Source organism: Pituophis catenifer, unplaced genomic scaffold, assembly GCF_029215685.1.
Source record: "Pituophis catenifer annectens isolate HBS135680 unplaced genomic scaffold, rPitCat1.0.hap2 SCAF_3, whole genome shotgun sequence".
Classification (NCBI taxonomy): domain Eukaryota; kingdom Metazoa; phylum Chordata; class Lepidosauria; order Squamata; family Colubridae; genus Pituophis; species Pituophis catenifer.
Window position 1 is genome coordinate 187465296 of NW_027256883.1, and position 72089 is coordinate 187537384.

At 38.9% G+C, this 72089-nt stretch overlaps 1 protein-coding gene across 1 annotated transcript; it reads right to left on the reverse strand.

Moving 5' to 3' along the window:
• Positions 1–31450: 31450 nt before the first annotated feature.
• Positions 31451–35049, reverse strand: SLC32A1 (solute carrier family 32 member 1). Its single transcript, XM_070939971.1, has 2 exons — positions 34672–35049; positions 31451–32638 (listed from the first exon to the last, which is right to left on the reverse strand). The coding sequence occupies exons 1-2, from the start codon at positions 35047–35049 to the stop codon at positions 31451–31453; spliced, it is 1566 nt and encodes a 521-aa protein (XP_070796072.1).
• Between the last annotated feature and the right edge of the window lie 37040 nt (positions 35050–72089).

Consider the following 72089-nt stretch of genomic DNA (forward strand, 5'->3'; position numbering starts at 1 on the left):
TGAGAGAAGGTGACTGGTCCAAAGTCACCCAGCTGGCTTTCATAGCTAAGATGGGACTAGAATTCCTGGTTTCTAGCCTAGTGCCTTAACCACTAGACCCGTGATGGTGAACCTATGGCACGCGTGCCCAAAGTGGCACACAAAGCCATGTTGCCAGGCACACACAGCCTTTCCTGTTTGTCTTCTGGGTTTCTACGCACAAGCACATGTGGCAGTGCCGAAAACTGGTATGCACATGCACACTGGCCAGCTGATTGTCGGGTGCACATGCATACTAGAACCCAGAAGTTCAGTTTTTCTGGAGTGTGGCCCTGACATGTTTCCGTGCAATATTTCAAGCACTCGGGGCCAAAAAGGTTTGCCATCACTGCACTAGACCAACTGGCTCTTTTCCTTTCTTTTCCTTTCTTTTCCTTTCTTTCATGCATCCAGGTTAGCTGATTTCCCATTGCCATTGCCTTCTTCCTAGAGCTGAGAGAGAGTGACTGTCTCAAAGACATCAAACTAGTCTTCCTTCCTTCCTTCCTTCCTTCCTTCCTTCCTTCGCTTTAATCCAATGGGGCTCTCTGTTTTAGAGATGCCATATTACCAAGTTATCAGTATATCACATATCTCACTGTGGTATATTTAATTACTATTTAAATAAAAATGGATAAATTAGATATTTCTACATACTGCAAACCAGATGTTAGCAGGGATACTTGATCTTTTTCTGAAATGCTGTGAATTTCACAGTAATTGTTGATACATGGAAATTTTTTTTTTCTCAAAATGCTCGTGTTTTGTGTCTTGAAAGACTTGCAGATGTTGTCCATTCAAAATCTTTAATGTTAAACTATATTTTTTTTCTAAAGAAACATTTGTCCTTGCATAGCACTTGAAACTGATTTTCCAAATGCTTTATTTTATATCAGCGTGAAGGTGACAGTCTTTGTCAGGAGTTTTAGACTGGAGAAAAATTAAAGCTTGTTAAATAGAGAAAAGTTACTCCTTTCAAAATGAATGTCAGTAGTAGTGAATCCCACATTGCTAATCTAAGAAAAGAACTAATAATCATTTATCAAAGCAGCGCAAGAAAATAAATAACAAATGAGCCACTGAAGCAGTGGTTCTAGAACACAACTGGAGCCATATACAAAAGGGTTTTCATTTCATAGTTATAAAGACCATCTTGAGTCAAGCTCTATGGACTCACCTAGTTCTCAGGTATCTTTGTTACTATTGACATATATAGCATTTGTCATGCATTGGGGTTGAAATCTCAGATGTTATTCAAGTCTAAAAATGGTATTTGTCAAACTGGAAAACTAATGAGGATCATGAATTATGCTTTTGACTTGAATATTCAAGTACATTGCCTTTAGTAAGAAGATTAAGTGTAAGCAAGTTAAGAGCTTTCCCAATATTAAGTTGAAAAGCACTCCATCCTTCCGTAATCCACAGAACACTACGCTGGTATGGCATTTGCTGTCCCCATTACCAATCCCATCCTGACCTTGCTGCTTATTTTTTTAAAAAAATCAGTGCAGAAACCTGATTTCCATCTAAGCTAAAGTGTGAACAAAGCTTAACTAACTTTGTATATCATGAGGCTGTCCTTAGACAATGCTGGAATAAGGAAAAAATATTTTAATACTTTTGGAGATAGGAAATACTTACGCTTGTATTGCTTTGAGATGAAGACAATCATGAAGCTATGGCAGAAAATATTGTTAAGGTATGTCATAACTAGTTGCCAATGGAAAAGTCTAGGGTCATATGAGTGCTTTCTTCTGATTGCTACAAGACCTAAGTCAGGCTCCAAGCAAGAATCACACTACCGTTTAACATAACTTGTGACCCTGGCAATTGACTAATATCTCTCTTGCTTGTCTGTAATAGGTTGTAAATCCACAGGTCACTTCCCTCTTCATCTGGCTGATGTCCTCTTACCCTTCAGTCAACCAATCAACCAATGGAACAACTTACTTTCAGAAGATGTGGGTGCTCCTTCACTGGAGGCTTTCAAAAAGAGCCTGGACAATCATTTAACTGAAATGGTAGAGGGTCTCCTGCTCAAGCAGAGGTTTTGACTAGAAGACCCTTAAGATCCTTTCAAACTCTATTATTCTATGTTCTTAACCTTTTTCTCCTACACACCTGGGTTGCTCCCGGTTCTGTCCGGTTCTTGAGAACCGGTAGTAAAAGCGGTGGGAGGCTCCGCCCACCCACCCAGATGTCATAACTGACCATCTGTGTATAAGCAGAAGCTTCTGCCCATGTGCAGGAGTGTGCGCATGCACGTGAAGTTCGTACACACACACACTCCTCTTGCGAACCTGTAGTAAAGGTAAGTAGAACCTACCCCTGCTACACACACACACTTTTGTAGATTAAAGGCCTGGGTGAGATGAGGATGCCTGGGGTTGTTGGCATGTTCCTCACTTTGTGACACGATTAGGCAGACAACTGGAATGCCAGCATGGATGCTCATGAGTAAATTGTAAAGGGCCCATCTCCTCTACAGTTTCTATGACTGTAAACTTCTAATGATTCTTTGAGAAAAAGCATGAGCTGAACCTTGGGGAAGTGAGGGTGGGAAGTCTTCCTGCCCAGCTACAGCTGCTTTTCCCAAATGCATTCCCCAGCTTCCTTTTCACACAGATAACAGACGGAGACTCCTTCTAGAAGGAGTATCATTTCTTTTCCATCTCCTTTTCCCTGGACAGTTCTACATTAGAATATTTAACACAACACTTCCAGTGTTCCAAAGATTTCAAAAAGTATTTTAAAATATTGTAGCATTTATATATATATATTCTATATGTAATCTCACCAGTACTGATTAAGGTCAAATATTAATTTAGGACTTTTCGGAAAGTTCACATTTGGGGAGAAATTAATTATACACCAGACAAGTCATTCTACAGAATGTAATCATATCTTACTTACAGAAAAATGACTTAGCAGAGGTGCTGACTCTGGGCTCATGTTCAGCCTCTCGCTGAAGCCTGAAGATGCCTTTAACTTTTGTTAAAGAGCACATCCCCATGGCACTGCCTTTGTTCCGCTCCCTACTCACCTCAGAGGCAGCTTAGTTGCTCTAGTTTTAAAATAAACGTTTCCTTTTTTTTTTTTTCCTGATGAAAGCCTTAACAAGGATATGGGCTGTGATATTTATCAATTATTCTGGTAATGATGTTAGGATCTGCCCAACTTCCATGGGGAACTGTAGGCTCTTCAGACTCCTTCATGGCCATTTTGGCTTTGGTTGCAGGAGGGACATTTTCCTTCTGCAGAGGAAGCTGCCAATATAATGCTTTATTTGCTATAGTGAATAGGGAGACATACATCTGCAATAGGTTCAGGCATAAAAGAATCCTTCGTGAAAACAATGGTGTGTTTTTTTTTCCCCTTGCATACAAAAAAGAGTGGAGAGAAAAATCTCAGGCTAGGAAATAGTTATTTTAGCTGCATAATGTTGGGTTTATTTTATGAAATTATCAGAGGTGTTGAGAATTTCTTGCTGGGTGCAAGATTGAAAACATTGGATGTTCATTTCTTCAGAATGGTTTAAGAACTCATGCCTTAGGCAGGAGGTTTATTAATCAAATTTATTAATCAAATTTATTAATCAAATCAGGTTAGGCTAGAAGACTTCCAAGATCCCATCCAGCCCTATGATTCTATTCTATTCCTATTACTTCATGATATGTAGATATATACTCCGTGAAGAGCCTTGGTGGTGCAGTGGTTAGAATGCAGTACTGCAGGCTACTTCTGCTGACTGCTACCTGCCTGCAATTTGGCAGTTCAAATCCCACCAGGTTTTGACTGGTGGGATCAAGGTTGACTCAGCCTTCCATCTTTCCGAGGTGGGTAAAATGAGGAGCCAAATTGTTGGGGGCAATATGCTGACTCTATAAAACCATTTAGTGAGGGGTATAAAGCACTATAAAGTAGTATATAAGTCTAGGTGCTATTGCTATTGCTATATTCTAACAGATTTCATTCTCCTTGGCAGCAGTGCCTCCTCTGCACAGCCAGGGACAAGGATTTTAAACTCAAACCTTGGCTGCGCCGGTATAATGCCCAGATAGTTAAAGAGTTCTGTCCATGTACCTGCATATTTTCAATCTATCTTGAACCAAACAAGAGTTGACAGTTCTTTTGAGCTCATAATCAGCAAGCACATTTTCTTCTGAGGTAACAATTACATACTTTGACAAGCCTGAATAAAGTACAGGAAAGGGAGACAATGCATAAGGGGGATGTATTAACATTAACCAGATCTCTGGAATGTTCTTGGAATAGCGATAGATTAACACTTGAGACAGTTCAAGGTGTAGTTTCACCAGGAATTGGGCCTATCTAGTCACTCCTTCTGTTCAATAGGAGACACAGTCTAATTTAGATTGCAGCCATATTGGGATTCACTGAGGCACTTTGCACATGTCTACTTATTAAATTATTAGTGTACACATTCCTGCAATTAGAGAGCTCATCAGAGCCTTAGATTCACTCTTCTTTTCTGAATCAAACAGAAAAGTAGTTCAATAGACTGTTAGGTTTTACTTTCTTACTGCTACAACAAAGATACGGATAATCTAATGCAACATCGCCATCTTGCGAGCAGTCTCAAAAGTGATTGTAACCACCCAGAAAGTTATATTATTTCAACCCTCATGATGTGCACATTTCTTTTATTTTTTTTGCAGTAGTTGACATATTATCATTTAGAAAAATCGATCCATAATCCCTTGGAAGAACTTAATAAGATCTTGCCCTATGGTGCGTATCTTAAAGAAAGGCCTGTAGTTCAGTGAAAGAGCATATGATTTATATGCAAAGGATCCAGATCTGGGTCCCTGAATCTAATCATAAATTTGGAAAAAGTAAACAACAACAAAAGTACTTGAGGTCCAACCTGCTTCACCTGCTGGGATTAGCCAAAATAGTTAGATGCTGCCATCTGCTGTATCTGAGAACAGAGAACTATATCTTTAAAAAAAACACAACATAGAATATACGAATAGCACTAAAAGGGAAGAAGTCTTAATGTTTCTCATTTTGAATTAGATAATAATTAGAGGAAAAAGCTTTAATTGAGTTCCTATGAAGAAGGCTTCCTCCCAACTGGCCAGAGTGCTTGAAATATATAATGGTGTGCTCTGCTTTATCCTGTTTCTCCAGAGGTTTTTTTTTTAAGTATGGTTAATTAGGAAAGAATAGATAAGCTCATAATGTAATCTTCTTACTGCTGAATTTCAGGCCATGCAACCATATAAATAGAAGACTCTTTGTGGGAGTCCACAAGTAGGTGAAGCTGATGGATGAAGCTGTAACACAGCATCTATTCAACTGCACAGATAGGCAGGCACACACACACACACACACACAGTTGCTGCAAAGGAAATAGTTTTTTTATTCCAAGAAAGACTATTGGGTAGGTTAAAAGCTCACCAGTAACATTCATCAAATTTGCTCTCCTATGGTAATTATCAGAAGACTCCAATGCAGAAGCAATTACTGTTTCTAGTGTAAAATTAGCAATGGGGGAATCAGTGATTTTTAAACACAATGGTCAGGATAGAGACTAAAATCCTTCATCTCCTCCATTAATGGGAAGAAACAGAGAAGAGAACAATCACTTTCAGGGACCAGGGATTAAGAGCTGCCCATATGTAAACTCAATGAGGTCACTTGGATTAACTTTCTGGAGATAGTTTAATTCTGGAAAGCTATTGTACAATTTCATTGGTGTGGAGATAATGATTACCTCTATCCCTCCTTTTTGGAATAGAATAGAATAGAATAGAATAGAATAGAATAGAATAGAATAGAATAGAATAGAATAGAATAGAATAGAATAGAATAGAATAGAATAGAATAGAATAGAATTTTTTATTGGCCAAGTGAGATTGGACACACAAGGAATTTGTCTTTGGTGCATATGCTCTCAGTGTACATAAAAAGAAAAGATACATTTGTCAAGACACTTAATGATAGTCATAGGGTACAAATAAGCAATCAGGAAACAATATCAATATAAATCGTAAGAATACAAGCAACAAAGTTGCAGTCATAAAATCATAAATGGAAGGAGATGGGTGGTGGGAACGATGAGAAGATTAATAGTAGTGCAGACTAAGTAAATAGTTTGACAGCGTTGAGGGAATTATTTGTTTAGCAGAGTGAAAAAATTGTTCTTGTGTCTAGTTGTTCTGGTGTGCAATGCTCTATAGCGTCATTTTGAGGGTAGGAGTTGAAACAGTTTATGTCCAGGATGTGAGGGGTCTGTAAATATTTTCATAGCCCTCTTTTTAACTTGTGCAGTATACAAGTCCTTTTATGTGATCCAAATGTGCTGGTGGTTGAACAACTAAAGGTAGACCTCAAACTATGACTGTAATGGAGCCAGGATTTTCCTTCGAAGGCATGGCAGCTGTAAGTCTAGGCACACACGTGATTAACCCGATGTTATGACTTTCTTTGCAGCAGTCATTAAGGGAATGCCATGGTTATTAAATGAGCACAGTAATAATTAAGCAAATGCCAAGAGTGATAAGCAAATCAATATATTCCTGTGGGCATTTTTTTGCTGGAAATTGTCCAAAAAGGCTGAAAACCAGCCAAAAACATCATGAATCATGGTTATGTGACCTTGGAATGCTGTGACCAGCCGTAAAGATGAGCTGATTCCCAAGCACTCAAAATGTGGTCATGTGACTGTGAGGTGATATGCACCAGTCAGAACTCTGAAACTGGGTCATAAGTAGTTTTGGGGGGCTCCGTCATAATTTTGAATGCCCACTAAGTGCCTGGTTGTTCAGCAAGGACTACCTGTATCTGGAATACTGAATAATAAGGTGGGAATGTACTATGTCAAGAAGAAGCTACTCAGTGGATTGGCTAGGTGAGGAAATAGCTCTCCAGCAGGGTAGCATTGTATTCCTTTAACAAGCTGGGTCACAACCCAAGGGCACCAGGACATCTACTCTATGATTTTAAATGTTTTTTTTTTACTAAACACATTTGTTTACTTATCACAAGAATATCTGGACACTTAGAAGCCTACTGGAAAACAGGATTACTGAGACTACCTTTTGAGGTTTGTTTAGAGTGTCATTGACTAAAAGAAGAATATGGACTGGAGTGACCTAGGTTCAAAGCAACTCAGTTTATAACTTCAGTTTTGGACAAGATGAGATATTACTTTTAATGTTCTAAACGTCATAAGAAGCTCTAAATGTCATAAGAAGTATGATAGCTCATAAGAAATTCCAAGATCTCATTTGAATGCTGAGATATATCAAGGATATGGTATCTATGACCTTCCAGATACTGCTGAACAAGAACTCCCAACAATTTTAGCAAGCCAGGTCAATGATATCTGATTGTAGAGCTTTGTACCTATCAGATAACCTATCCATGGAGCCTTTGTGGTGGTAGGAACAAGAGGAATGCTTTATGTACTACTGTTCCTGGGGAAAGGTAAGATACAAATTGAACAAATCAACACTTTGGGGGGGGGTTGCAATTCTTTCTCCCCTATGATAAATTGGTGAAACTTTATTGGGAACACTTTATTTTCTGGATCATGATAATCTTTTCTGAGATAGCCTTTGAAGTTTGGAATACTCAAAGCCACAATATTTGGACACTCACTTACATTACCTTTTATCACAGGACAAATTTTCCTCAGCCACAATTTGATGGCATAACCTCTTTTAGCAATTGTCAGGTCTGACTATAACCATGTTAGATATGATGCAGAAGAATGGGAGATTTCAAATTTAAACAGTTAGTAGTAATAGGGTTCTAATTTCAATTCAAAACTGTACTTTCAAGGAGTTAATTTCCCCTTCATTTTGCTTTCAATTAATATGGCTCCATAGAAGCCTCTATTTACCTATAGGGGGTATAAAATATTACATGTCTGTTGTTTGTTACACGATACATTTAATAAATAGACACATATCTCTTCCTTCCCATTCCAGATTTGAACTTCTCATGATACTGAAACTCTAATTATTCAGTAAAATCTATTTTTCTACACATTGGGCATTTATTACTCTTATTATTCATTATCATATGGAATGAGATCACATGGGTGTGATGAATGATACAAGTATTCCCTGTTTTATGAACTTTTTTGTTGCTTTAAATGCCTAATTACCATTCATCTTGCAATTGTAACACTGGCAATAGCTCTCACCATCTGCAGTGCCGACACCCAGCAGGATTGTGAAGATTTATTCCTACATTTATTAGGAGCTTTACATGGAAAACAGAAGCCAAGAAACTGCTTTCTTTACAAAATAAATTTTTAAAAAGCCATATTTATGGTTGTAAAGTCATAACACAGCAGGAGTAAGTCTTCTTTGTTTGTTGTTTCTTTCTGTTTTGATTACAATTACAGCCCTTGATGTTGGATCACTAGTCTTTGTTGAGACCCTGGAAAGAGTGCAGAGAAGAGCAATAAAGATAAGAGGTCTGAAGGATAAACCATGTGAGAGACAGCTAAGAGAACTAGATATATCTATCTTAATAAAGAGAAGGATTGTGGTGACATAATAACAAAGAGAAGGATTGTGGTGCCACAAAGAAGAGGGAGTCGAGCTATTCTCCAAAGCACCTGAGGGTAGGACAAGAAGCAATGGGTGGAAACTAATCAAGGAGAGAAGCAACTTATAACTAAGGAGAAATTTCCTGACAGAGCAATTAATCAGTGGAACGACTTGAGCTTTTGAGCACATGGCACTAAGGCCAAGCGCTTATGTCAGGGTTCAAAAAAATATAAGACAGGGTCTTATTTTCGGAGAAACACGGTACTTACTTATGCCTGGAATGTTGAAAGAAAAGTGATTAGACATTCATGAAAGGAATATGCAGATCAGATTCTGAAAATTGGCTCAATGAAATTTGACAACTCCCAGCCTTTGATCTGATTTTTTATTTGTAGAAAGGCAAGATCAGACATTATAATTCCATGTGGTCTAGGATTAATTTGATGTTTCAAGACTGAACTGTAGTTATCTATACCGATATTAGTTATTCTTATATTATAGAAAAATAGAAACATCCCCCTGTATTATGGGGGTTCCCTTTCTGTTTTTTTTTCTAACTTCTCTTTTATTTTACATTATTTATTTTACACACCCACAGAGAGAGAAAGAGAAAGAGAAAGAGAAAGTTTTATTTGGACTAGACTGAATAAATAACTACAGGCAGTCCTCGGCTTAGGACTACAATTGAACCCAAAATTTCTGTTGCTAAGTGAGACATTTGTTAAGTGAGTTTTTCCCCATTTTTCAATCATAAAGTTAGTCCTCAACTTATGACCACAATTGAGACCAGAATTTAAGTCATTTAGCAAAGCTATGGAGAGAGAGACACCCATGTGACCACTTTGCCAATGACTGCAATTTATTTATTTATTTGTTTATTTATTTATTTATTTATTAGTTCAATTTATATGCCGCCCTTCTCCAGAGACTCAGGGTGGCTTACAATACATTAAGCAATAGCCTTCATACTTTTGTATATACCTGCTTAGTAGGGCTTTTTTGGGCCCCCCTAAGAATGGAGGTTCTGTTAAGGAATGCGAGTGAAAAATAGGTATAATATTGGGAAAAAATATGGGTGAAAAAATCTATATACCTGCTGAGTAGGGCTTTCGGGGCCCCCTAAGCGGTGTTCTTTTTTATACAAAGTCAGCTTATTGCCCCCACAAACCGGGTCCTCATTTTACCTACCTCAAAAGGATGGAAGGCTGAGTCAACCTTGAGCCTGGTGAGAATTGAACTTGCAGTAATTGCAGGCAGTTGGCAGCTAAGTGGTACTTTAACAGCAGTTTAGTCTGCTGCGCCACCAAGGTAATCCCAGATTTCCCAGCTGTAGTCACTAAAGTGATCAAAAGGGTCATTAAGCAAAGCACTGGAAAGAGGGCCCACAACGTAATTACCACAACGTAATTACTATTAAGGAAATCAATGGTTGCAGACTCTGATTTGTTTAAAAGAGTCTATTACTTAGCCAGGATCCTCTAAGGATGCTTGCTTATGACATTTCTTTCTTAGCCTGTGTGTTAAATGCAACCCTCACAACTCCCCATTTGACTAATTAGCATGAAGGGTAAAAGATGACACATGTGTGTCAACTTCATCACACAAATGCCATGGTTTACTTACCTCAGACATCATAAATAGAAAGTGGTGGCATTTGTATCATCATATCATGCACATGTCATTTTGTCATCATTGCTGTTTTCTGCACATACCGTTGCTCATAATCTTCTTCCCTAACGCCCTTTCTTTAGCTGACATTGTGATACAAACTCTGCCCTTTACATATATATGAGATATTGTGACTCAAGTACAAAGGAGTGAAGTGAAGCTTGCAAAGTGACATCAGAATTCAGATTTTCTCATCATGTTTAGGAACATGTGCTCATATGACGTCTTTATCCATGGTTAACCTTTTTTTAAAAATAAATCCAATTTGGGGAATATGGAACAATAAAATAATCACTCAGGCAGATTTACTAACACCTTTATTAAAGTGCACTTAGTTAATGTGTGATTCAGTGTCTCATGCAAATATAGTCTTTATGATCACCATCAACTTAAATATTCACTCTCTGCTTCAAACAGGCTTTCAAATGGCTGTCTTGTTGGCAGACTAATAGATGCTTTTCTAGGCCTAATTGAATACAGGTGACTTTTCCCAGGTGAATGAAATGTTTGCATGGGAAAATATGAATGTAAAAATGAGATATGAGAATACAGCGGAGATGAAGGGAAGACATGGTGATGAATTTGATGTGTGAAAGGGGTATATGTGAATAGAATTACATGCTTTTTCAGAAAAGAAAATTGGAGCTGCAAGCTTTATTTGGGTGCCTTTGCCCATTATTTTCATATAAATCTCCACCCTGCCATGCAAAATATGTTGACCAGCAGCAAATCCATTCTCAATCAGAGCCAAAATTCTGGTTTTTAAAAAATTGGGTTCTTGTAAAAGGCAATTTAAAATTTGCTTTTTAAATTTGAAAGAAATCTTCATTAATTAAACCAAAGTAAATGGGATTATTTTATTTTAAGTTTGGGCTGTAGTTCTCCAGTAATTTTTGCCTCAAATTAACAGGAAGCTCTCCCCTTAATTTTATCAATTGTGGATAGAAGTTCCAGTGCAAGACCACAAAATTCTGTTTGTGATTATTGTTTTTCAATTAGAAAAAAAAATAGTATTCTACCTATTTTTCTTTTTCTTTTTTTAAATAGTCTTTATTCAATCTTTTTTAATTTTAAAAGCACATTTCCATTTTTACAGCTTTCAACTATCAGTAACAATTCAAGTTTCATAATTCCAATTTATGCCCTATTATTTTATACATTATGTATAATGTACTTTCTATATCATCGTTTTGCATCAATTTTACTTCTCGTTTCAAGCCATTGATACCACATATTCCAACTTTTGTAATACTCTGATTCCTCTCTATCTTTAAGCTCCATGGTTAATTTATCCATTTCTGCGCAATCGAGGACTTTTTTTATTATCATTGCATTTGATGGCATGTTTTCCTGTTTCCAATTCCGGGCAAATGTAATTCTTGCTGCTGTTGTAATATGAAGTATAATATATTGAGTCCTTTTACTTACATTTCCTTTTATAACACCCAATAAGAACAACTCTGGCTTCATCTCAATTTTTTGTTCTATAATTCTTCTAACCATTTTTTTAATTTTCATCCAATATTTCTGGTCTTTCGGGCAGGTCCACCACATGTGATAGAATGTCCCTTGTTGGTGGTTACATCTCCAACACTTTGGCGACCTATTGGGATACATTTTGGCTAACCTTGCCGGTGGTAAATGCCAGCGATAAAACATTTTAAAGGTATTTTCTTTATATGATGCCGACATCGTTAATTTATAGTTTTCCTCCCATATTTTTTCCCAATATTATACCCTATTTTTCACTCGCATTCCTTAACAGAACCTCCATTCTTTCACTGCTGGCCCTTTTTTTCTTCATTGCCAACCTCTAAGAAAGTGGAGATAGTAAGATCAGATCAAAGTGTTTTAATAGTCTGGCAACATATTCAAAAGGACAGAGGTGACCATGTTAGTGAACTAATTGTGCACATGAAGTTTGCACTGGATTTAATTTTTCATGAAGAAAACTCTCAGCCAGGAAAGTGGATTGGTGTTGTCCATGGTACTGACTTAAATGGACTTAAATGGACTCCAGAGGATGGTACAGGATAGGAAGGCCTGGAGGAACGTTGTCCATGGGGTTGCGATGGGTCGGACATGACTTTGCAACTAACAACAACAACAATTGTACTGATTTTGGCTGCATTAAACAGAGGCTTCTGCTTCTTGCCTTGATTTAGCTTATTTCTCCATCACAATTATTTCTAGCACACTCACTTTTTTTTTTCAAAGTAAAGCTTGTAATTCAATCTCCACTTACCTTGAGATTCGTTCCATTGAGTTTGAAAGGGAAGGGTTTTATAATTGCACTGTGAAAATCAAAATACATATCACTTATAAACGCACCTCTTAACAAGAAGCAGAACAGAACATACATTGTATATGGTTAAAAACACAGGACTGACTTACTGTGATTGTGTATGATGATTTGTATGTATTTTCTCAGATGTTGTCCTTGCTTCTGGTTTAGGGCACCCTCTACTGGTATTCAAAAGTTTCACATTTGCAAATAAGTAAAATATGTTGATTATAAATATTTATCTCATTATCCTTGTAGGATTTCATTTTTCCCTTGCTTAGGCCATGTGGTGAGAAACTCACATAAAGTGTTACATAATATAGTAACTGATGGAAAATGCACAGCAAAAACTGTTGTGAATTTAACCTTACATTACCCCAGTGCTTTATTAAATACATTACTCAAAACACCTTTTGACACTGATTATTTGGTTTTAATGCAATATTATTTACCAATTGGTAGATATTAACTAGACCAGGGGTGGGTTCTAACGGGCTTTACTACCGGTTCTCTTTGTGTGCGCGCTTTGCGCGCGATCGCCTCTTCGGTCGCACCCTTTGTGCGCGATCACCGCATGCATGCTCGGTTCGCTCGCAGGCACACCAAAGGAGCGCTTCGTGCAAGCGCATTGCAAATCTGCCCAGCTGAGGTGCGGCAATCCGCTCTGCCGCACCTCTCAGCTGGGCGAAAAAAGAAGAAATATAAAGTCAGAATAACGCAGGGGCAGGCAGGAGGGCCCAGCTCCCAAAGACAGAGAACCGGTTCGGTGACGTCATATCATCACCGCTACCGACTCTCATGAACCGGGCCGAACCAGGAGAAACCCACCACTGAACTAGACCACCATGCATAATAGGTTATAAATTACCCAGAATTTCTTGTAGCCTTGTTTATGATGTTATCTCTTGGCTCAGCATATTCATTTTCCCATTCAGTTGTAACCTAATTAAAATAAGAAATATTCTGGTTTTTGGTCTGGATATAAAAGATGGGGGGATTTCCAGCACCATTTCAGCCATTGTAAGATATTTAAATCCAAGTCATTCTGACACTGCCTGACGTGTGTTTATGTTTAGCTTAACATTATATTTTTTCCTGTTGTCTAATGTTTGAGGTAGTTGTGTTGTCTAATGTTTGAGGTGGGGAAATATTTCCCCAACACAGCTTGAACTTCTGGTTTCTATAAATAAATGTTGGCACGGTATAAAAACAAAAACAGAAGGCATCAGATTTTGGAAAACGTCTGCCAGTAATAAAAAAAAAAATAACTACATCTAGCAGAATGAAATAATGATCCACCAGTTCAGAATAGCCATTCCTATAAAACCAAAATTCTAAATGCAAATAAAATGCCTATTTTTCAAGTAGAGGAAATATTGTAGGTATTCACCAACCAAATGCTAAAAAGAATTTGAGAAAAAAAATGTCTAAAAGATTGTCTGCGCTTTATCAATACTGTGTCATTTGTGTGAATATAAATGTTAGTATAAATAATGGTAAAAGACTATCGAAAATCTTCACTAGAAGACATTTGTCCCATAAAGGAAAATAATGAAATGCTTCCTTTTTAATGAATTTGCTTATTTCGTTATCTTTCTTTTTTAATCTGTTTTTTTAAAATATTTAGAAACAACCCATCAAAACGTATTTGTTTGCTAGTTAATTTTTTTTTACATTGCTATAATCCAATTGATTCTCAGTAGCTTACAATTACAATAAAGAAAAAACACAAACATGAAAAAGAAGTAAAAACACAAAACATACAATATCAATCAAAGAAGGTTAGCTCAGTCTTCAACATCTCCTGGAAGATGGTGGCCAAATAGAAGCAACTCTAACTAACCTCAAGTTAGATGCCATTCCAAAGGCCTGGAATTGCTACAAGGAAATGCTGCTTTTACCAACATTCCCCGTTGACCTTTTTTTTTTTTTTTAATTTGATTTATATGCCGCCCTTCTCCGGAGACTCAGGGCGGCTTACAATGCGTTAAGCAATAGCCTTCATACTTTTGTATATTTATACAAAGTCAGTTTATTGCCCCCATAATCTGGGTTCTCATTTTACCTACCTTAGAAAGGATGGAAGGCTGAGTCAACCTTGAGCCTGGTGAGATTTGAACTTGCAGTAATTGCAGGCAGCAGATGTAAGTGGATGTTAATTAGTCTGCTGAGCCACCAGAGCTCCTTCCTAAAGTGGGATTTAGGGACCTTCCCAGCATGGTCATAATCAGTATTCTATTTGCTTCCTTAAGTCTTAGTGATGAATACCATTACATAATACCAGTGGTGAAATCCAAATTTTTTTACTACTGGTTCTGTGGGCGTGGCTTGGTAGGCGTGGTGTGGCTTGGTGGGCATGGCAAGGGAAGGATACTGCAAAATCTCCATTCCCACCCCATCCCAGGGGAAGGATACTGCAAAATCCCCATTCCCTCCCCACTCCTGGGGGAAAGATATTGCAAAATCTCCATTCCCACCCCACTCTGGGCCCAGCCAGTGATGGTATTTGCCGGTTCTCCGAACTACTCAAAATGTCTGCTACCGGGTCTCCAGAACCTGTCAGAACCTGCTGGATTTCAGCCCTGCATAATACTAAGTATCATACCAGACTATAGGCACCTTTTGCAGTTTAATGAAGGTTGCCATGGTCTGTTATTAAAGCATTGTCTTTGGGTCTGCAGCATTGATCTCTTTTTAGTCCTGTAACTCTTCAGAAACTTTTTCTGATTATGATTTGATCCCTAATACTCAAAGAGCCTCCAGAAATACAGAAAATTCCCTTTTTACAATTCTCAATAATCACACAAAATTATGTGCCTCAGGGTTCAAGATAAATTGGCTGACCCATAGTCTAGCTGATTCTATGGATGCTCATCTATGAATAAATCTGAAGCTTGAAGCAGGATTTCTTCATTTCCATGCAAAGACCTCATGTCTGTTCATTTAGAAATAGGCATTTCTTCCCCAACTGCAGAGGTCATGGGTAATCACATGAATAGGAACAGGCTCTGATCTAAATTTATATTCAGACTATAAACCATGAATGTTCTAATCATTATCCTTCACCGGCCGGGCTTCCAGATCAAGAGTTTGATATTTTAAACAGATAATGAGTAATAAATTTATTATTGCTGACTTATAATTCAAACCCTATATTAGGACAAGAAGCAATGGGTGGAAACTAATCAAGGAGAGAACCAACCTAGAACTAAGGAGAAATTTCCTGACAGTTAAAACAATTAATCAGTGGAACAACTTGCCTCCAGAAGTTGTGAATGCTCCAACACTGGAAGTTTTTAAGAAGAGGTTGGATAACATTTGTCTGAAGTGGTGTAGAGTTTCCTGCCTAAGCAGGCGGTTGGACTAGAAGACCTCCAAGGTCCCTTCCAACTCTGTTATTCTATTCTACTCTAGGACAATACTTCTCCATCTTGTTGAAATTATTATGGTGTAATCATATTTTATTGATCACTTGTACATTCTGCTGATAAACCCATTGGGATAAATTAAAGTATATGTTTAGGATATAGAAGTATACCTCTGCTCCGATTGCTGTCTAATCACTATGACCCTTACTTATCATTACTAAGATGATGATGTTGTTGTTAACATCTGATATGAAAACAGTCGTGATATTTCACAGGTCTTCTTTCTTGAATAAGTTTGATAAAAATGCCAAAGAATAGACAACTGCATTTTACAAATATTTAAAGTAACCATACAAAATCATAGCAATTCTATCATCATAGGTAGAGAAACAAATAAGAAAGAAATACAGGTAAGCCAAATGTTGTTGTGTTGTTGCTGTTATTCAGTCATGTCTGATTCTTGGAGTCTGCCTGGAGAAGTCCTTGCCGTTTTCTTAGCAAGGTTTTTCACAGAAGTGGTTCGTCATTGCCTCCTTCCTAGGACTAAGAGGAAGTGACTGGCCCTAGGACCCCGAGCTGGCTTTGTGCTTAAGGTGGGACTAGAACTCACAGTCTCCTGATTTCTAGCTTGATGCCTTAAGTATTGCAGAAAATCACACAAACTATTGGAAAAATAATCAAAAGATTACAACTATCAACGCACATCATCCACAATTATAATGTTCAGTACAGGTAGGCCTAGACTTATGACAATTGAGTCCCAAATTTCTGTTGTTAAGTGAGACATTGTTAAATGAGTTTTACCTCATTTTATGGCATTTCTTACCACAGTTGTTAAGTGAACCATTGCAACAGGGGTGAAATCCAGCAGGTTCTGACAGGTTCTGGAGAACCGTTAGCGGAAATTTTGAGCAGTTCAGAAAACCGGCATATACCACCTCTCGCTGGCCCTGGAAATGGGGATTTTGTAGTATCCTTCCCCTGGAGTGGGGTAGGAATGGAGATTTTGCAGTATCCTTCCCCTGCCAGGCCCACCAAGCCATGTCCACAGAACCGGTAGTAAAAGAATTTGGATTTCACCACTGCATTGCAGTTGATAATTTAGTAACATTGATTTTGCTTGTCAACAGGTTGCCAAAAGTGATCACGTGCCCTTGGGACACAGCAACGGTCATAAGTATGAGCCAATTGCCAAGCATCTGAATTTTGATCCCATGATCGTGGGGATGCTACAAAGGTTGTAAGTGTGAAAAATGGTCGTAAATCACTATTTTTCAGTACCGTTGTAACTTTGAACGAACTGTTGTAAGTCAAATACTACCTATCTTTACAATATTTAATAAAAAGGTAAGTATTTCAATAGAGGGAGAAAAAGTGTGAAGCAACAATACTGAAATTAAGCATTGCTCAATCATGAATTATGCATTTTTATATAAAGTACTATATCCCATAATATTCCATCCCCTGCTGCAGAGGATGCAAGGTAACCTACTTTCTGACAACAAAAAAATACAAGTTAATGAGTTAGCAATAAAGAAAACAGGCATTTGTTTATTCAGCTGTTTGTATTTCAGTTAAAAGGAAGGTATTTTTGTTTTTTAAAAAGTCTCTAAATTGTTTACATATATCAGAGGTCTTTCCTGCCTACAGAAACTCATTTGAAAATCTCTCTGATCTTTTTATGGCCTTTAGACTTGGCTAATATGAATATCAAGAACTAATTGTTCCTATTGTCCAACATTCATCACAATTTTGGAGGGGAGGGGGAGAGCGTGGTCAATAAATAAATAATATATAATGAAGCTAGGTAGATTAAAGGTAGCTACAATGCTTCATAGGCATTATTACGTGTGTGGCCCCATTGCAAACCAATAGTAAAGCTAAGTAGAACCCACCCCTGAGTAGTATATAAGTCTCCGTGCCATTGCTAGTGCTAATGCTATTCTTAAAGTGTTTTTCTTTTATATTGTGCTGGATTGTTCATATATAAAATGAGGTAACAAGATCAACCATTGATAGGGTTTCAGTAAATCTCTATCAGGCCTGGAATATAATCTCTTTCTTTAGGGGACTTTAAGGCTACCATTTCCAAACATTTTATATGTTTAAAGTTATAAATGGAAGAGGGTTTCTCGCAAGTTCAAGCATACTGGAATATGAATCACTTTCCTTATCAGAATGCTCTGATGAAAACCTGTTTGAAAATTCAAAATAAATGAGTCAATTCAAAATGCATAGACAACCCTGAGATTTTATTCAGTTAAAACATTGCACTGTTTTTTATGTCCATAAGATGGCGCTGCAGAAAATAGAATGTTGAAACTTTAGTTACTGTTGTTTGTGTTGTATTTAATATGAGGCAGGAAAACTAATTGCGAGGTTTTCTTGGCTACTGAATGACCCACGTAGATATATTTTAAGATCATAAAATAATTTGGTTTACACACCATCATTAACCAATGCTTCTCAGAAATCCAATGGATTTCAGACCAAACATGATCCCAACAGTATGAGGTTTTGTCAGAGTAATCTCCAGCACTGACAAAAACCTAGCCAGAAGGAATTTGAGCTAATCCATACTCATTCTACTAAATTCATAGCAAAAACAGGGGTATAATAGCCTCTTCAAGTCTGCCTTTAAAGTATTAGTTCTTGGGAGTCTCAGTTTAACAGTAGAGGGGAAAGTTATAGAGAGAGAGCTGTAACTCTAGAAAATGATGCCAAAATATTCTGACTTCTAAAATAAACACAGTATTAAGCCTTGAGCAACTATTGTGTTTCCCCAAAAATAAGACCCAACTAGAAAATAAGCCCTAGCATGATTTTTCAGGATGCTCAGTAATATAAGCCCTATCTCAAAAATAAGCCCAAATTAAGATCGTCAGCCAGACACATTTAGTACTGTATTTCTCCAAAAATAAGGCCTAACTGGAAAATAAGCCCTAATGTGTCTTTTGGAGCAAAAATTAATATAAGACTCAGTCTTATTTTTGGGGAAACATATATAGTTTTTCAAAAGTATAAGAAGTAACTGAGTTTTTCAACCTCTCTGACTGATAATGTTTATTTTTGAATGTGGTTACCGAATCTTGATGACCAGATATATTCGGGGGGGGGGGGAATGATTCTGGAATAAATACCAATTTACATAGAATTCTGCCCTACTCCTTTTCATTAACCTCTTGCCACAGGAGGAAACTTTGTTTCCTGTGGAACCAAAGTCAAGTCTGCAAAACTGGAAGGAAAGCTGGTTGTCTCCCATTTTTAACTATTTTTTGCATTTAGAGCTCTGATGAAGCTGGGAGGCATTATAAAAGAATGTGACTCATCGTTGCAGCAAGTCATTTTGCCTATTGCAGATAGTTCTGAATTTATAATTACAATGGAGTTCCAAATTTCCATTGCTAAGCAAGACAGTTGTTGAGTGAGTTATCTCCCATTTTATGACCTTTTCGCCACAGTTCTTGAATCACTACAGTTGTTAAGTGAATTGTGTGATTGTTAAGTGAGCCTGGTGTCCCCCTTGACTTTGCTTGTCAGAAGCCAACTGGGAAAGTTACACATGATCATGGGGTAGTGCAATTATCATAAATACATGTCAGTTGTCAAGCACCCGAATTTCGATCAGGTGACCATGGGGATCCTGCAACATTCGTAAGCCTGAAACTGACTTCAGAATCTCTTTTTTCAGTGGTGTCATAACTTTGAATGTCCACTATATGAATAGTTGTAACATCCTACTATCAAAATCCATCCAAAACTCCTTCTTGGTCATCTTACGTTTTAATGTTCTGTAAATTCCCCAAGACCGGCCTTTGTCTTCAGGCCTGGAAATCCCAGAAGTCCAGAGGTATCTTCAAATGACTCCAGTATTGTATTTAATCTGCTCTCTTCTGTACAGGATGGTTGCATTTTTAATAATAACTGTTTTAAAACAATTGTTTTTATTTATTGTTTTATTCCAATGATAGTACACCAGAGTAGCTTTGTGTGAGCAAATTTATATGGGCAACCATATAAATTTGCGAAATAAAAATAAATAAATAAATAAATAAATAAATAAATAAATAAATAAATAAATAAATAATCAAAGATATACTGTACAAGGTATTCAGTGATGCACTCACAAATCCAAGGGAAAGCTCCATATTTCTTCATCTCCGAGTTTGTTATTCTGAAGAAAGGGTAAAGTAAGACCCGTTGTAGTATAGCAGCAAAGTTTTTGGACTAAGAAAAATCATGATTCAAATCCTCATTGAATTATTTTGGGCCACTTACTGTTTCTCTCCAAGTGGCTACGGAACCACTTGTGATTTTTCTTGGAATGGAAAGCCCTGACAATGATAACTCATGTGACTTATGACTTGGTTGAATTGATGCAAGGCAATTTATATGATGTTGCCTCTGTGGATTACTTAAAACTTTGATTCAAAACTCAGCAGCTTAATGGTGAATGCAGTCATATAACCCCTGTATTGCATTGGTTACCAATAGGTTCTGAGAGCAATGCAGAGTGCTAGATGCAATTCAAAGTATTAACCTGGAGGATTGTCTTCTCTACTTAGAAAGTGTGCTGCCCAACAAAATCAATTTTTCCAACAGTATCATGAGCTGAAGGGAGCAGAGGCTTGAACTACATATGTAATAGTTACAACTCCTATGCTTTAGAATTTGGTAAAAATTGAATTTGTAGTGCAAAGTAATTGGGAGTCAAGGGGGACTCCCATCTGCATTCTATTGGATATCTTATGTGATGATAAATCATGGTGCTATGATTTAATTTTGATTGCAATGTTTTGCATTTTATGTTTTATGGATGTTCACTCTGAGAATCCAATAAGATCATTATAGTAAATAAATGCAATACGTAAAAGCACATGCTATTTGGATGTCCCAAAGGTGCTTTTTTTCAAGGGACAACTGGACGTCTTTGAAGACGTTTTGCTTCTCATCCAAGAAGCTTCTTCAGCTCCTGAAGCTTCAGAGCTGAAGAAGCTTCTTGGATGAGAAGCAAAACATCTTCAAAGAAAAACCAGAAAGTCTAGTTGCCTCTTGAAAAAGCACCTTTGGGACAACCATGACCTGGATGACTGAGAATCTCCATAAATTAGGGGTGTCAAACTGGTGGCCCACAGGCGAGATGCATCACATGCAGGCCATGCCCACCCCAGCTCCGTGAAGGCAAAAAACTTCACAATACATCATGTGACATCAAGGTGACATGGCACACGTCCCATAGATACTATTTGGATGTTCTCTAGGATGTCACTCCTAGATTGTCCTTGGGATTCCAGAGAACTCTTTCTTAATCTTAGTGCCTTCCTTTATATTGGACTACAGATCCCATAATTAGCAGTAATATGCTGGCTACAGATAATGAGGATTGCAATTCAGACCATCAGGAGAGCAGCAAGGTAGGAAAGGCTGCCATTATGAGTGTTGGAAAATGAACAAGATGTGTATATATGGTGAAATGGACAAAGATTTATAAAGCCAACATGGAGTTCAAAGGATTAATTCTTGGACAAGTCCAAGTACTCAAGTCTACATGATCCAACAATAAAAATGTATTAGGTGGTTGGTTCCAGCATTTCAGACGGTTCTGCAGCGATCCAGCTGATGGTTTTTCAGCATGGCATGATATTTCTGTGGGAGCACAGGAGATTGTTGATTTCTTGGATCATTAATGGTATTGTGCAGATGGTGAGAGATTGGAATATACGGAGGGTTTTGTAAAAAGAACAAGCAGGATGTTTTCAAAAGATGCATAACAGATTTATAACCAGTGTGACTTTCCTCTCCTTCCTTTCCTCTAATATCTTCTCCATGAGATAAAAAGAACCTCTTGAAATTGCTGGTGTTAGATGAAAACCTGGGGAAATTTATTATGGAATCAAATCTTTATCCAGAAAACAGTATTGTGGGGTCTGTTGCTTGGTAATGTACGTACATTAAATAGGAATCAGACCAAAGAATTGATCACCTAAGGCCTCCTGGACTCAGAGTTGCAACTGAATGTAGGTCAGATATTCGGATTCTGCAGGACCTCAACTATGTTTGATGGAAGAGTCATGATATCTTATCTTTACATTCTGCTCTATACTAAATACTAGCAGACCTTTCTCTCTGGGCTGTTGCAAAGCTGTTACTGGTGTCATTATGGTATGGAAGAAATAAAAACGATTATACATCGTTGGGTTTTTTCCCCCACTTTACACCAGGGGTGTCAAACATATGGCATCACAGTGGCATCACGTGACACCTCTTGATTTTTTTTGCCCTTCGCTAAACCAGGCATGGGCGTGGCCAGCGCATGATGCATCCGGCTGCAGACCACGAGTTTGACAGCCCTGCTTTACACCATAATTTAATTTTTCCTTCCTGAAGGCATTTAAAAGATGTATCAGGTAACTTTCCTATTAACCAGCAAGACTTTTCAGATCACTTATAACATTGCCAGTTGTATTATCTACTTTCAAGAATGTAAGGAATGAACCATCCTAAATATTAAATTCCTCCTATATTCATTACTAGTCATTTTGTATTTGTTTTCTTTTTAAGGCTTTGGTCATAATAAATATTTTTAAAAAATTTGTTCTGGTAGTGTGGGAACCTCAGACTTAATTCTGTACACTGAAATGAAACTGAATGCTAAATTAAAACAGTAATAAGAGCCAACCGTACAGTCTCACCTGTTCCATCGGTGTTGGGGCACGTGCATTCTAATAGAATTTGTTTATATAACCAGATAGCATTTCACTGAAGTTAGTATTTCACTGAAAATCCAGTAGCGATTGGAAAACAGGTTTCACCGTTTTCTGCTGATCTTGTAGGAAAAAAGAGTACTGCATCTAATTTCACTTTTTTGACATACTGATTATATAGCAATAACTGCTTACATAACCAGATGTAACTAGTTTAACAGATTCTCCTTCATACCTGCCCTGTGTTGATTTAAAAAATAGTGATTCCTCTTGCAGCATTCTTGCATAGGAACTGGGGGAAAAATGTTTAGAACCAGAGGGGTTATAGTTTTTTTGGACATGTCAAAGTATCCCTTTATCTTTTCAAATCTAAGCTTGAATGTTAGAACCTCTGAGGTGAGAATGGGAAAAGTATAATATTGAATTATACCTTTCAGAAAGTGAATCTTAATGCTGGACTAGTGATGCAAACCTTTTACCTAGGTATGATGGGATTTGAATTCTACCACACCCAGAACCATGTCTATAGATTTACAACATCTGAATTCTACAGAAGAGGAAACTATGAAAGGAGCAAATTGCAAGCCATTTTTGGTTTAATTTAATGCAGCAGCATTACAAAAGAAGAGATGTAGCCAAAACTAGAGAAAAGGGTGATTGCAAATGAATCTGACCGATCCTAGAGATTGTTCAAATTTAGTTCTCAGCAGGATAGCATTTCCCCAAACAGATCACAGCTCCTGTCCAAGGAGCAATTGGCAGTTGTGGCCTGGAAAAACCCTTTCACAGATTCATCTTGTATTACAATATAACCCTTTCCTGAATCACAGTCCCTCATGCCTTAGATAACTTATATATAGGCTACTATGATGTTTTTGACATAGGGCCCCGTTGAAAATAATTCAGAAGCTACAGCTGGCTTAGAATGCAGCAGTATGATAGGTGTGTGTCTGCCTCAGTATGATAAGTAGGCCAGTAATACCTCTGCTGCATGAACTGCTCTAGTTACTACTTTGTTTCTGGGGGCTGGTGATAAAGCACCTGTAATATTTGGCATAGGTTTTGGATATTTGAGGGACCATCTAAACCCCAACTGTGCCCATCCAATAAAATATTATAGGGTTGGCATGCTTTAAGTCCCATCTATTACAAACTGTCATCTTGTGGGACCCATAAGGCACGCTTCTCCTCCATAAGCAATAGTCAATAGGATAGTTTGCTATTACAGAACCAACAGTTATTTTCAGAATAAACCTGCCCTGTTTGGCAGCAACTGGCTCCTTCAAATATCTCTCCTTTAAGAAGTAAAGGAGAGATATTTGAAGATATTTAAAGTAAGATCCCTTACTAAAAATGCAGATATTCTCAAAATGAGGGTGATCTGATGGATGCATCCATACCATTTTCTTGGCAGCATGAAATAAATGGTGAACTTCTGATCTTTAAAAAAAAAATCCCTTCCCGTCTACCCTTTAGCTTTGGGATATCTACATGGTCTCCTATCTAAATATTAACCAAGTCCAACGCAAGTTACTTTCTGAAATAGCTAAAGTCATTTGCCATTTGCTGAGACCCCTTCATTTATACCTTAGCATGTTGACAAATCCAGCTGGTGTATGTACTTTAAATTGTGTTGTGTGAACTTAGAAAACTGGATAAATTAGCCTGGTTTATCTATGCACCAGATAAAGTGAGCTGCAGCTCATGAAAGCTAACATTCTTTTAATAAAATACGTTAAATTACTGAGACAGGCTGGTATCATACTTCTTCTGATGGGAAAACACATTAAATAACCCTAGAAATTTATCCCAATAACACAGTTGAATTAGTCATGATCAATTACCCATAATCTGTAGTGTTTTATGTTTCAACCTGTCACTGAAACAAAATAAAGTCTTCATTATCGACCACAAATGAATAGCCTTAATTCAAGCAAATCTGCTGAAATAAACAACTGGTTTAATTGCCATGATTTTATTCCCAGCTTTATTCAGCCTGGCACCCTCCAAATAGGCAGGATTTCATTTCCCATAATTTCCAACCATGATGACTAAGGGCAGCAGTTTGAGGAGGATCATAAATCATAAATCATAAAGGGGAGGGGTGGTTAGAAGCCATAGAAAAGACCTGAGAGGTCCATGCAGTGGCTGAGCAGATAACAACAACACCTGGAAATTTGTCTTAAGACTGGGATCTTCTGACTAGAATATAGCTTGGAAAAAAAGAAAATAGTTTCCAAATAAACCCTGAAGATTTTCAAGGAGGCGTGGGTTGCTTTAAAGCAAACTTTCTCAATTTTAGCAACTTTAAGGTTGTAGACCTCAATTCCCAGAATTCCCTAGCCAGAAGCTAACGTTGAGGATTTCTGGGAGCTGACAACCACACAGCTTAAAATTGCTAAAATTGAGAAAGTCTGCTTAAAGAACTGACGCCTGTAGAGCCGTTTCCTCACCAGGGGACTGGGGGTGTCACATCATCCAACCCTCACTAGGCTGATATAACAGTGACAGATGTTTGATTAGCAGCTTTCTGGGGGGAGGGGGTGTTTGCAAACCGGTTCTGTTTGCAAGTACACCTTTGGTTTAAATAAGACAGTCTGCAACCACTTCATGGGGGGGGGAACGTGCAAAGGCTGCTCTTCAGTGCTTCTCTCTGCTTTTATACCTACCATAACTACCTGTTTTGGCACCTTTGGCAATCCTGAATCTTTCCTTCCTCCCCACAACTCCCACCACCAGTTTCTCTCTCTCTCTCTCTCTCTCTCTCTCTCTCTCTCTCCCTCCCTCCCTCTCTCCCTCCCTTTCATCTCCCCCCACCACCACCATTTCTCTCTGTGTGCAGGGAAATAACTTGTCCAAAGGACATCCTATGTGTGTTTGCCAAAAAAAAAAAAAAAAAAAAAAACCAACGGAAGACACCTGCCTTGCATAAATGCAACAGAAAGGAGGAAATAGGATTCCATCGAAGTATCCTTTTTCACGCCCCTGTTTTTGGTGACGGCTTATTTTGGGTGAATTTTGCAGCTTTCCACCAACGACCAGAGCTCCTCGTCCCTGTGGGAAACAAAGGGGAGAATCTTTTTTCAAACCTCGGATAATTTTACCCCGTTCAGCTTCCCCGAAACTGCAGGACGTCGGTCTAAGAGACCCGTTAGCCAGCTTCTTCCAACAAAGAAGACTGTACGCAACCACGATGCACTGCATTACTTGAAACAGAGTTATGAATTAAAAGCAGAAGGGCGATCCGTACCTTGTCTCCTGGCGCGGCTCTTCCCTCAATTGCTCCTTGCAAAACAAACGGGTTCCAACGTTCTCGGGAACTTCTTGGGGGTCGAAAGCCTTCCGCCTGCCCCAAATTGGTTTCTATCAGAACGACTGGGATTCGAAACGCCAGGAAAACTGGGAAATTGTGAGTGCATATTCTCAATGCTTCTTGGGGAAATCAAGTTGGGAAGCTGATTAAAGCAGCACTTTAGACTGGGGTTTGTTTTTTTTTAAAGGTCCCTATGCGTATCCTTGCCTTTAAACTGCATCATAACATATTTTTTATTTTATTTATTTTGCAAACGGTCGACCTTCCTACGGAGAAAGACTCCGTTACTGCAAGAGACGACGAAATCTTCTACTTTCAACGCTTCGGGCGACGGCTTGCACAGCAGATACGTTTAGGTTACGCACGAGCCGCAGGAGTTTCACGATGCAGTTGTGTGACGTCGTGCGGATGACATATGACGCCGAGCAGCAAGGAATGATAACTCACGGTCGTGATGAGGATTATTACAGATTACAGATTAACAGAGTTGGAAGGGACCTTGTAGGCCATCTAGTCCAACCCCCCCCCTCCAAGCAGGAGATCCTACAGAGTTTCTGACAAATGGCAGCCCAATCTCTTCTTGAAAGTCTCGAGTGATGAAGCTCCCACAACTTCCGAAGGCAACTTCTGTTCCATTGGTTGATAGTTCTCACTGTCAGAAAAGTTATCCTTATTTCCAGGTTAAATCTCTCCTTGTTCAGTTTCCATCCATTATTCCTTGTCTGGCCTACAGGTGCTTTAGAAAATAGTTTGACCCTTTCCTCTCTGTGGCAGCCCCTCAAATATTGGAATACTGCTATCATGTCTCCCCTGGAGATGAAGATCTGATGAATGAATTGTGCTGAGACATAGACTGTAATCCTATGAACTAGGTGGCATTCATACTTTCCTTGAAAGTATGTGTTCTCAAAGGTGCTCACTTGTTCCTGAAAGATCTTATCTATATCAGAAGCTACTGTCACTCTCCTCTTTTCTTCTCCAGGAAAAAAATATCTTTTTTCTGCATACAATAAGTAAAGGTAAAGGTTTCTGTCCAGAGAACTGTGAAATTTCACATTTTGAAACTAATTATAACACAAGAATGATTATTTCTTGCTCCCTTTCAAATGGATTCTTTTAAAGCAAAAAAGTAAATGTTATTTTTTTTACAAAAAAAAATCCTCACCTATTACTATACACGTGTTTGATAAACATTTTTGTAGAATATTTTCTAAAAGGGATTTTTTATTTCAGCGATACTCCCTCCAGTCAAACAAGATTGCAAAAAGGTTAGATGACACTCTAGAACAGTGGTTCTCAACCTTCCCAATGCCTTGACCCTTTAATACAGTTCCTCATGTTGTGGTGACCCCCAACCATAAAATTATTCCTAAAACCATTGAAAATATGTGTTTTCCGATGGTCTTAGGCAACCCCTGTGAAAGGGTCATTTGACCCCCAAAGGGGTCGCGACCCACAGGTTGAGAACCACTGCTCTAGAATATGAGTTTTGGAGACAGCAATCTCAAGCGGCCACTAGGAGGCACTATTTGAAATTCCTGATAGGGATAAAGAAAAGACTTAACCAGGAAAAGGAAAAGGTAGAACTCTTAAGAAAACTTGGTTACAGTATGGACAGTTGCACAGTCAGCCAAATATTTAGACTGGATTTGACATTCGTATCCATATCAAGTCTTTCCCAAGGACCTAGATAGGTAGATGTTGTTATTAAATAATATTAAAGGTACCAAACAATTTAGTAATTGTTACTGTTAAAAATTATTCATATATACACAAAAATATGAAATCACAGGTGCCAGTTGTTTAGCTGTTGTTGACCTTCATATGCAACAAGTTCTTCCCAACTATCTAAAATGTTATAATGTATTGGTGTAGTATATGTGCAGATCAAAGCAGTATGGCCTTTTGTAATTGACAGATGGGTTGGGGTTTTTTTATGCACAAAGATTCTTTGGTATTGTACCTGTGTGCAGTAACTATTGGAATCATCATGACCAGTTTATGCCACAATCTTTCAATTTTGGTTTTCAGATCTTGATACTTCGTGATCAATTCTTTGTCTTCTAGTTTACTATCTCCTAGTATTGCCACATCAGTTATTCACACTTTCTTCTTTTCGAGCACAGTTAAATCTGATTTATTATGAGCCAAGATTTTTTTTCAATTTGTATTTGGAAATCTCACAATACTTTAATTTGCTCATTTTTACTACTTTTTCAGCTCTTATGTTCCCAACAATTTCTCATTACTGGCACATGATAATTTTTATAGATGTTCCAGTGAGTTATTGTGGTGACTGTGTTGTGTCATTTATAATCAGTTTGTGTGATCTTCTTACAGCAACATGTAAGATCTACTGTTTCTTCTGCTTCTTTGTACATTCTGCACTTTGAATAATTTGATGGCTTTTTATTTATTAATTTAATATGCTTGTCAAAAGGGCCCTAAATCAGAATTATGATTATAATTTTAATAGGCTAATTTTGAGTACAAGTTGCCTTCCTTTTGTAAACATAATATCTTTCCCATTGTAGTGGTTAGGACTGCATGTCAGTGCTACTCTAAAATTCAATTATTCACATTTTATTAAATGGCATTTCTTTTCTATCTCATCTTTCCTTCAAGGCAGTCAGGAACAATATCCAAGGGCTCATAATCAATGTATAATAATAGAACTGAACAACACTTTTATTCAAAGATGAGAGTTGGCCAATATTATGATGCCTATAATCTCCAAATATATCCAGTAGTGTAGTTAATTTAAATAGTATCTTATTCGGGGGGGGGGACCATTAGTGTCTTTCACTACTTAAATGGATCCCAAAAGGCCTTAACACAGTTTAAATAAATAAAACATTCCCATGAAAAGATTGTCATAAAAAGAATTAAACTGGAATTAAAGTTCAAACATCAGAAAACATCTCAAGAACTTGTCATTTCCCATGTCATCCCATGTCATTTCAGTACTGCATTATTCTAACCCCATTGCAAAGATTTCAGATTTAAGATCTGTACTACCTAATTTTTATATTGCCCTTTCATAAGACTCAAGGTGGTGCACAAGCCACAAGGTACAAAAAATTGTGCCATTAATACCATGACCTCAACCTAAAATCCATAACGTAGAAGATAGACCTAACAGACTCCCAAAGGAAATGCTCAGAAATCAATGTGCCTTTCAAAAGTACAGTTTTCATTGCTTTTTGGAGGGCTAGGCTCACATCTGGGATCAACATATTTCATCGGGGAAAGCTACCACAAGGAAGCCTGGCCACCTGGTCTACTGCCCTCTTACTTCCTGGCAGGGAATCAGATCTTTCTTAGAAGCTACCCATGGTGGGCAGTCATGTTTGAGGAAGTTCCTGATTTATTTACAGTTGTCAATTGGAATGGTACTTAGAGGATTGTGCAAGCAAGAGGAATCCTTCTTGCACATTTTCTTTTAAAAAGTGGGGGACAGTTTAGTCTTAGGTTGTTAGGAGATAGATAAAGTTCTTCAGTCTTCGGCCTCTCATACAAGATTATCATAGAAAAAAATGTCTTCATAAAGGAGATAATCCTACTTTGATTGCCTCTCTTGTTCTTAGAAAAGATATAGTCCAGAAAGAGGGCTACCAGATAATAGTTTAATTCTTACATCAGGTAGACCCAAGGATCCCTGTTGCTATTTCTGTTCCCTTCTCTCTCAGTTTAAACTTCCATTCTGTAAAACTGAAATACTCAATACTAAAATACTTGAAATACTCATTTTGTTGCATGAAATATGATGGAAACATTAAAAATATTTTACAGATTGAAAAGAATAAGAATACATCATGACTTGAAAAACTGAATACCCAGAAATATAATCAAGTATACAACTGAAATGAAAGAGATAAAGAACATAAGTAATTGGATGGATGGATGGATGGAGATAGAATGATAGATGATTGATAGATGATTGATTGATTGATAGATGACAGATAGATAGATATAATTAAAATATATTTAGTATGTAGATAGATAGAAATTATGCTCAAAGACCTGAAAACTGAATTAAAATAAAAAGAGAAGAAAATCACATAATGTGATCTGTGCTAAATGATTTCAAAATAATAAATGTTACATCTCAAATATATTTTGAATAGTCCTATGCAATAAATGAATAACCAGAAGACAAAAACTTCACAATACTATTGGCAAGTAACTTCCATCACAATTCTCATAGAATACTGCATTGTTTTGGCTGAATACCAAATGTTCTTCATAGATTGGAGAATCAGTTCATAATCCAATGCTTAATCAGAGAGAAAATTCCACTGAAATCTTAGCTCCTTAGTTCTAGATAAATATGCACACTGTAGAACTATTGTGAACCAAGAAATCACCCATTCAACATTGGTACATTACTTGAATTCAACACATGCTTTATTTACATACACCATATGATATTTCTTAATCCACCTTGTACCTGTAAAAATATCTGCTGATTTACCCTGCAATGAAAAAAGAGGTAGCTACAAAGAAAAAAGACATGCTGAGTTGCAATGGAGCTTGGTTTCACATAAATGTCTATAGGAGATGAGATGCTTTGAGGATACTACTATAAAGGCATTCCTAGAACAAACCATACCAGCCGTAATTCTTATGGTTTCTCTTTATTGTTTGATATATTGATGAATCACATTCTATGTTAAAGATAAATTTTCTGATATACATTTGTCATTGTATTTACCACAATTACATCACACATACATTTGAAACAGCTCCACAAACCTGGTAGTTGCACAGAAATGTTTTCTTGTATATGATTTATTCTTATCCATAATAGCTGTCAAATCCAACAATTTTATTCTTGTGTTTTTTTTTAAGAATAGGAATAAAAGTAACTCAATCCTCAATAACTGACACTAAGTCTCTGATCTCAGCTGCAGGTCAGCTACAGATCTTTACTCAAAATGGGACATGCTGGTACTGGATATGAGCTGATATGGAAGTGTTAAAGCAGTTCTTACAGATTGTTTTTAATATACAGCTGTAAACGTTACAGTTTGCTAGGCCCAGGGATGATCATCAGAGCCATCTCAATTTGCTCCTCATACAAATTTAGCATCAAGCCGTACATGTACTCCAGTGATCCAGCATAATGATCCCAAGCAACTGGATGGACATTTATATTATTTTTTTAAAACAATACTGAGTTGCATAAAACCTGCAAAAATATTACTGTGGAATCACTCCCTATTTCCAAAACAGAGGATTTTTTTACTCTCTTTATAAAGATTAAACGTATGTAGATTATGAAGTGAAGAAGACCGGGAACTATTCCAAATATTTTTTTCTCTGATAATATCTAAATAATACAAAATATATAGGGTTTCTTCATTTATTTAAAAAGTCTGTTGGGTAAGCCTCTGATCTGGAAACTCGCTTATGTTTGTCGAGTGTCACTTCACTAAAATAACAACATTTCTCTTTTATGGGGATGCATAATCTTTTGGCTATGTAAATGTTCTGCGTGTGGGGTTTGTTTGTTTGTTTGTTTTTGTTCTCCTCTCTCCAGTGCAACCAATCTAACCCATCTTTTAGTCTTCTGAATTGGTTCCAAAAGCTTCAATGAGGCCTTCTAAAGAGTGGACGAAGCCTGACACACTGCATATACCACCTATTACAAAAATGGCCACATCAAAGAAGACATGGTGCCACAAGAGTTTCCTCCATAAAAGCTTCAGGTGGAAAAGGCTGGGAAGGAGGAAACAGAGGCCTGCCCCTGTGAGGCTTCCTGTGAGGCCCATCAGGAGGGCAAAATGTGGGACATAAATGGCCATCAGCAAGGTGAACACCACGAGAGCACACCTAAGGGTAAGTCCCCAGGCTTTCAGCCTCCCGTCACCCCCATAGCAATTAGGAAAGCAAGCCCTGGTTCCTTCTTGGAAGAGGGATCTTTCCAGGACCTCCACAGCTGCAAAGAAAGGCAAAGGATAGGAGAGCAAAGCCTTGGCTACCAAGAAAAGGTTAACGACAGCTCTAATGGTGGATGGCAAGTTGTCTGTAATGACTTCTTTTGTATCGTCAGCCCAAGTCAGGTAGGCTACCAAGGCGAAGAGACCCTTCAGGATGCAAGCGGAGATGTGAGTCCAGTTCATCATGCAATGGAACTCCTTGGGATTCTGCATGTTCCCTTCCAAGGAAGGCAGAAAGATCTGAGAGGTGTAGCTGAAGACAATGATGCCAATGGAGATGGGGAACTTCTTCACATCAATGTAAAACTTGACTTTATCCCATGCCCAGTCTCGGGCTCTGGAGAGGCAGTAGGCAATCACTAAAACGTTTATCACAAAATGAGCCAAGGTGCAGAGTAAACTGAATTTGGAAACAGCTTTGAGGTTCTTCAAGAAAGCACAAGGCAGGAGCGCTGCTGTCGCAATGATGGACCATGATTTCTGGGACACTGGCAAGTTTGGGAAGCTGTTGTACATCAGGTTACCACTGACCACTACATATAGGATGCAGGTCATGACCAGTTCTATGATCTGTGCCACATTTACAATCCTGCCCCCAAGACTGGGAAACCTAGGAGTGCAGCAAGCATTTGCAATATCCACATAGGAGTCTCTCACCCTGACTATCTCTCCATCTTCGTTCTCTTCATAGAGACAGGCAATGAGGATTTTCCCAGTGTAGCAGCAAACTACTGCTGCAAAAATGATTAAAAAGAGTCCTAGGTATCCACCATGAAGGATAGCATAGGGCAGGCCAAGGACAAACATTCCCTAGAAAGACAGAAAATGGAATATTGTATTGCTCAGATTTATTTGCAAGGGAGCATTTACTCTCCCAGAAAATACACAGATGGAGAGTGGAAGAACTTGCTTTTTTAAAAGAAATTCTGTGCTTAATTCCAAAATTAAAGCGTTTAAAAATAGGGGGAAGGATAGACTTCATTTTTCTGCACAGGCATGTTTTTAAAATATTACTTCCATACATTCTCATGCAGCTAGGAAACAACATAATAGGGGCAGACCTCCTCTCATTGAAAGAATTAGTTTGGTTTTCTTTTAAAAAAAAGAAGAAGAAGAAGAAAAAGAAGAAGAATTTTAAAACTACAAAACATTTTACATTTTACTTTCCTGAGGGAATCTAGGGCAATTTAAAAATAATAAATAAAATCATCATAATAAAACCAGTACTTAAAATTGTGAATGCAAAAACTAAAACACTTTTTTAAAAAAGTAATGTAACAAACAAAAAGTTTGGTCCTAGATCATCCTACAAATGCTTGAGAAAATAGCTTTGTAAAAAAAAATTAGTACACTATAGGAGTCAACCACACTTCCTTGTGTAACATATCTTTGACCAGATGCCAATCACCCAAAACAATAATTGTAAACTCACTAAAATTACTCTGACTTATTTTGGTTGTAATGCCTCTGATTCAGATGCAAAATTACAGTGTGATCATCAGATTATTAAATCAAACTGTACATGCCACTACTGTTCACTGGAATAGAAGCCATTTTTAGTATCCAAAAATAATTCACTTTAAGGATTAGAATTGAATACAGAGACTAAATTGTTTTGTAAAGTAATCACATACATGTCTACTAAGAAGTAGTTCTCACTGAGTTCACTACAGCCTATTTCCAAATAAATAGGGACAGAATTTCAAACTATACCCTTTGCAGTTATACAAAGGTTATTTTTGCAGAAAATTAGAAGTTTATAATTTAAGATAGCTAGAAATGCCACCAAAAAGGCTAATTAGTGAAAATAAGATTGACTGTTGTATTTGTTTGCCTGTTTAAGTTAGATATTAATCAGTGGACAGTAGTTTGAGTGGAGGGAACAACAGAAATACCATGGAAATTTGCTTTCAGAACTTCACTACTAATAAAATAGATTTTGACTATAGAAATGCTACTCATTTTCCTAAAAGTTCATTTCCTGATTAGTACTATTTTATTTCAGATCTGAACAATGTCGGATTGAAAGTGAAAAGGAGCAAATTTTTTCTGGGTGCAATTTTGCTATGGTGCATCTTATTACTTTGTGTAGACAATACCAACAAATTGTAAAATAACTGTAATTATACAATCAGGTTTTGTAGAGTAAGGCCCCATGTTCTGTATCTACAATACAAATCAATGCAAGGGGGGGAGGGCTCATTTCATTCTTTCCAAATTTTCCAAATGCCAAATGCTAAAACAAAACTAAAATAAAACATCTAAGGGAGAATGGCTGTCCCATTTGGACCATATGCTGCTTTGAGCATATTAAAACAAATTCAGGCATAGATACAGATGAAACTGGAAGGATTAGATAACGCAAATTTAGAATGCACAATGCAACCGCAATTTTTTTTAAAATTGCCATCCCATCATCATTAACACAGATCGAAATTGCCACAATAGAGATAAGGCTGGCTGGATTGGGGGGGAGGAGACAAAGATGGGGGAGGGAGGAAGTGCAACAACGCCTAGATTAGAACGTGTTGATTCGTGTTCTTAACATGAATTAGAAAGTGATTTTACCTTTCTCGAACGTGCAGTTGCTTGAAACTGGGTAGGCAGCCATTTACATAGTTAGGCAGTGGATTGGATAAAGATGCCCCTCTGGGGACCATTTCTGCTTCTAACATGTTACGATCCAAGGTGATGAATATCAAGAACCCTACTCTAGATGAGTCAACCCCTTGAGTCCCTCAAACAATCTGGAACCCCTGACTCCACTGGAAACTAAGGCCAAGGGAAGTCCCCATTAAACCCAGGATTTCACCCAACGGAAAGGGGGAGGGAATGAAGGTTACCTGGATGGCATTCGTGACATTCCAGCCGGCTTCCCAGGCGGTGATCCTGGGCTTCCCTTGAGTGGACAGCTCGGAGCAGACGCCGTCGTCCTTGGAAGTGGAGGGAGGCAGTGGTCCCGTGCCGTCCCTCTGGTAGTGGGTATCTCCTTCCAAGGGCGGCTCACCTCCTTCCTCGCTGCCCTCGGATTTCAGGATGTCCATCTGCAGCCCCTGCCGGTGCTCGTAGTCCAGGTCATCGCAGTGAACAAACCCCACCGCTTCTTCGTTGGTCGCTGCCTGGAAGCCCATGCGGGCAAAGATGCCGCTGACCTTCGCCTGGGACTTGTTGGAAACCGTGGTGGCCACGTTGGAGATCTTGCTGCGAATTAGCGTCGCCATGATGCTCGCTCGCCCGGGCTGCCTGGCTTTGTACGTGAGTGCGGGGTGTAGTAGGCACCGACCGGACGCTCGGGAAGCGGGTAACGGGCAGAAGGGTGGAAAGGGGCCGAAGCTGACAAAGCTACTGTGGTGCCAGACCCGCTTGGCACGCCAGTCCTGCTGCTGCTCCGGCGGTTGAGGGCGAGCCTTAGAAGGGCGCTATCTCCACTCTCGCCTGGAACTGGACCTTCGCCTCTGCAGAGTCGCTTGGACCATGACCTCGGCACCTGCAGGGGCAGCTCTCGCCTTTTGCCTGGGGCATAGGCTCTTCAGAGGGCGCGACAGGTGTGGGGGCTGGAAACGGCTGGAATGCCCTCCTCTGCCCCGACGTCCTTCCCACCTTCTCTCCGGCTTCTTCTCCCCTTCGTGGTCGAGAAGAGGCGGGCGGGTTGTCTCTCCAGCCTCCTCGGCGGTGCCAATGCAATGCAGAGGAACCTGGAGGGGAGGGGAGGGGAGGGGAAGCGAGAGGGGGGGGACGAGCGGCGGTCACCAGATTGCCACGCAAGCCTTCTGCTGCGCGCGGCACGTCTCTGTCCCCACGCGTCCAACTAGCAGAAGGAAAGGGGAGGGGGAGGAAATGGGATCGGGGGTGGGGGGTGGGATGGGATGGGAGGAAGGGAGCCTGAGGAAAGGTTTGCTGCATTTCTGGGGGAGGTCCCCACCAAAATCTACGTCTCCCCTCCCCAAGAGCAACACCCACGCCTGAGACAAACTGCAGAGGGAAAGGGAGGGGGCACCAGTTGGCATCTTCACGCATCTCTTCCTCTCCAGGCGCGGTTTGCAGAACGTAGCCAAGCCCAGCTTTGAGATCAAAATCTGCCCCTATGCCATCCGCAATCGCCCCCCATCAATGACCTCCTCGAACAGGCTGGGAAATGTCCCTTTTCTCGCCCACCGCCCTCTGTGTTCATTCGGTTCAATTTTCCTAAGAATTGTGTCTCTAGGGGAAAGCTAAATATTATTAGCCTGCCCAGGGTGAAGAGGAAAGTGCGGGGAATGATGCCAGGAAGACAGGCCTAATAAAATGGCGGTCTTCTAATGGACTCCTTGAATTATCTATTGGCAGAGACGGTAGGATGAGTGCTAAGTAAGTTTAGGGTAGCCCTAAATTGGAAGGGGCTCGGAAGCACCGTTTCAGACTACAGTAATCCGTTTTATTACAAGCTTTAATGAAGCCTGGCCTCAAAATTTGTCTCTAGACCTCTGATTTTTGGCTACCAGCAGAGAGGTACTACATCAGATTTATCCGGTGTTAAGACTATAACGGGAAATATACTCGCGTGCGACGGTTTTTCTTTGAATTCTGTTTACATGGCTAAGCCTATTCCTGTGATGCCCCACCAACTGCGTACCAAATCCCTCACACTTGTCTTTAGAATTTATGTACGGCCTTATCAAATTTCTTTACTACCTGCGGTTTAATATCGTCATATTTTTAGACGGAAGCGTCTAACTCTTTTAATTTTAGCCAAGCTTTAAGACAAGCACCTGGCTCGATAAAATACTGCAGCAAGAAATAGGGTGTTGCGGCTGCGTGGGCGGAGATGAGGGAGGGGGGCAGGCAGGTGTTGCGAAATTGAAATTGAAAGCACCTTCGGCCCTTTCACCCAACTCGTAGCTCATTTGATTGGTTGCTTGTCCCTCTTCCCAAATCACTCCCTCTTTTATTAATAGGAAATTAAACCTTCTTAAAATAGGATCGCGCCCTCCTCCATTCGGATGATAGTTTTCTCGAAATACTGAAACGTGTGTTTTCGAAATCGGATTCGGTTTCAGGCGAAAGATTTTTGACACTGCGTTTGGAACAAAAGAAAGACAAAAAAGAAGAAAAACCCCATTGCTCATCACATTTCTTCCGATCTATAGATCATCGTGAGAAAATGTAGACCGAAATGACTACTAATAAAAGTTGCAATGTGAAAGAGTGGAAGATGGACTGGATGTCGGAATTTTCCTTCTTCCCCACTCTACCGCTGTTTGTTTCTTTGTTTTTTCGTTATTCTATCGATAAATAGTTGTGTGCTGGTCCTGCGAACTCAAGGGATTATTCGACAATACGCACTAATAAACGTCTCTGAATCTTTTGAAGTAAGCTGATATAAGGTGTCATATGAACTAAATAAAATGTTTCACTTTATTAAGTACTTTTTGAGTAAAGCTTGCAGCATATATTTATTATAGCCTGAAAAGACTCATAAAATATTAGGTCATTGTAGCCTGCCTCATCTTGGCTGAGTTTGTGTTTTTTTTAGTAGTAAGATTCAAAATAGTTGCATTATTCAGAAAGAGGTTCTTGGTTTCAGAAAGATTCCAAGGTTACACCAGGCTAGAAACTGGAAGACTGTTAGTTCTACTTCTGCATTAACCATACCGGCCAGCTGGGTGATTTGGGGTCCCTCTCCCTCTCCCTCCGTCCACCTCCCTCCTTCTCCCTTTCCTTCCCTCTCTCCCTCCCTCCCTCCCTCCCTCTCTCTCTCTCTCTCCTACTCACCACACAGGATTGTTGTTGTGGGGAAAAGAGGGAAAGAAAGGACTATCAGATGTGCTCGCTGTCTTGAGTTAGTTATAAAGGTAGATTTTTTTAAAAAAAATCTTCGTTTTTTAAAGGTACTTGTTGGGTTACATAAAGATTTATATAGCCGCGGTTACACTGGGCTGGAATTTACGAGTAATGTAGCTAATTTTTCCATTTTAAAAATAGCCTTCGCGGCATCCGTTTAATTAGAAAGGAGAGAAAGGGGAAAGAGATGTATCTGCAGTTTTTAGCCAAAGCCATCTCCAGCTTTGCTTTGAAGAAGGAATTATCACATATCGTTGCACAAATAGGTCGGGGAAGAAAAGCGCAGACGGGTTTTTTTTCCCCCCTCTCTCTTCCGCTCCATATTTAGAAATAGCCAGCAGGCATGTGAACCAAAGGAACAGTCAAACCGCATCCAAATTTAATTCCCATTGTGAAATGACAGTGCAGTATCCTCACGCATGCACGCACCCCCGTTGCATGGAACCTAAGGATATAATAGTCTGGCAAATTCTTAACATCGGTCAAACTAAAACATTTCTAAAACAAAACCAGAGTAGGTCCTGGCATCCTTTTCATTATGAAGCTCCATTTATAAGTATTAATTTAATTGGTCTTTTAATTGTCAACAGTCCTACTTTTAAATTTTAAATGTCTTTTTAAAGAAATACACAACTGAACAATTGTAAGGAAGAATATTACCTTTCTCAGACAAATTTTAATTTTAATACACACTTCTAATGGGCAAATCCTACTGAAGGGCATGTAGAACTGAATAGCCCGTCCTTAGATTGTTTTTTTTTTAAATCCTGTAACCAAAAAAAGAATAGCCGCCTTCTCTTTCTTCCCTTCTCAGTCGTCCCACACCAAAATAAAGTAAAATTAGGTATATTTCCTATGAAGACCAAAACGCAATAGACATGTTCATCACAAGTTTGACAAACGATTATAACCACGGTGACCCCAAATGAGGAAACATACATTATTTATTGTATTGCATAGGTAAAAATCTGTTGCGTTTTGCAAAACGATATGAAAGAACGATTCAGAATAAATGGCATCCTACTTCTAGCCCCCCAGACAATTGCTTTGACTTGGAAAAGGTCAAAGGCAGTTTCTCCCCCGCCCGAAATCCCCGTGAATTCTAAATGGGGAAAGCCCCATTGTCTTCATTAGGTATTCTTTGTTAGATGACGTCGGTGCTCCCAAACCTCCTCCCAATGCGATCCCCTCTCTCGCGTTTATCCCTCCCATCTTTATTTCTTTGCTTGTTCAGAAACAAACGAGCAGCCCGCGGCAATCTTATTCCACCCCCTTCTCTTCTTAGGTTGGTTCGTTTTCCCAAAAATTTCTTATTTCAGTCATTTGTTATTTGACTCCGAAATTTTGCGCTGGAAGCCGAATCGCTATTGAGGAAATGGGCTTTCTACTCTTTGTCCTGGCGAATCCACGGCTTAAGGCTTTAAACTGAAATGACGCGAGGTTTTTCCCTCTGAATTGTAATTTCCTTAACGTTAAAGGAAAGGCTCGGAACGCGACCGCTGGCTTAAAGTTTCAGAAAGTTTTCGTCCGAAGAATGACCCAACCGGCCTATTTTGGTCGTCTTCCAAACGCTTAATCGCAATGCAGTCAATACGGACAGTTGTGTTTGTATAATTAACGCCACGGACATGGCCGGTTTCAAATTTAGCAGGGGCTTTCGCACAGCGGACTAGCGGCTTAGTTTTTACCAGGGTTAGGTTTCTTTCTTTCTTTCTTTCTTTCTTTCTTTCTTTCTTTCTTTCTTTCTTTCTTTCTTTCTTTCTTTCTTTCTTTCTTCCTTCCTTCCTTCCTTCCTTCCTTCCTTCCTTCCTTCCTTTCGCTTGCTTCCTTGCTTGCAAATGCAAGCCGTTTGGTTACGTGGGGTTTTTAGTTCAAAGTATTGTGAAAAACCGTGAAGATCAGTTAATGCACCAGCCAGGTTAAAGCCTAATGTATAAATGCAGCCATTAAGTGCCTCCATTAATTCACAGGCATTATCAATCTTTTTCTCGGCTTTGACTCAATTTCGTCCCTGAAAAGGCACCGAGGGGAGGAAGGGGCAGCTTTTAGACGCTATTTGGAGAGCGGGACCAATTTGGCTTCCAATTTAAATAATTGACTTTCCCTACGTGTTTCGATTGTAAATAGCACCCGTACAACTCCCATCTAAATTTGATTCAGATTAATTTATCCGGCAAAGATACCTTTCTCTCCTCTTCCCAACAGTCCGAGGTACATTTAAAAGTTAAAAAGAAATCGATTAGAAGGGGTCCATCCCAAATTGCATAGCTAAAAAGCCTGTAGAGATTCTCAGTCATCCAGGTCGTGGCTGTGTCCCAAAGGTGTTTTTTTTTCAGGAGGCAGCTGGACTTTCTTGTGTTTTTTCTTTCCTTTGAAGACGTTTCGCTTCTGGTCCAAGAAGCTTCTTCAGCTCTAACTGGATGGTGGGGAATGGAAGGATTTATATTCCTTACAGGGGATCGAGCGAAACGTCTTCAAAGAAAAAAAACACACACAAAAAGTCCAGTTTCCTCCTGAAAAAAAGCACCTTTGGGATTAGAATGGGTTAAACTCCGCATTTCCTTTTGTTGGAGCTCGGGAGCTAAATTAAGTATTATCACGAAATAGGCAAGGCTGCCTGCAAATGGACTGAGAAGACTATCTCCGAAAACAGCGACGGCAAAATACTTCGCCGCCTTGGCCAAGATTGAACTACTTTGCTGGCGTCGACAGAGTCGCCAGGGAACCGGCCCTGTTTTTAATTGTTTTTAATTGCCGAGCGCGCTGTTTGACGCACGCGACTGTTTTCCTTTGTTTCTTGCACGGTAAAACACTCCGCAGACCGATAACGACATGAAATAAAATTCCACCATCAGCCTCCGAACCGGCACGGACCGAACACATCAGAAAGCTCAGCTAAAGCTCACAAGATTCGCGGGCGCTGCTTTTTCCAGAGGTTCCTTCGGCGAGGGAAAGCTGGACCTGACGACAGCCAAGGAGTTTAGAATGAGGGTGCCGGTTTTTTAAAGCGGCGTTTCCCTTCCCATCAGCCGCTTCCCTGGTTGGTTGGACCGGGTTTGCAAACTTCCCATAATTCGCAATCAGCAGATTGACGAGGCTGACGGCGAATTAAGGAATTCTACCTGGATTGGGGGGAGGGGGGGGACCCATGAAAAACTAAACCTAGTGTGATCTGGAAGAGCCTTGGTGGCGCAGCGGAGTAAAGTGCTGTTAAAGTAGCACTTAGCTGCCAGCTGCCTGCAATTACTGCGAGTTCAATTCTCACCAGGCTCAAGGTTGACTCAGCCTTCCATCCTTCCGAGGTAGGTAAAATGAGGACCCGGATTGTGGGGGCAATAAGCTGACTTTGTATAAAATAGAACACTGTTTAGTGGGGGCCAAAAAGCCCTTCTAAGCAGGTATATAACAAAAGTATGAAGGCTATTGCTTAAAGCATTGTAAGCCGCCCTGAGTCTCCGGAGAAGGGCGGCATATAAATCGAACCAATAAATAAATAAATAAATAAATCTGGTTAAAATCTAGACCCGACCAGGAAATCCCAGGAATGTAAGGAAGTCGGAAAAGCCAAACTAGAAGAACACGGTGGAAATCCCGTCCTACTGATGGCCAAGAAAGATCCGCGGAATGTCCACCGAGTCACCAGACGTTGAACTCTCTGAAGCCTTTTTAGGCTAACTACCCGGGGAAGGGAGGAAATGGGAGGGGCACCAGGTTAAGAAAGGAGTATCTAACTCGGTCCCTTTGACTCCAACTTCGCCCAGGACGAGGCGAACCTGCGTTTGGAGCCCTGCGGAAACAAAGGCAAAAAGTAGCTGCGATTGTAGCGGTGGGCCGAGTGAAGTGAAGCCTACAGGCAGCTACCGGGGAGTAACTTCTTGAATTCTTCGGATACTTTCATCTCGGGATACCTGGCCGGGATCCCCCTTCAAGGAGAGGCAGCTGGAGCCAGGGGCTGCGTAACTCACCGCCGAACGCTAGAAGCCTCTCTCCTCTCTCCTCTCTCCGTGGCCAAGGCAGACCTCCTCGACCGCCGCAAAGAGAGACGGATGGCAAATGCCGCAAGTTTCCCCGCAAAGCCGAGCAAGTTATTGCACGCGATTGAGCTGGTTATATTGTCGGGAGCAGAACCGAGGGCGATTGCCACGGTTGCCGAGGAAAACATAGTTCGTCGGAGCAAAAAGCAAATCTTCCTTCCTTCCTTCCTTCCTTCCTTCCTTCCTTCCTTCCTTCCTTCCTTCCTTCCTTCCTTCCTTCCTTCCTTCCTTCCTTCCTTCCTTCCTTCCTTCCCTCACTCACTCACTCACTCACTCACTCCCTTCTTCTCCTTCCTTCCTTCCTTCCTTCCTTCCTTCCTTCCTTCCTTCCTTCCTTCCTCTCCTTCCTTCCTTCCTTCCTTCTCTCCCTTCTTCTCCTTCCTTCGCTCCCGTCTTCTCCTTTCTTCCTTCCTTCTTTCCTTCCTTCTTTCCTTCCTTCCCACTCTAAACGCTGAAGCTGCCTCCTGCCCTGCTTAGATTGCGTTCGTTCGCCACCAGCTAGATTGCAAAAGAGGAAGCTCAGCATCCCGCTCATCCCCCCCCCACACTCTCCCGCCGGGTGCGTGAGTCGTCCAGCCCCTTTTCCAGCAGCAGCCAGGCAAGCTCTTCCGCCGCAGCTTCGGGCGATTCACTCGGAAGGCATCCCACCACCCAGACGCACTGAACTCTCGGGTAAGCTAGAAGCCTTTCCGGGGGTCGGGGAAGGCGGGGGATGGGAGACGAAGGGGAGGGCTAGCCGAAGGGACCCCTGAGCCGCGGAAGAGGGAGTGGAGTCTGAGAAACCCGGGGGGGGGGCAAGAAAGGGCGGAGAGAAACATGGCTGGAACTATAAGAGCTACCTTTCACGATCTGGCATCTCCCAGATGGTTGCAGGCAGCTTCCATCACCAGTGTCTGGTCATTATGGAACTTGGAGTCGAACAAGTCCAGAGGACTCTAAGCTGACACAGCTGTGGTGTCTTTCCTTTACCGTTCATATTCGGAAGAGAGTGGTCGCTCCTTTTGAAGTTCATCTTTTCAAGAGCTACAGCCCACTTCCTCGGATGCGTGAAATGGCTTGGCTGATGTGGGATTTAGATACAATGAAATGAAAGGGAGAGAGGAGTCCGGGTAGTTGTGAAGATGACTTCCTTGAAAGGCAGAGTACAAGCAGAGTACAAGCACCTATTGATGTCAACTGAAGTGTATTTTGAATCAAAAGTGTTTGAACCTTTCACCTTTTGTTTCCAAACTTCCCTACATTTTTACTGCTAACATAACTCATATGATATTATTTCCACCACATCTCCTGTGGAGAATGTAATCGGAGGGAGAGAGGAAGGAAGGAAGGAAGGAAGGAAGGAAGGAAGGAAGGAAGGAAGGAAGGAAGGAAGGAAGGAAGGAAGGAAGGAAGGAAAGAAAAGATGGGAAAGTTTTATTTGCCAGCAATTGCTTGGTTTGCCATCAGTATATCACCCTCTTAGCAAGTTGGAGAACAGATGAACTTTTTAGAAAAGGGTAGAGTAAATAAGGAGGCCACATCGCTCATTCTCCTGCTAATTAATAATTATTCTGAAAATGTTGCATGCCAATATTGCTCAAAGGTTATTAGGTCTCTTGAGTGTGCTTCTGATTAGAAAACAATTTCAGAATGGAACAAGTGCGAGGCAAACAAAAATCCATTTGCAAAACCTTTGAATTCCCTAATGCTTGTGCCTTGATGTGGGGAACCAAACGCCCTCGGGAGACTTATATATCTAGAAGCATTTAGGGAGAACTAAAACAAGCCAGGGAGTGGAGGGAATAAAAAAGAAGATCCAACTTTTCCTGTTCTATTATGCAGCGCTTAATGGTTAGTTGTATTTCATAAAGGAAGTCTACGTCAGTATTCTTGAAGGAAAAGAAAAATCATATGACCCGCTCAGGGGTGCTATTCAGAAGGTTCTGACAAGTTCTGGAGAACCAGTAGTGGAAATTTTGAGTAGTTCAGAGAACCAGCAAATACGACTTTTGCTGGCCCCAGAGTGGGGTGAGAATGGAGATTTTGCAATATCCTTCCCCCAGGAGTGGGGAGGGAATGAGGATTTTGCAGTATCCTTACCCTGCCACACCACCAAGCCACGCCCACCAAGCCACACCACGTCCACCAAGCCACGCCCACAGAACAGGTAGTAAAAAAAATTGGATTTCACCACTGCAGCCACTGTTTTCTAGTTTAAAATATAAATCCCACCCAAATCCTCCCAGCAAGCCAATCACATTTCAAAGGACAGAGTGATAAACTGTCTTACAAAGACCTCCAAGGGGTTAATGGCTTTGCCCTTATCTCCTCAAAGCAGACTGTGCTCTGCAGATTGGGAATTAATAACTCTACAGAACAAAACCACAGAAAGCTTGAACTTCCTTGGTACAGGATGGACTGGGGGATGGTAGGAAGGAAGATCATGAATCAAGGAAATGCTTGTCATTAGTCCTGGCAAATGGATGAGCCATTGTTTTCTTTTATGCATTTTCAGGCATAAAAGGGAATACCTGAATATTAGAGCTTATTTTTGTAAATTTATCTTTAATTTGTAGTTCTCATAACCACCGATGAACATTACACAAATGGGAAGGTGTCAATGACACTGTTATTTTCTTCACTCTAATAACAGCAGTTCAATTATATACAGCACTTCCACTATGCACACAAGTGCACAACTAGAATTTAGAAGACCCTCAGCTGCACACAGTTCTGAGTAGCTCACAATTTAAAAAGAAAAACAGGGCGTGTACTTCCTGAAAGGGGGGGGACCCATACACCTCAAGCAAAAAAAAAAAAAACGAGAGAGAGAGCATACAGGGTCTCACACCCACTCTGCTCCCCCACCCCCAAGGAGTGGAAGAAAAAGCAGGAATTTGAAAACTTTTGGAACACCATCAGGATGGGTGTCCTATGAATCTCTTCTGATTTTCAGGACAAGACTTAAAACCTGGCTATGCCAACTGGCATGGGGCAATAGTGGGTTTCCCTTACCTTCGCTACTGGTTCAGAAGTACATGCACAGAGCATCCATGATGACTTCCAGGTGGGTGCCCAAACCGGGGTGAACCGGTAAAAACCCATCACTGGTATGGGGCCCTGAAGGAGTAGCACTAGCGGTATTTGGTGCAGCAAACATGAACATTCACCGCTGCTCCACTTCTACCCCATGACTTTTTAGATTGCTCTTAATCTTCTAACATTTTAATCTGGTTTTTTTTATTTATAATTGTTTATATCTACTGTATAAATACACATACAGTAACATTGTAAGCCACTCAGAGTTGCTTCAAATGGAGAGATGGAGAGCATATAAATTTAATAAATGAATAAAATAAATAAATAAATAAAATCTGCATGGGGAAGCTATTCCAGAGGGCAGGTATCTGAAATTTCAATCTAGCAGTCATTTGGACTGGCCAGGAGTGTCTATTGAGCGTGGTAAAAAAAGAGAAGAAGGTGGCAGTGATGATCCAATGCACGTAAAAATTGGTTTTCGTTTTTGCTTTTAGTTTGCATTGTTTTTGTCAGGTTTCGAGGTTGTCTCAAATAAATTGCATTTCAAATGAAGTCTTTGATGAAAAAAACTCCCATTTATTAAGCACGACATTCTAAATCCGACTCCATCGTAGCCAACACTGACTTCCAGACCCAAAACTCTCCCTTTCCGTTTCCCACTCCCCTGCACTCATTGGCCATCTTCCAAGTCACTCTACCCTTAATCTACTGCTCCAGCTCAAAGGAATTTCCCCCCTCCCATCCCATCTCCTAGGGGATATTATCTCCAGGGAAAATAAGTAGTTGAAAAGTCAAACATCCCTTTCCAGACGCCTCTGCTTCTCCTTCTTATGTCAGCACTAGAGTAAATGCAGCTTGAAGTGCTGACAGTTTTATTATGCTCTATATTATGTTTTATTTATTTGATTCTATTTCATTGTTATGAACCATCCAGAGTTGTGTCTCTTAAGGTGTGTGGCCAGGTAAGGCTTTTAAATAAAATAAATATGATGCACATTAAAAATAGGCACATCCTTACAATTGCCATCTTGATTTTTGTTACAAGAACCTGAAAACACCCTGGATCTCATCCTGCCTATTGCTTTTGAAGTACCTCTATCCATATCCCCCAAGAAAATTCAGTACAGAGAAGAAAAAAGAAAAACACACATCTATGTAATAACATATTAATGTATATTATTTTATTCAGCCATGCTATCTAAATGGACTGGGTGCATTGACTCTGGAAAGCTGATAGCCCAGATTTGAGATCTGAGTGCTGAGTTCATTACTTGGCCCCAGCTCCTGCCCACCTAGCAGTTCGTGAGCATGCAAATCAAAGTAGATAAATAGGTACAACTTTGGTGAGGAAGTAACAGCATTCCGTGCACCTTGACCACATGAGCACAGAAAAAGAACTTTGGACAATGCTGCCTCTCTTGGCTAAGAAATGGAGATGAGCACCGCCCCTAGAGTCGTACACAACTGGACAGGGGAAACCTTTACCTTTACTGTCTAAAAAATTAAGAATTCTGAAGGAAGTCTCCGTAGAACCTAGATCTCTTGGCTAAGATCAACCAAGATAAATATTTATAATACTCCATGAGAGGGATTGGATCAGTGGTGAAATCCAAATTTTTTTACTACCGGTTCTGTGGGCGTGGCTTGGTGGGCATGGTGTAGCTTGGTGAGCATGGCTTGGTGGGCGTGGCAGGGGAAGGATACTGCAAAATCTCCATTCCCACCCCACTCCAGGGGAAGGATACTGCAAAATCCCCATTCCCTCCCCACTCCTGGGGGAAGGATATTGCAAAATCTCCATTCCCACCCCACCCCAGAGGTGGCATTTTCCAGTTCTCCAAACTACTCAAAATTTCCGCTACCGGTTCTCCAGAACCTGTCAGAACCTGCTGGATTTCACCCCTGGATTGGATACCTATGTTCTCTCAATTATTGAAGAACTGCAGCTTCCATCCTTCACCCATTGCCAAGGTATACAAGTTTGTTGGGGTTGACATTCAGCAATATTTTTTGTAATCTGAAGGCTATTCTTAATCTTCATCGCCTTTTGGATAAAAAGGTCTATTCCCTTGGCACTCCAGTGGTGGATTCTGCTTTTCCATATCAATGCCACATATCCCTATTATTTAAATTACTAACTTTGTTCTTTACATTTGTGATCTTTCTTTCCTATACAACAAGCTAATCACCTGCCTTGAGAGTGTTCAATCAATGATTGAAAAGTCCATAAACCAGATGAATAATTTTTTTTAAAAAAAATGTCTTCAGGAAAAGCATAATTCATTTTTATAAATTGCAATTATAATGTAAGCTGCTGAGAGTTATCATTTAGAGTACAAATTAATTTGCTCCTATGGAATACTTTTTCTCCAAAATTGACAAAAACTTTAAAAGCTTTCAGTATGCTCATATTTTGTTGAATAGTATTTCATTTTGTAACCACATACTCTTATTTTGACATTGCTGGTTGACTAATACGTAACCTTAAAATAAGTTACTTTAAATATTATTATATGAAATAACAGGATATAAATGTAAAAAACCAAATATAAATGCACTATATAGAAATGGGAAAGAGACAACATTCTGATTGTCAAAGTTACTAAGCAACAGCTACAGAATATTATGTATAAAGCATCAATAAAACCCCACCAAAAATAATGCACCACTGTATTGTTCCTTCAGGCTAAACATTTTTGTGTACAGAGAAGCAATTTGAAAAGTGATGGGTTTTCTATGTAGCTGCAGTGACTAGGTCAAAAGGCAAATGCTCAGCACTCTGAAAACCTTATGTTACTAGCCCACAGGGAGTGTCTCCCAGAATCACCTCACAATATTTTCCACATCTACTATAGGTACTTCGATACCAAATCATACATTGTACAATCTTACTGTTTTTCAGTATCGTATATAGTTGATGGAAAAGTGGTTTGTAGCATCCATCTACGCAAGCTTAGTGCAACCGAGGGACAAAGCTTGTTAGGTTGGATAAACCTCATTATTGGCCACATTATTGAGATCCGCAAGTGAGGATAACTATGTAGTCATTATTCAGTAAATAAATATGGGTGAATCTCACCTTGCTCTTTCTTTCGGGCAGTATCCAAGTTCAGAGTCATTTTCAACTTTGTTCTCTTTTTGGCTAAATTTCTAGGTGTCAAATGATGTGATCAATCACAGATCCTTCCAACTTCTTGATCCTAAGTCATGCCCTAAAGAATTCTTTTCCTCCAACATTACTATAGACATGGCAGACACTTCATGGAAAATATTTTTCATCTTTCTGGCACCTATGAAGTTTAATGGATGGCTCTGATCTATGAACTTTACCCCACCCCTGTTGTGACCAGCTATTTTAACTCATCATGCATTTAATAGCTAAGTAGCCTACCACTACTTTGAGATTCAGTATATAAAGAGTAGCAAATGGGTCTTGCCTCCCCATGGCTTAGGACCTGGGTATTTACGAGACCTCCTTCTGCCACTGATAGCCTCCCATCGACCAGTACGCTCCCACAGAGAGGGGCTCCTCGGGGTGCCATCGGTCAAACAGTGTCGACTGGCGACCCCCAGGGGGAGAACCTTCTCTGTGGGGGCACCTGCCCTCAGAGATTCGTAGGATTCCCGATCTTTGCACCTTCCGCTGCGCCCTCAAAACGCTTTTGTTTCAGCAGGCAAGACTGGCCTAAATGTTATTTTAATGGGTTGTTTTATGTTATTTTAGTTTCAGCCAAATTATTTAATTTTAATTTGCTTTTAACTTTTATATTTGTGGGTTTTATCTTGGCTGTACACCACCCTGAGTCCTTCGGGAGAAGGGCGGTATAGAAATTTAAATATAAATAAATAAAATAAATAAATAAATAAATAAAATTACTTCTACCACTCCAAAATATTAAATATTACCCTGAATGCAGTGGTGAAATCTATAATTTGAACCCACCGGTTCTGTGGGGTGGCTTGGTAGGTGGGGTAATGTGACTAGGTGGGCATGGCCATTTTTTTTAAACTTTTAAAACCATTTTTTCTACAACCTCTTCAGCGAAGAGGTTGTAAAAAATGCTTTCAAAAGGCTCTGACTAATCTAAGGCTGATGTCACAAGAACACTTTTCATTTTGTTTGGACATCAACCTTGGTTTGCATTACTTGGAAAGTAGCCAAATGGACTGGATTTATACCAGGGGTGAAATGCTCCCGGTTCGGACCGGATTGCCTGATCCGGTAGTGATGGAGGCGGGTGGTTCGGAGAACCGGTAATAAAAATCCCTGCCCCCTCCCCAATACCCAGCTGAGCCGCACAATCATCAGAGGCTTTTTTTTTACTTTTAAAAGCATTTTTTCTACAACCTCTTTGCCCAAAAAAATGCTTTTAAAAGTAAAAAAAAAAGCCTCTGATGATCACATGGCTCAGCTGGGATCCTCAAAGGCTTTTAAAAGCATTTTTTCTACAACCTCTTCAGCTTGGATCGTCAGAGGCATTTAAAACCTCTTTTAAATACCTCTGACAATCCAAGCTGAGTTGTCTGATTGTCAGAGGCTTTTAAAAGAAAAAATGCCTCTGCCGATCAGGCAACTCAGCTGGGATCGTCAGAGCCTTTTGAAAGCATTTTTTCTACAACCTCTAAAGAGGTTGTAGAAAGAATGCTTTTAAAAGCCTTTGACGATCCCAGCTGAGCCACACGATCATCAGAGGCTTTTTTTTTTTTACTTTTAAAAGCATTTTTTCGGCCCAAGAGGTTGTAGAAAAAAATGCTTTTAAAAATAATTTTAAAAAGGCCTCTGATGATTGTGCGGCTCAGCTGGGCATGGGGGGGGGCAGGGATTTTTGCTACTGGTTCTCCGAATCACCTGCCTCCATCGCTACCGGATCGGGTGATCTGATCCGAACCGGGAGCATTTCACCCCTGCCTGAATGTCACAATGAGTTTTAATCAAAAGTCAAATGAACGACATGGAGGCACAACTGCGCTCATGAGCTTATCTAAATCTCCAAACAATGGTGCCTTAGAATTATTTCCAACTGATGCCTTTATTTTTGCTTTACTAAGGATTGTCTTGTCATACAAAATTAAAGTGTTTGTAATCATTCAATTAATTAACTTAATTAATTAATTAATTAAAATAATAAATTGATTATTCAATTACATAACCGCGTAATGGGGTGAGCTCACATTACTTGTCCCAGCTACTGCCAACCTAGCAGTTTGAAAGCACGTAAAAAATGCAAGTAAAAAAATAGGGATCACCTTTGGTGGGAAGGTAACAGCATTCCGTGCGCTTTTGGCATTTAGTCATGCTGGCCACATGACCACAGAGACATGTGGACAGCGCTGGCTCTTTGGCTTTGAAACGGAGATGAGCACCGCCCCCTAGAGTCGGGAATGACTAGCACATATGTGCGAGGGGAACCTTTACCTTTACCTTTAATTATTCCAATCTTACATTTACAGTTAATACTACATCTATTCCTGTTTATTTACTTACTACTTATCTATCTATATATTTCTATTAGTTTACAACCATTTCTATCTTATTTAATGTATACAGTTCTATCTCTATGTCTTATGTCTATTTTACTATCCCTGTGCCCTTAGCTGTATATTTTCCTCTCTCAACTATTTCCTAACTCTTTGAGTGTTTCTTATTTCCCCACGCTTTTAGTTCTTGTAGGCAAATGCAGTCCAATTTATATTTGAAAACCCTTTCAATTGCGGTATTGGACATTTTTCTCTACCCCACCTCACAATCTCACAAACTCACAATCCTCTCTTCTTGGACCTGGTTTGTGGAACTCTGGTTGACTATTGCATGCAGTGTGCTTGTTTGGACTTCTTCTTTGCAGATGATAATTGGACTTTTCTCCCTGTTTTTTGGGTCTTCCTCAATAAATCCTGCCTCTTGGGCTACTGTTCCAAAGCTTGCAGTTCCTTGCATTGCCCTGGGATTGCTGCTGAGAATTGCTTACTCGTGGATTGGAGAATATTTTTGTTTCTCTGCAGTCAATTTACCTCAATTCCTTATTTTATCACCACTCCACATGCATTGGGTTCCTTCCAGTGGTGAAATCCAAATTTTTTTACTACCGGTTCTGTGGGCATGGTGTGGCTTGGTGGGTGTGGCAGGGGAAGGATACTGCAAAATCTCCATTCCCACCCCACTCCTGGGGGGAAGGATATTGCAAAATCCCCATTCCCTCCCCACTCCTGGGGGAAGGATATTGCAAAATCTCCATTCCCACCCCACTCTGGGGCCAGCTTGAGGTGGTATTTGCCGGTTCTCCAAACTACTCAAAATGTCTGCTACCAGTTCTCAGAATTGCTCAAAATTTCCACTACTGGTTCTCCAGAACCTGTCAGAACCTGCTGGATTTCACCCCAATTCCTTCCTCATTTTATGGAACACTCTTTCCAATTAAGGCTGTTTAAACTTATTTCCCAGAAAGCCCTGACACTCTGGATCTCAGGAAGGGGACCTGCCATTCATTCAAGGCAATGAGTTAATCCTTTGACGTGTTCTATTACAGCAAAGCCTGGACAATCCTCTGATATGTATGCATTAGATTGTAATCAGCCTATTTGGAATCAGTTTAAAATATGAGTATTAATTCTTAAATCACCAACTTCTGAAAACTTGAATATTAGGTGCACACAATACTTCAGATGTAAAGCCAAAAGGATTAAAAACACCCGTGCAAATTTGCAAGTACTTAAAACAGTCTCACTTTTTCTTTGGTTCACTTGGCTGCTCAACAGTCCTAATCCTAGAAAAAATGCTGTCAGAATAGCAGTTACAGTATAAAGAAAAGTGAAACACATAGAAAAAATGAGATAGATACAAAAATTATCACATCAGTTATACTTAGTTGGGTAACCTTTAGCATGAATTACAGCCTTACAGCATCTTCCCATGGAGTGAACCAAGCCTTTTAGTTCTGCAGCTGTTATAATGTGAAATCAACATTGAATGATTGCTTCTATTAACTGAGTTTTATTGCTGGGTCGCTTCTGACTAACAAGTTTCTTTAGTCAGCTCCATAGATTTTCAATTGGGTTAAGGTCTGAGCTATTCCCAGGCTATTCCAGCAGTGGAATATGATTATCTTGAAACTCCAAAAAAAAAAAAAAGTGGTGTTATTAGCCATCAAACCTCAAAAATACACTTTTCTCAAAAGGTTTCCACAATCTTGGCCCTTACTGTACATTCGTATCCCGATTCACTACTGGTTATATTAAGATCTTTCCTTATTTTCTCTTTGTATCCCTTGGCTATGTTCACACAATTTGTTTAACCAGCACAGGTTAAACCAGAATTCCAGCAGTTTTATTCACATGGCACGCCAAGCTGAAATAGCCATTTCTAGGTTTTAGAACACTTCCAAGTACACTAGCTTTGTGAAGTAACACTCTTCCTCAAAAGTGAAATGAAGATAATGTGCTGTTCCACTTTGGGGAGCTGTGATTGCCCTCTCCTGTACATCCAGTAATATGCACAGAAGCTAAACATGCCAATGGATCCCTGGAACAATGTGAAGCATTTCAGTGAGCAAAATCACAGAATTGCTTCCCCTTCACAAGGAAAGAAGCATCATTTTTGCAGCACAAAGAAGAAATGAAGACACATGAAGAAGAAATGAGGCCTTGGAAATGGAATGTTGGAAAGCAATTACATAAGGGGACTGGCAACTCTTATCTGTCCATTCATATCTGTCCATGAATAAATTAATTCTGAAAATGGAACAAAGTAGAAGCAAATTTGCTATGTAGGAGAAGCCTGCAAAAGAAAAACTAGGCTGAATCAGACCAAGGGCTGAGCTTCCAGTAAAACTCCTTCAATGCATTGCTAGGGCAGAGGCAGCTGGGGAGCTGCTGAGAATAATATCGGCATTCATGATATCTCTCCTCCTGGCCAGATATGTAGGCTGCCCTCTGCAAACAATATACAATCACAACAGAAGGAGAAAGCAGAAAAACATATATAGCCATTGCCTACATTCACAATTATGCAGATGAAAATACAGAAGACATCTAAGACTGCTTCTGGTAAAGAATTCAGAGGCCACATTCTGCAGGCTTTCCATACCTTGCTTTACTACTAAATGTAATGTATAAATCAGTGGTGAAATCTAAAATTTGTTACTACCGGTTCTGTGGGCATGGCCTGGGGGAGGGGGGGTAATGTGACTGGGTGGGCATGGCCAATTTTTTTTTTTAATTTTAAAACCAATTTTTCTACAACCACTTCGGCGAAGAAGTTGTAAAAAAATGCTTTCAAAAGGCTCTGATGATCCCAGCTGAGTTGCCTGATCGGCAGAGGCTTTTTTTCTTTTAAATGCCTCTGACGATCAGACAACTCAGCTTGGATCGTCAGAGGTATTTAAAAGAGGTTTTAAATGCCTCTGACGATCCAAGTTGAAGAAGTTGTAGAAAAAATGCTTTTAAAAGCCCTTGAGGATCCCAGCTGAGCCACGCGATCATCAGAGGCTTTTTTTATTTTTTTTTTACTTTTAAAAGCATTTTTTCGGCCAAAGAGGTTGTAGAAAAAATGCCTTTAAAAGTAAAAAAAAAGCCTCTGATGATTGTGCGGCTCAGCTGGGTATTGGGGGGGGGCAGGGATTTTTGCTACCGGTTCTCTGAACCACCCGCCTCCATCACTACCGGATCAGGCAGTCCAGTCCGAACCGGGAGCATTTCATCCCTGGTATAAATCCAGTCCATTTGGCTACTTTTCAAGTAATGCAAACCAAGGTTGATGTCGAAACAAAATGAAAAGAGTTCTTGTGACACCAGCCTTAGATTAGGTGTTCACTTTGCAGAGGTTATTAGAAATGCAAGGGTGGATGGGGAATACCAGCCTTTCTCACATGGTCATAGAGTAAGTTAGAGAAGTTGGAAGAAGAGTGTCATACTTCATACAACTGCATAAAGTACACTCTTTGTTATTCCTTAAAAAAACATGGCATTTTAAAGGCTGGTTTGGAAGTATTTTATTTCATTATACAGTGTATAGCAGTGGTGGCGCACCTTTTACTCACTAAGTGCCGAATGGGTACGTGCTTCACATGCTTTGCACACACATGTGCCATCAGTGCTAATGCATGGCTCCTCCCACATACACTGCAGGTGCAACCACACCATCTGCACATGTGCACAGCTTTTGTGCACGCACTCCACCGTGCGCTGCATGTGCAATTGCACCATCTGTGCATGCACATGGTTTTGTGCATGCAATGCATGCATGTGAATGCCATCTGTGCATGCATGTGCTGTGCACCAGTACTCTCATGCGCATGCACAAATGCACCGCATGCACAGGAGAGCTCCGAAGACCAGCCGGGTACCCTGAATTGTGCGCATGTACACCGGAGGTCCGAACACCAGCTGGGGCATGTGTGCGTGCGCAGCTGCAAGTGAGTTGGGCTCACATGCCCAGAAAAATGGCTCTGTGTGCCACTTCCGGCATGCATGCTATAGGTTCGCCATCACAGGTGTATAGGCTTCTCAACAGCAGTAACTAGGGCACTTACAATTAAAATTAAAAATGCAAAACAGAAAAAAAGCAATCATTAAGTGCCCTCAAAATAACACATTACCAATGAAAATCCATTGAGTTAAGGCTTAACTTTTATTCTGCCTTGGAGCCTGGGAGAATAGCCAGGTCTTTAATAGCTTCTTGAATATTATAGAATATAGAATCATAGGGCTGGAAGGGACCTTGGAGGTATTCTAGTCCAACCCCCTCTCAAGGCAGGACACTTTATACCATCCTGGTCAAATGGTTGTCCAGTCTATTTTAAAGAATAGACTGGACAACCATTTGACCAAGATGGAGCACCCACAACTCTGAGAGGCAAGCTATTCCATTGATTAATTGTTCTCATTGTCAGGAAATTTCTCCTTAGTTCCAGATTGGATTTCTCTTTAATACATTTCCACCCATTACTTCTTGTTCTGCCCTCTGGTGTTTGGAGAATAAGTCAATCCCCACTTCTCTGTGACAGCCCTTCCGTTGTGACCCCGACTCCCGAGCCTGTCCTAACACAGGAAGAGGACTCAGACGGTGATGGGGAGGAACTGACACCTCCCTCTCCAGGACCCTCCTCTCTGGCAATATCTCAGGTTCCATCTGAAGGCCAAGAGGAACAGCCTGGGATATGCCAGGAGGAAAGCATATCGGAACAACAACAGATAGGGAGCGAGGATGATGAATCCTGGCTTGATCCCAGGCAGTGTCGGAGGGAGAAGTGTGCGCAGCAACGAAAGAGGCGTGGGAGGGCCAGAGATTTAGCTGAGTCACTGAGCCACACCCCACAAGGAATAAAAGTGGGTGTGATTGCTCTTCAGGCTTTGTGACAGTCAAAGTTAAAAACCTGAGAGTCACATCGCGTTACCTGAAATCTGGCTTGTGCATATTTGGATTGGACCTTGGTCAATTCTGGCTTCGTGGATTACTTTTTGCTACTGAACCGGACTGAGGAGAAACTCTCTCTTGCTGACTGTGAGTGAAAACTGACTTGGCAGGCATTTTGCAGTTTACTACCAAAACTCTTATCTGCAAGGGTTTCTAGTCTGATTGCTTAATAAAATCTTGGCAGGCATGCCTGGTTGTGTGTTTGCCTGTGTGGGGAAGGGGGACAGAACACCTTCAAGTACTGAAAGACAGTCATCATGTTACCCCTAATCCTTCTCTTCAATAGGCTGGAGATACCTAGCTCCTGCAACCGTTCATCATACGATTAAACCTCCAGACTCGTTGTCATTTTTGTTGCTCTTCACTGCACATTTTCTAGGGTTTCATCATCTCTTTTGCATAGTGGTACTGGGCACAGTATTCCAAGTATGGCCTCACTAGTGCAAAATAAAGTGGCATTATTACTTCTCATAATCTAGATGCCATCCTTCTGTTAATTAGTGTGTTTGTGCTTGTCTGAGTAAAGTTCTTACAAAGCTCTTCTTGTGGGAGGTAAGATTGTTACTTTGCTAATGGAGCACTTGGTTACTGTGGGTAGTTTTTCAATCGAATTGCATGTCTAAGTTGCCATTGTTTCCTCGTCTGAATTTCTTGGGCGGATAGTGATTTGATATTTTCTTCTTCCCTTGTAAATTTCATTCCTTTAATGATGTGGCTTGTTTCATCTGTCTTCTCTAATTGTTCCTTTTTTGTTAGGATGAAAGTGTCCTCTATAAATCCAAGCTATACTTTTGGTTATACTGTATGTGTAGGAGTGCTTAGTTTCTAGATGCTGCATTACTGTCTCCGCTATGAGTCCTGAGACTGGTGATCCCATTGGTGGTTCTTTGATTTGTTGACATATTTATCCATTAAGCTGAAAATAAGTAGTGAGGCAGAAGTTTATGAGGTCATGATTCCAGATATTTCAATCTTCGTATACTTGGATGAGTAAAGCATGTTATATAGTACTGCTTCCATGGATTCTTTGGTAGTTCTGGATTTAATGACCTAAAGAATGCTGTGACATTGAATGAAACCATAATTTCATCTTCTATTTATAGGACTTTGGTTTTCTGGAGGTACTGTAAGTTTCTCCTCAGTGAGATATCCAAGGTTTTTTTTTTTTTGTAAGTTCTTTAGCTATGTTAGGTCATTAAGGATTTTCTTGATCAGACTGTCTAGCCTAACACATTGACAATGTTGTCCAGATTTATTTATTTTTTTTGCCTCACCTACACTAAGCTTTTTTTGCACATGGCTTATTTATATCCAAAACCATGGTTAACATGTAACAGTACTCTTACTTAAATTCAAGATATATACACCTAGGTTTCTCTACAAAGCATATTCTGAATAAATATTGGAGCAAGGTTAAACACTGACCTACTACATATAATGAACATATAAAGAATCTATCAAATTTACAAGCAGCTTTATAAATAAAGCTTTTGATGAGATGGGAACACCCAGTTCATAAAATTAGCATTAGCATTGTTTGTAAAAAAAAAAATGCACACAAGAGTTTGTTGTAATGTCTGCACTGTTACATTCTTTATTGCCAATAGACATATTTTTATTACTTTTTGGAAATATGCACTTTCATATGTTGCATTATAACCTATAACATGCAAATTACATGTCAATATTTTTTCCCTTTGGATCCTTTTGTTCATCCCTCAATTCTAATCCTATATTGAAGCAAACTCAGTTATTGAAGGTTTGTAATCATACTATTAGCAAAGGCATAAGAGATATACCCAGCATTGTTTTTGAATGGGGACAAATTTTTGTTCAAGATTAAATTCCTATTGTCCAATTCAAATATTACTTACAGATGAACTAATTGTTTGCCTCAGATATTGATTCAAGAATCAATGAGTTACTAAAGAGTCAGCAACTGATATAATTATTGTGACCTAAAGCAAATGATATGACACATTTCTCCCTTCCTTTTAAAAATACTTGAATAGACATGTATTTGAATTTTTTAAAAAATCCAAGTGATATTTTCATAAGCTTCTTTGTGAATTTGTCATAAAACAAAGGGTTAGCTTATATTTGAAAATAAATGCTCTTTACTAAGCTAATGTAACTAAAGCATTCAAACCTACATCCCAAACTAATATATTAATTTGTTTGAATTTTTACTAAGACAAAAATAAATGCACACTGTAAAAATAATTCATGGTAGCACTTAATGAGTAACAAAATGGTAGAGAAAAAGAAAGAAAAAGTATGTTAATATGAAAATACAACATGGGATCATAGATGAAAGCCTTCAAAGGGCTGGATTTGCTAAGGGCCAGAAGAAGTCCCTTTGAGCCAAGTAGGCAAGCTTTTGAGATGTTTAGGAACAGGAAGAGGAGTTGTGTCTGCATTGGAGCCACATTATAAAGAACCGGTAGAGTGAATATCCTGAAATTCCATAGTAAGACTAAACAAGAACAAAGCTTATTATGATATAATTCTGTAGTAATGTAATTTTGTGATCAGCAGCTCTTTCTTCCCACTCAGCTAGTGCACAAAATGAACTAGTGCAATCAGCTTTTCTGTCCACCTTCTATTGTTCACCCTCTTGTGTTTTTTCCCCCAGTGCTCATCTTTCACTTTGTCATTCAATTCCCCATTGGCCAAATGCTGCCTGTTTCTCTCCCTTTTCCATTACACACTCGACTGAGCTGAAGATGAAAGGGCCTCTGAATTCCACCAAGATGGTAATTAATTGACTTTCTGCTCTCGTTGCTATGCGGCAAAGGTGGAAGCCGCAGCAGCTACAATTCATTTTCAATCCTGGAAAATTAGCCATGAATGGCATCATTAGGAAGGTGATCATCTGCTGGATAGATGTCTTAGATGATCATTTGCCCGGTGATGTTGGCATCTCACGATCTTTGAAAAGATATTGTAAACTTCACATATGGATATCCCCAAATTGTCAAACAGATGCCAGGAGAGTTAACTTTTTGTTGGTTGCATACTTTCATTTTCCTCATTTGATTGTTGTTAAAGCTATCAGCTGGATATTCATGTCTAAGCCTACATACAAACCCATACATATTCTCAAATTCAATTTGCAATCTGTTGACAGGAGACTATCCCTTATGCGAATGCTTTCCCATTAGTAAATACAAATCATGGATCCAAAGTTCATGGATCTGAAGCTACCGGCATGCTATATCTGGAATCACTGCATAGTGACAATGTCTCAGCTCTCATGATGATAACTCATTAAAATTATAGCATCTTGGAGAAAGTTAATTTGAGAGAGTAAAACGGTGGATGGAAAAAGAGAAAGGGATTTTTTTTAACAAAACATACTGAATGTCATGTTTGTTCTTTGAGATGATAGAGATTGCTATGCTTGAGGTCACTGGGGTTGAAAGCTGCATTTGTTTGTCACATTCATATTCTGATCTTCTCCAATGAAAAGAAAGTAATTAAAGGTGACTTACATAGCCAATGTATTGCAGCAATTCAGGGAGACTTACATAAAATTCCAAGTAGCTTTGCTCAGTTAGTAGCCAATTCCATTTGATTCCATCAAACTTACTGTGTCACTTGGTACTTGGGAAAATCTCAATGCTGACTGAGTTTTATAGTACATATGCTCAGCTGGTCTAAACACATTTAAGCTTGATTTGTACAAGTTGGTTACATGAAATAGATAACTATTGTAATCTTGTCTTGCAAAGATGCCCAAGGCTCAACCATACAAGAGTATATTGAGAAAAGCAATGGGTCAGGACACTGATAAAACTTTGAAATTTTTGAAAGATCTGGTCCTAAACCTGAGCTTCTGGAGCCAATAATTGTTATGATCTTAACAGGCCATTCATCTTTGTAGAATAAGGATAATCTGGACCCAGACCAAATGAATGCCTGTGGCCCAAGTCTGTTAGCAAGCAACTAAGACAACATAGCCCTGTAAATATGGATTCTTGTGGAGTAGAAGCCTTCTGATAGGCTTCCAAATTATATTATTTATACCCTACAACAATAGAGTTCCTGTAAACCTTTACTATCTGTTTTCTGACCTGGTTTACCTATGGCCTTAGAGTAGCAATAAAATAAAATTATAATATAGAACTGGAAATCCATGTTCACATTCATAATTAATCTTAACATTCACTTTGCTGGCCATTTCCCCAGATGATCAAATTAAGGTAACTGATACCTATTCCCTTGAATATTGTCAACTCTGTCCCATAGCAGCTTCCCAAGATCTTAAAATGGAAAATTGTTCCTTTAGTAGGAGATACCATGGATTGAGGCTAGGATATTTTGCATGCCAATCATATCAAGTTTAGGTGAGGAGGTTTGTCTATACAAATTTGTTTCATGGCAATTCAAGGTTGAACCTTCACTGTAATCAACCTGTTTGTTCGTTCCCTTCAAGTCAGTTTTTACTCCTGGCAATTAGCTAAACAAGTCCCTGCAGTTTCCTTGGCAAAGTTTTTGGAAGTGGTTTGTCGTTGTCTTCTTCCTGGAGCTGAGAGAGAAGGAATGGCCCAAGGTTACAATATGAATTAATTAAAATGCACCCCACTACTGAATATAAGCATCTTTATCAGAGCTATGTAGGCAACTTTTCAGTCACTTGAAGATACGTTTAAGTGTAGCAGAACTGCAATGATAATGACAGTAATGCAAAATAGGCAAAATGATGTTATACTTGCATTTTCTATTTCTTCCTAAGTTTTTAAGGGGATTGCATTTATATGTGGAAAGTATTATATTATTTATGATATTTGATTCTGACCTCAGAACGCGCCTAAACTAGGACTGCATTGTTCCATTGAGAGAATTAATGTATTTTAGGGTTGCAGCTTTTGAGAGTGCGAGGGGCAGACTAAGCTTTGCACACATTGAAGGATATATGTAAAAAGTGAGAAAGAGTATGCCTATTTTAAGAAGATCCAGGAGTTAAATTGGTGTCCTGAGTATTTGAAAGATTTAAGGCCCCATCTTTGTTAGTCCCACAAATATCCTCAAATTCAAAAGCCCTATTTTCCTCTCTCTTTACTGAAATTTAGGGGCCAGTTTTCTGTGCCAGCTCAGCTGCTTGCTACAGCATTAAATCAGACAGCTATAAATATGTCACAGTCAGATATAAGCAAGCTTAGATTGTTTCATGGTGCATAGAAAATAAGCAGCCTTTGGAAAAATTTCTCCACAATACCTTGAGGCTAGAGTATGCTTTGGTAAAACAGGACAGGGTTTTATCTGAAACCCTGTCAACAAACAAATGTAGCTACAAATCCAGATGAGAAGCAAGAGAAAAGATGAGGCAAGACCTAGCCCCCAAGAAACAACAAAGCAGTGTACGTGCAGATCAGAACTAAGTTTTGAAGAATTGTTCTCATCATTTTTAGAGGGAGGGCAATAAATAAGCTACACTCAATTCCACCCAGGGCATAGCTAAAACACATTGCATGGGAGCTGCAGAATCCACTTTCTGATTAACATTTCCATGCCTTTTAATAGCTACTCAGATCAATAACTTCAGCCCTTTCCTTCAGAATCTTCATTAAGCACCTTGACTTAGGACAATGGGACTGAATCCTGAGAAACGTATTAGTAGATGAGGGTGAGGGGTCCTGGGAACTTGAACTAGTACTGATTGATGCTTCTGGCTCCACTTTTCCTCATTTGAGGACATGTCCTCCAGCAGACTGTAAACACAGAAGGAATACAGACAGGCTGGATATAACACAGACCTCTATTTTTGCATCTCCGTCCATCAGTTTGGATTGTCCAACCCAGCTCTTTATCATGCCCCTACACAAACATGGTTGCCTATGACAACAATTATCAACTTGGAGAGAGATGGATCCACTCTGGACCACACAAATTGATTAGTATGGCCCATACTGCCCAGAAGTTTGGTGTTTTACAAACTTACTTATTTATTTAATGTAGCTATCCATCTCACATATGTGACTGTGGGTAGCTCACAGACTAACCAACAAGCAATAATAGTTACAAATAAGCAACGAAAATGAAAATAATTAAAACAAAATTAAAACAGTTAAAACTTGATCTTCAGGAAAATACAGTCAATATAATAACTAACAATACAGCCAGGCTCCACGCCATCACTGGATCACCAAGCACAATGACAAAGCCATGTATTGTGAGTCTTCTGAATAGCCAACAGGGTTGGGGCCAGTCTAACCTCAGAATTAGACTGAAGTTCCTAAAGACAGGTGCCATGGCAGAAAAGGCTCTCCTCCTGGATCTCATCAGATGACATACCTTAATAGACAAGACCTGTGACATGCTCTCTTGCCAATCTTGATGGGATGGAGAGATGTAACTAGGGAGAGGCAGTCCCTCAAATAACCTGGTCCCATACTATATAGGGTTTCATAGGTCATTACCAGCACCTTGAATTGAACCTTAAAGCAAACTCGCAACCACTGCAGCTTACAGGGCAGACATAAATGTATGCCAATTGAAAGAGCACATATAACTTCCTATGCAGTGCACTTTGCATCTGCAGTAGTTCCTGGATGCTCTTCAAGGGCACCACGATATACATCACATTACAGTAATCCATTTTGGAGATGACCTCCCAATCCATTTAATGGCAGAACCTTGACCTTGTGACAAGATTGACAAGTGCCAACCTAAATGCTAAGTATGCATGCAGCCACCCTGGCCTGCACATATTGTATATCCCAAGACAGGTGCTGATTATTTCATTGGCTCAATAGACTTGACAAAAACATTGGCATTCCAGTAAGGGGAAAGGTTGCTTTTGTTTGGACAGATGTCACTCTAAAAATCCATGGATTTTATTTAGTCATATTCATTGTGATAATGCCTTCTTGGAATGCAGCTATTCACAGAATTCATTATAGTCTCTCAACACAATCTGTTGTCTCTCTTCAACCCTTTCTCACCTTCTTTTTTTAAAAAAATGATTTCTCACCTCCCTAAAGTGCGAAGCTGCAAACCACCTAATAGCACTGTTTGCCAGAGAAGGTCAACAGCAGAATAAATATTTGCTCCTCCTGCGTCTGTTTCAGAATTTCATAAGAATCAACATTTTCCTTTTTCTAAATCTGAATCTGTAACCTCACATGGGAGTAGGGGGGTGGGGAGAAGAAGAGGATAATCTTGTTATTTTTGGACAATTTCCTTCTTTGTCTAATTGCACAATGCTGTTGAAACATTCTATTTGTACAGGGATATGCTTATAAATGTGATAACTTGCTTGAACTGGTATCCAGAGGTTCTTTCCAAAGTTCATCATTGATTAACGTCCCTGAGTGTTTCCATGCTCCTGCATGGTATGGAATCAATGTATAGTTTTTTTTTAAAAAAGTCTTGCTAAAAATGTAATAATGTACATAATTATTTCAGTTTAAAATGAAAGCGGGGTAATCAGTAAACCTGTAAATGCAACTAAGTTTTTCCCAAATGAAGTCTTGGGCTTCATCTCAAGCCAGAATTATTTGCCTTCTAAAATTGAAAAGCAAATTATTTTCCAAATTAAAATCTGCAATTGCATTTTATTTCATCAATGACAGGTTGGCAATTTCATGTTCACTGTTAGTTTTCCAGACAAATCTTTGCTGACAACTAATTTCATATTTTAGCTGATTTATTAATGAAAAATATCATTTTAATATAATTGATTCATAAATGTTAATAAATGTCTGCCTATTATCAGAGTTCAGCTAAACGACATTTTGCGATATTAGAGGATGAACGATACAATGCACACTTTAATAAACAAAAGCTATCATTCACTGTCAGAAAGGCAATCTTTATTGTTTCTTCCACTGTACATTTATGTGATAGTTTCAAATGTTCCTTGATATCACAAACAAATGATTATTATTTTTTTCTGTTTCATTATTTCTCACCTATTAACAAAAGATTTAGGTAATAATTTTTTTCCAAATAATTAACCAAAGCCTGTATTTTTATTATATTTTATTCATATATTCATATATATTCAATATGCAAAATATTTACATATCTTGAAGCTACATTGCCTTTTTCTGGTCTTTACTTGTTTGGAGTAATATATAAATGATATTTTAAGGAAGAAAGCTTTACAGCATCAATTATTGCCCTCTAACTTCTCTGTCCAGAAATGATTGACATGTGATATTCCCTCTAGACCTCAATGACACATTTTATGCTGATATTATATATGCTTTTCATTGTGATTAACTGCCAAATATACACAAGCAAAAGGACTGTGATAATGTAGATTGCGAGTCATGGGGGAATGAAAGCAACAGGGAATTATTTCTTCACCATATCTCTTTGGTTCATGCAATTCAGGCCATCATTTCTGTTTATCCTGTTTTGGAAACTCCCAGAAGGAGCCAGTACTGTCAGCTTCGTTTCTGAGATAAGAGACACCGTCAAACGAGTCCTTTTGTGTGGTTCCTTTTCCCATCAGCTGCACATCAATAGTGCTGTATCTTACAACTACAAGATTGGAAAGTAAATATGGCAGTGCAAATCAAGGTTCTGAACTCAGAAGTCATAGAATTATAGGGTTTCCAGGGACTGTTTAGGTCAACACCTTCTGCTCAGTGCAGGAATCCAAATTAAAGCACCCAGACAGATGGCTGTTTAGCAAAGCAGCTGTCTATGGGAAGAGATGGGGGGGGGGAATGATGAGGGCCCATGTGGTAAATGCAACTGCAAACTGAAGACTTGTTCCTTTGTATGCATAATACAATTAATTGTTAATATTGACATCACATATATAATATTTCAGAGTGTGTTGCAGCACACACAGACACAATTAAATAATTCTGCAGGATTCAACCACATATAAGAAACTTCTTTATATACAATACCATACAGCAGAATTCAGCACACAATATCAGAAACACAGAAGCAATATTCATAGAAGCAAATCATTACAGAGTAGAGAGATACAGAGGCTAATATATTGTACAGAGGCTCCCATTACAGAGGCCAAACCAACTCTTATATACAGTTCAGCAAGTCTAAACCATGCCCAAACTCCAAACTGTCTCTTATGGCCCCATACAAACAAATACTATGTTTCAGTTTCCAAACAGTCCCCATTGGCTGACCTAATACCATGTCTATCCAAACAGTCCCCATTGGCTGATCTGTTGCCAGCTCATAATTACTTACATTGAAATAATATATGCATATTGACTTACATAACATACACATATATGCACATATGAAAGAGCAGGCTTTTGATCTACAGTTGCACCTACCATTTGGCCTTTCTTGGACCCCCTGCTGTAGCAGATATACCTATTGTTTAGCATCCAAGGAAAGGGAATCCATGAGTATTCTGGTAATTGATTCCAAAGTCAAACTGCTCTTATGCTTCAAAGTTTATTTAATTAAAAATTGATTAAACTTTGAATTTGTTATAACAATATAACTGCTTGGTAGGATCAGACCAATGTTCAAATGCTACATTTCCAAAGTGGCCAACTACCCACAGAAAGGCAAGACAACTTCTTATGTTCCCTAGGAATCTGAAATGGGAGTCAAGTTGACTCTGACGTTGAATATATAACCCATCTGCATAATTACCATTGATAGGCTTGAATGTTCTGGGAGGAGATTTTCCTCTGAGGTTTTATTATTTCTGATCAATACACTCTTATCTCAGAATTGGCATGGTTAAATCCTAGAAAATTCACGCAGGAACAATGTTAAAGCTAAACACCCAAGTCAACATTATTCTTTGTAAAAAGAATCTTCAGTGGGAATTGGTTACATCCCATTTTAGGTCCTGTTTGATCAATCACTTTCAGTTTTATAATATCTCAAAAAATATTTTGGAAATTATTATAAGACACATGATCTTCACTGAATCATTTCAAAGCACTTTAGTCCTACTTATATTTCAGTTATATTTATCATTGCATTTTTTTATCATCCTTTTCTAATATTTTCTATCAGTATAATTTAAATGCCCAAATCTTTTGATGTTTTGATTCTTCAGCCCAATCCTTCTGGATTATTTTCCAGCCTACAAATTCAGCCATTACATTAAGATGAAGGCAATAAACCTTCCTCACTAGGGGACAGAAAGAGGCAGCTTTTGATGTTCTTTGACCTTCAGCCAACACCATTTCCTGCCTATCTGACTAGCTAGTGAAGCAGAAAATGACTATTATACAGCAAATTTAGGGGCAGGGTTTGAAAAACACATTAGGTCACAACAGAATCTGGATAATTAGCCTTTTTCAGTGTGATGTGGTTGCTCATGGGATTTTTATATTTATTCAGAAGTGGAGATTATAGGCTGCAACTACAAATGCAATTTAATTAAATGCTAACATATTTTTTAAAAAAGGATTGTTTAAAAAAGTAAACTGTACCTAAGATCATATAATTTTAGGCCTGAGTTGATATAGTTAAAAAAAAAAAGAACAACTGCAGAAAAAATTGACATTTAGGCAGGTAAAAGTAATTATTTATTTATTTTACCTAAGTTTAATAAATTGATGCCTCTTTATAAATATGACAAATCATTTCTATATATCAGAAAATCTGTGGTCCCAATCTTGCATATGAGCTTGAACTTGATGATATATTGGATCTTCAACCATTCAAATTCTTAGCTACTAGATGCTTATACTAGCTGACAATCTCTGCCAGAGGATACAAGTTAGGCTGATGCATGCAAAACACCGAAGCTGTGCGAACATCTGACTTATACAATTCTGTATGGGGGGAAATCACAATTTGAATGTTTCTCCCTCCATAAAAATACTTCCCTCCAGGCTAAGGAACTAGCTCATAAAATGGAAACATTTAACTCCATATTACCAATTCCATGAGCTAGTTTAATATACATTATCATTTTTTTAAAGTGAAATAGCCTTGGAGAAACACACACACACATTCAGAATCAGGAGTCTGATATTGGTTTAGTCCAGAACAGGGGTCTCCAATCTTGGTAACTTTAAGATTTGTGGACTTCAACTCCCAGAATTCAACCTCTCAGCAAGCTGACTGAGGAATTCTGGGAGTTGAAGTCCACAAGCCTTAAAATTGCCAAGGTTGGAGACCCGTAGTCCAGAATATCCTCCACTCAGTCTACTATAACCTCACCTAACACATAATGAAAAGGAAGCAACAATATTGTCTTCTTTATCTTCAGAAACACTGATAGATACATATAATATAACCATATGTTAGCATTGTAATTAAACAATGGGAACTCACTTTAAGTATGTTCCAAGTCTTTGTACATTTAGTAAGACTTTTTTTTTCATTTTTAACTTGTTTCCTAAAAGTTCATTTAAAATTGTGACTTTCTTCTGCATTTGCTGATGAACTAAGGGTGGAAAATGTTACCACCTGTGGAAGAAATGTCACTTATTGATGAAATACCACTTTTCCCCCCTATTCCTCCCACTCTCTCAACTGTAAGTAACTTCTCAATGTGCAGTCTAAATTTTTTTTAAAAAAAACTTGTAGCGCAATGACATTTACAGAGTCTGATAGTAAATTTGTTTCAAGATCAGCCACTGGATTATATGGAATAATTCAAAGCAAATTGAACTCAAACATCTATTTGACTCTGTGCCAATTCATGGCAAAGGTGAGATTTAAATTAAGGGCTTCCTGATTCATAGTTCATTTGCTTAGCCACAAATAAAACAAGAACGAAGGAAACTGCTTTCATATGCCAAAATGAACAACGTACAAGTGTTTTGATAGGAATACAATATAGTTTTTACTTAATTAAGATAGCATATTTAGAAAGTTTACAACTTTAATGGTCTTCTACACCCTGAGGAAGAAGACATGATGGCTCAACTGGTTAAAAGATGCTGAGCTTGTCATTTGAAAAGCAGACAGCTTAGGTTCAAGACCCTAGCACTTTGTAACAGGATGAACTCCCATTCCTGCCCACCTAGCAGTTCAAAAGCATGCATATGCAAGTAGATAAATAGGTACCACTTCAGTGGGAAGGTAATAGCATTCTGTGCACCTCGGTGCATAGTCATATTTTTGGACAAGGCTGGTTTCCTCAGCTAATATGAGCAACCCCATCCCCCCAGAGTCAGACTCAACTAACAGGGAACCTTTACCTTTATCTTTACCTTTATAGCCTGAGGACCACCCTTTAAATCTTTTTTCCTTTCTTCTTCATTTCATCAAATAAATGAAAGATACAAAGCCTAATTTAAAAGACATATCTGGACACATTTTATTTTATCTTTCACTCATCTTTCATTTTTTGCATTATTTACTTATCATAGTTCAGTACCATGGACAGTACCAGTAACAATGCCCAGAAAGATATGAATTGAATTTCCAAAATTCATGCCACTTTTTGCACAGAACCCCTTGCCAAAGGAATTTCTAAAACAAGTCTACTTCGAGTTGAGCGTAAGTTTTCTTACTATATGCCTATGTATGTGTTGTATTCTTGACATCTGTATGGAAGTGTTTTGTCACTACCTTCTTTCAGCATCCTTTTAAAAATTACAATCAATCTACAAACCAGACATATTTTCCATCCACATACTGAACAAGTTCAGTTGTAGGTATCTTGTTGTCAACAGCCAGTATGAGCTAAGTGCTGCCTCATAACTAGGCAAATATTTATTGTATCAGCAGTACGTGTTTATAAATGGTTTTCATCTCTGTGTTGAAGAAGTGATTGAAAGAAGCTTGTTTATCCTCAAAAACTATAGGATACTTTGGGATAAAATTAATCTACACTAACTTTTCAAGGATACCTGAAAAAAGAGATTAGGGTTAGGGATAGATTATCATGGAGAAAATCTAGCAATATGTCCACAAGGAGTGCAAAATGACTTGAAGAAACATAATTGACTCTAACCTCAGTGATGACTGGTTATGATGTTCAACAACGTGCTCTCACACACACCTGGTTAAGCAAGTTGTGAAAAGAAGGCTACTGAGTATATGTTTTAAAAATACATTCCTTTAAAAGATGCTGCCATTACAGTCAGCTCTAATCTGTAACAGAACAAATATTCTGCACATTGTGTTCTTTAGTGAAGCTACAGTGATAGAGCCAATATAAGCCATAATATCATGGTAACATTATTTTTTGGTATGCCTTTTACTAATAGATTGGATATACAAATTGCTAGAAAGTACTACTGTTGCTGCAAAGGGGCCAGTATGAATCCTAGTCATATTACATACAGATCTATCACATTGAAATTTCACTGTAATCTATTGCTTCCTTCACTGACAATACCAACAGAAGCTTCAAGATAACAGAAATGAAAGATTTTATGATAAGAAGAAAAAAAATAGTAAAAAGGGAACTGTCAGAGCTCATATAGATAGAATATTTATACTGATGTGATCAGATTAGTATAACTCAGTTTTGTAGTTACAAAGAAACGGGGGGAAATAATCAAACATTGCATCATCCAAATTCTGAGTTTCAATAATATTAATGAAAATGAAATCACTAAAAAGCTTCTATTTCTTTTGGGGGGGGAGTTGCATTTCAGTTTCCTTGGGACTCCTTTAGCCTTGCATATTTCTCTTTCATTTTCCTCTTTTTAAACATTTTTTAAATGCATGTATGTTTTTGGTGTACAACTTCCAGTTTCTTGCATCCAGGCAAGCTTTTAAAAGATAATTCTCTATAATGCCTGATATATATACAATGCATGTGTGAGAGAGAGAGTCTTGTTCAAAGGCTTGTTTCATCTATTAAATGAAAATAAAACAATATATATAACAATATACATATTGCCCTCTTGCATCAAATATATATAGGCAGAAAGGTTGCTGATAATGAATTAACTTTTCATTCAGTATTTACATGAAAACATGTTAGATATTAGATTTTAAGTCCTTTCAAATAATCCTCCAATGCAAATTACTGAATATTGTTATAAGGAAACTGGAAAATACAGTAAATAGCAGCTGTATGTATTTAGTTTGGCTAGTTGTGTTTATTTCTATCAAGCATTCATATAGACCACTCCTATCAATATTTCTTAAGCATTCTGTTACATGTTAGAAGAATAATTGCAGTAGCTAACCACAATGCCTGTAAAAAATATATCAAATTTAAAAAGAAGCAGAATCTTATCTAAATTTCATCGGAAGAATACAATCCATCCAATATTTAGTAATACGAATTCTAAAGATTATTGTGTGAGACAGTTAAGCATACTGTGTTTCCCCAAAAATAAGACCCTGTCTTATATTTTTTTGAACCCTGAAATAAGTGCTTGGCCTTATTTTTGGGGAGGTCTTATCATTTTGGGGCGCGTGGAGCAGGGTGGGCTCCTCTTGCCATCTTACCTGATTTCCAGCTCTGTCTCCCTAACCCTAACCAGAGGACATGGCGGGGACTGGCTGTGTATGCGGTTAAATATTTTTGGGAAGGGCTTATTTTCAGGAGGGCTTATTTTCGGGAAAACATTCCCGAAAATAAGTACATTCTCTTTGTGCTGCTTTTGACCTTTAAACCCTACATGGCTTAACAACAAGGTACCAGCAGACTTTCTTCTCTACCTGTTAAGAAGTCCCTGGAGAATTAGCCAATAATTTCCTCTTTAGAAGACTAAGCAGGGTATAATCTCACAAACATACTATAGTTTTTAGCTTTTACTATAACATTACTCTATATTGGGTTTGATTGTCGTTAGATGGGTCAGGTAGTGCCAGATGGGTAAGTAAATGTTCCCGTCAAGTGATTTTTGCAGATATCAGTGTCACATAAAGCTAAGTCACTATTGTGATACAGATGAATTACTTTTGATATATCTAGGGCATGTCGTTTATTCATATAGATGCTCTAGCCTCAAATTGAAAAGCTGGGGTTGTCATGAGGTTAGTGAGAATCAAACATGCTTAATAGCCATGGAATACTGACTGACTGATGGATCGGAGGATGAAATGGGATATTGAGGAGGTGTGGGATACTGAATAGGAACATTTTATGTACTTTAAGCAAATTTTTATGCAGTGGAAGAGTGAAAAACAAAATTATATCTCAAAAGTTGCATCACAAAGTGGCATCACACTCTTCAATGTTTACTAAACTTGCTTATATACGTAACTTGGAAGGTAATATACACAAACAAAGCAAAGTAAAGTAGCTTTTAAAAACTAAAAATAGAAGATCCTGGAATGAAATGTATAGTTTAGCTATTAATATACTTTTCTTCTCATTGAATCAAAGAAAAGGTTGAGTACAGCATTTATCTTTGTTCAGTAATATGGTCCTTCAGGGACACTTGACCATGATTGCATCATTTTCAGTGTCAACCTTGATAACAAACTGATTGGGATTTTTTTCTATTTTCTTTTTTCAGTCACTCTGAGAACTCCCTGGATACCCTACACTGTTAATTCAAACTGATGGGTTCACCACATTAGTCCATGTGGCTTCCACTGTAGCACATTAGCTCCAGAAATTAGCATTCTAATTGCCTTTTAACTATTTATTAATGTAAAAAAAAGACCACGGCAAAAAAAGCACCAATGAAAAAAATCCCAGACTGCCATCCCTGGTCCATATCTACAGTACATATCATTCTCTTTAGCAAGGCAAATGAACTCTCATTCACAAGTTCTTGGGCCCTTTTTCTGCTGACAAACTGCAACTCTGTGTTGCTTCCTGGGAGAGGAAGAGTTGCAGTTTGTCAGCAGAAAAAGGGCCCAAGAACTTGTGAATGAGATTTCACAGAACCTAGGGCTGAAGAACAACTAAGTTTACATAGGTAAAACCTGGCTAGAGAGAATGTGCACATAAAAGCCTATGAAAAAAGAAAAAAGATATATATATATATATATATATATATATATATATATATATATATATATATAATTTTTTATTACTTTAACATTACAAACAACATATACAATATTTCACCCTGTGCTATACATAAGAAAGGAAGATTTGGTACATAAGAAAGGAATATTGTCTTATGCTGGGAGATTTCCAGAATTTTTTTTTTTCAAACACCTATGAGATCTGTCCAAGAGACCAGACAGTCCTTTTTAGGGGGAGGGGGAAAATCTAGTATTCCCCCAACCCCCCAAAAGAGCTTCCTTTTTTAGCAGAGTTTGAACCTGAATTTTCTGGCAAACATTTAAGTTGCCACAATTAGAAATCTTAATGACTAGTACATTAGAAAAAGATAATAAATAAAAGTCAAATAATCTGATTGCATATTATTAGAAATCCCCTCTTTTCTTTACCTTTGACTTTCAAATATAGGGCTAAGTTAATAAATTCCACACTAGATAATGAATTGCATTATTTAATCCACTGAATATATCCAATTTTAACAGTAGAATGCCATGGATTGAGCAACTGGACTGGGGTAAAAAAAACTGGCATTTTCAGTTTGTCATGTGCTAAAACAATTACCTCCTTTTCAGAAGTGTTATGAAGGCAAAGAAAATGGCTGTTACTGGCCTTGGACTTCAGGGTATTTTGTAAAGTATACATACATAAAACAATTAATTGACATTCGCTACACAGTGAGGTTTATTGCAAACTCAAACAAATGACCAATATAAATGATTCAATAAAGAATTGTAATTTGTTCATATAAAATCATGATGGCTTTGAAAAATGATTTACTTTGGACCCATAAAAGGAAGATTAATTGAGACAGGAAATCTCATTTATCAAAATAAATGCAACTCCTTCCTTTTCATATTTTCAAATTAGATTTCCAGAAATATTTCAGCTGTTTGTTTTCATACTGACCAAAATGCAATCAAAATAATTATCCTACTTCAGATCCTTCTACTCTTTATGTAAGCCTTTTTCAACTTATGCTCTCCAGGTATATTTGGATTACTAAACTCACAAAATTTACAATCGATATTCATATTACACAGGAGTTTGGGATAGGATGCCCAACAGATCTTGAAGTCATGAAATTGGAAAAAGCTGAGTCTAGTCTTCAGCACTTTATAGGGCATGTGATTATTATATTTTCAT

What these genes read in the sequence shown, in the direction of transcription:
- SLC32A1 (XM_070939971.1), bottom strand. Translation starts at nt 35,049, where the DNA reads ATGGCGACGCTAATTCGCAGCAAGATCTCCAACGTGGCCACCACGGTT. An exon ending in ATGTCACGAATGCCATCCAG is followed by an intron (nt 32,639 to 34,671) that starts GTAACCTTCATT and finishes CTGTCTTTCTAG; the next exon opens with GGAATGTTTGTCCTTGGCCT.